Source organism: Mauremys reevesii, linkage group 4 (genome assembly GCF_016161935.1).
Source record: "Mauremys reevesii isolate NIE-2019 linkage group 4, ASM1616193v1, whole genome shotgun sequence".
Lineage (NCBI taxonomy): Eukaryota > Metazoa > Chordata > Testudines > Geoemydidae > Mauremys > Mauremys reevesii.
In genome coordinates this window covers 75,235,685-75,307,064 of record NC_052626.1, presented here as the reverse complement: position 1 = coordinate 75,307,064, position 71,380 = coordinate 75,235,685, and the positions used below count along the sequence as shown (strand labels likewise).

Here is a 71,380-nt window from a genome sequence, read left to right as displayed (position 1 = left end):
TCCCAGGGGTACATCAATTCATTTAGATATTTGCCTAGTTGTACAACAGGCTACAAAAAAAGCACTAGCAATATAAGTACAACTAAAATTTCATACAGACAATGACTTGTTTATCCTGCTCTATATACTATACCAGGGATCGGCAAGCTTTGGCACGCAGCTTGCCAGGGTAAGCACCCTGGCGGGCCAGGCCGGTTTGTATACCTGCTGCGTCCACAAGTTTGGCCGATCGCAGCTCCCACTGGCCGCAGTTCGCCGCTCCAGGCCAATGGGGGCTGCGGGAAGCGGTGCGGGCTGAGGGATATGCTGGCCACCCTTCCCGCAGCCCCCATTGGCCTGGAGCGGTAAACCGCGGCTAGTGGGAGCCGCAATTGACCAAACCTGCGGACGCAGCAGATAAACAAACTGGCCCTGGGCGAGCTATGTGCCAAAGGTTGCCGATCCCTGTATTATACACTGAAATGTAAGTACAATATTTGTATTCCAATTGATTTATTTTTATAATTATATGGTAAAAATGAGAAAGTAAGCAAATTTTCTGTACTAGTGTGCTGTGACACTTCTGTATTTTTGTCTGATTTTGTAAGAAAGTAGATTTTAAGTGAGGTAAAACTTGGGGGTACACAAGACAAATCAGACTCCTGAAAGGGGTACAGTTGTCTGGAAAGGTTGAGAGCCACTGAGGTAGAAGACTCCATCCCATCCTGGTGGATGATGAGCTGGCCTGAGTTATTCATGCATTCATCATCATTCGGCTGGACTGCAATGCAATGCAATATACCTGGGCATGAACCCTTCAGCACTGAGGAAACTCCACCTAGTACAAAATGCTGCAGCATGTCTCTCAGCAGCACGGGCTACTGTGAACACATCAAACCTGCCCTATTGCTCCCCATACCATTTCAAATCAAGTTCAATGTCTCAGTCCTTATCTTCAAGGCACTCCATGACCTGGGCCCTGAATAGCTAAAAGCCTGCCTAAAGCTCCAGGATGAAGACTGTGATTGAAAACTCTGCTTCTCTGACCAAACGGAACTCTCTATGATAAGAGTAAAGCCTGTCTGTGGGTGAAACAGAACTTTATTGGAGGCCAAGCCAAGACTGTGGCATGAACTCACTCAGGAACAAGGACCATCACAAACCTTAACACCTTCCTCTCCAAGTGCAAGGCACGTTTCTTTGGCCTTGCCTTCTCTAACATAAGCATATAGCAACACGGATATTATATAAAAAAACCCTAACACCTTACCAAAACAGGACAATTCACTGTGCACACTTCTTCCCCTGGGGAAAGGATTAGAGAATGAACAATGGGTGACAGATATGTAGTGATATCACTTAATGCACTCCTGGAAGGCACTCAGATACTGTGATGATAAACACAGTATAAGAACCTATGTAGCCGAGAATAGATAAGCAGTTACTTTCTTTGGCATTATTTACACAGTGATTATATGTGTGTATTGCACTTTACAGATACTTAAAATACACAGTCTCTGATTTAAGAGCTGTACTTGGGAAGCCATTTGCAGTGCATAACAACAACTTATTGAAGGTACAATGTATGAACAATTATATGCATGGTTATGTTCCAGCAGATAGCACTATTTATATTATCTACATAAACAGATCTCTCTTTTATATATAACTCTTGTAACACCTGCCCCAAGAAGCTCACAGTCAGTCTGAACTTAACACAGAGTGGGGGGTTTACACACAAGGTAGAAATGGTTAAAAGAAGTGTTGCAATAGTGTGTACTCGTGAGAGATGTTGATTGTCATGTGCCTATCTTGTTAATTCCTCCCTGGATTTTTTTTCAATATTTACATTAGAATTTTTTTTATCCTGGAAAAACAAATCATGGGGGGAAAGTGTTGAAAATTGATCTCTGTCTTGCTCCCTTTCATCACCTTCTGACACCATGTCTCAGTAAACATGAGAAACCTAGACTTTAGAGCTGAAAAAGACCTATTAGGTAGAGCTGTTAAAAAGTCAACCAAAAAAAAAATGTGTTTTCAAAATTTTTAGGGGCTTAAAAAAAAAAAAGGACTAACTGTGGAGCTGGTCAAAAACCAAACAATGAACCTTTTTATCAGTTTGCGGGGAGGGGGGAGGTCAAATTTTCAGCGAAAAATGTTGGCCAGCTTTACTATTAAGAGCAGTGGGGATGGTCTGCATCAACTATTGGGCCAGTACAGTTTGGTTCCCAACAGGACATCATTTAGTGTTTTGTCAAACCTAGTTTTAAATATCCTGAATGACTGGGCTTGTACCACATCCTTAAGGGCAATTTTCCAGAACAAATAGGCTTCAGCTTTAGGGATACACAGCCTCAAAAAATTATGAAATTGGATTAAAAATCAGGAGGTTTTTTTAAAACAATGATACATTTTGGGTTCTTTTTATTTGAACCTTCCAGGTGCACTCAGTTTTTTTGTTGTGCCCATGAGAGCTAGAAACTTTTATTTTAATGTGAAAGCTGAGGTTCTCACCGAATCACATGACTCCAGGAACTGGGACTTCTAATAAAACATCAGATATTTCAAGACTGGCAATAAAATCATGAGAGTTGGCAACACTGCCTTCCACATAAACACGCAGCCCTTACTTGTCTCTAAACCAAGTTATAAAGAGTCAGTTATTTGAATTATTTTTCCTAAATACCTCTTGAGACACCTGTAGGGGTCAAGAGTTTCCAAATCTTGCCTGAAGAAAGATTTTCAAAAACATATAACCTATATATACATGCACATCATGGGCGGTGGGTATCACAGGCCAGGGGAGGCTGAGCCTCCCCAAACAGCCCTGCATGGCCTCACCCACACTCCGACCCCAGGCCCTCTCCTGCTTCCTGCTGGTGCACTGGGGCTAGTGGGGGCTGGCCTGCAGCCCAAGACTCTGGGCTTGTGATGCCCCCTGGTGCTCTGGGGTGCTGGGGGCCGCACTGCCTGGCTGACACTCTGGGGCTGGAGGCTGCGCTGCCCGCCCAGTTCTCTGGAGCAGGGGGCACTGGGGCTGTGCCACCCGGTGCTCCAGGGCTGGAGGTGCTCGGTCATCCGAGGGCTGGGGCGGTGGGGCCGGCAGCCGCGGTGGGGGGGCTCTGGGCTCCGGTGGGGGAGGGGAGCAGAAGGGGCAGGGGTTTACTTGTACTGGTTCTGTTTACTTGTCGTCTTTTCTTAAAGGGCAGAAGGAAATTAAGGCTCCAGTAGAGTACATTGGCCAACAGAGGTGGCTCCTCCTAACTGCCTGCCTGCAGGGGACCTTTGCTGATTCCGTGAAAATAGCATAAGCAGCTCCAGCTCCTAGAACATCTTTCTTCCAGCCACGGACGCCCCCTTAATGTCTAGTGAGAATAATGGCTCTGAGAAGTTAATCCAATATCTGTTAGTGTCATGTTTGGAGCTCACCTGGTATCCCCTCTGCCTCAGGAGCTATGCCAGCAGATCCTTGTGTAGCATAAAGTTTTTTGGAAGGGAACAGAAACTGTGTATCTGGCTTATGGTCTCAGTAATTGATTGTTTGAATAAAGTGAAATCCTCATGCTCCTGCATGTCCCTGAGCTTTTAACTCTCAACTCGTCTGTTCATTACAAAGTAGTCCTGGTCAGTGCAGTCCCTTAATATCATTCCAAAGAGTCTGAATGTGGCCCTGTTTTTCCCTCCTGATTAGGTAGATTCTTCTGATCTGTGCTGCGGGAGATCTCATTTGGCCAGCTGTGATTGTCACCTGATAACCAGACTCTAGAGCAGATGTAACTGATTAGGGCAGACTTCTGCATCTGGTGACTGGATTTTTGTGTACAGATGTGTACCCCGCATGTTGGCACAACCAAAAATTGTGGTCTGCAGGCAGAAATGATGGGTTTATTTCTGCTTTTTTGGGCAGGAGGACAGATCTGAAATCCTGATGATGAGTCAAGACAAGTTGCTGCTCTGCTTCCTGTAGACCAACATCAAGGCATCTGGTGTTGCCTTTTCAGTTGTAGGTCTATTTAGCCACAGCCCAAAATCGGAACCAGATGGTGGCAGTCTGGGATTTTTTTTAAACAAACATATTCTGTGCAGCATTATTCTGTTTTGAGTTCCTGTTTCCTTTCCCATCTGTCTGAGAAGCTGATTCATAAATCTCCCACTGTACATGCTTCCTTCCTCCTCACTCCACTATTCCCCAGATTCCAATAAGAAGCCAGTTTTCAGGCATGGGTTTACATTGCTACTAGACTTGTGCAAAGCATGGCGAATTTGCATCACAGTGGTTTTGTGTAAACATATTTTGTTCTTGTTTCCACCTGCTTAGGGTTTGAATCCTCCTGAGTTTTCTGGATTTGAATGACCCCAAAACCGCAAAGCAAAACTCCATTGAAAAGGCCAGGTTTCAACTGGCTTCACATCAAAACCAGATAAAACTGCAGGCTTCCCAAGATTTCAATGCAAACCCCATATACCAGCTCATGTTCAGACCAAAGGCTTGATTCTCCACTGCCTTGCACCTTGTGTTGTCATTTACCCAATGCAAAGTGGGTGTAAAGGCCTACCATTCTGATTTGTTAGCATTTTCACCCACTGTGCATAGTCATAAGTAACAATACCAGAGTCAAGGCCAGGGAGAAATAGGCTCATGAGCTGGACAAAAATATTCCCAAAGAGATTTAAAAACCTCCAAACTGGAAGTTTTCACATTTTATTTTGGTTTTGGGGGACACTGTCTAATTTTATAAAAATGCAACATTTTTAATTTAAAAGTGTAGGCCAGATTCTACTGTTACACCAGTGTAAATTTAGGTTAACTTCATTGACTTCAGTAGAGTTATTCTGGATTTACACTTGTTACACTGAAAGGAGACTTTAGCCCCAGGTCCGTTTTCCCCCCACTCCAAATATCCTTTTTTCTTTCAAATGTTGTCAGATATGTGTGGACAATTCCCATTTAAGTGTTCTTCTTTATTCTATTGAAGAAACTTATTTTTAAAGAGATGTACTCTCCCGCGTAATTACAGATAATAATTAAAATTTCCTCTGTATCACACACGCATTTTCCTCTGAGGTTTTTAATAATTCTATAGGTCAGCAGAGTTTTAACCAAATATGCATTGCCAAGAAAGCTGTGCATCTCTTTAAAGTCTTTTCATAGAGTCATAGATTTTAAGACCAGAAGAGACCATTATGATCATCTAGTCTTACCTCCAGCATAACACAGGCCAGAGAAGCTCACCATATAATTTGTTCTTCAAGCCCATAACTTCAGTTTGAGCTATAGTATATCTTTTAAACAGATATTCACTCTTGATTTAAAGACTCCAAGTGATTGAGAATCCATCACATCCCTAGGTAAATTGTTCCAATTGTTAATTACTCTCATAATAAATTTGTGCCTTATTTCTAGTTTGGATTTGTCTAGCTTTGTTGGATCTTGTGATGCCTTTTTATGCTAGATTTAACAGCCCTCTGCTATCAGAAATCTCTTCCCCATGCAGGTACTAGATCAGAATCAAGGCACCTCTTAACCTTCTCTTGGATAATCTAAACAGATTGAGCTTCTTACATTTCTCACTCTAAGGGCTTGGCTACACTCAAAACTCCAAAGTGCTGTCGCGGGAGCGCTCCCGCGGCAGCGCTTTGAAGTGCGAGTATACTCGCAGTGCCAGCACTGGGAGAGAGCTCTCCCAGCGCTGCAGGTACTCCACCTCCCCGAGGGGATTAGCTTGCAGCGCTGGGAGCACTGTTTACACTGGCGCTTTACAGCGCTGTATCTTGCTGCGCTCAGGGGGGTGTTTTTTCACACCCCCTGAGCGAGAAAGTTGCAGCGCTGTAAAGCGCCAGTGTAGCCAAGGCCTAAGGCAGGTTTTCCAGACCCCAAGTCTGTACCAGTACAAGTAAACAGAATTTGCAAGTAAACAGAACCATTTACAGACAAGTGTCCTAGTCAGTGGGAGCCATCCAGATGCCAAACCACCATTAATGGCCCACACTTTGCATAAATACAATAGGACCCCAGAGTTATACTTCATATTCCTAGTTTCAGGTACAAGAATGATACATTCATACAAATAGGATGAACACACTCAGTAGATTATAAGCTTTGTAATAATATCGTACAAGAGACCTTTTGCATAAAGCATATTCCAGTTACGTTATATTCACACTCATTAGCATATTTCCATAAAACATGTGGAATGCAACGTCACAGTCATGTGCTGGAACTTTTGAACAACAACATCCAAACTCTTTCTAACTTTATCTCTGCAGAAACCCACAAGAGGAAGATGCAGGGAAGCTCATGTTTGATGGTTCCCCCCCCATGTTTCTTGGTGCCTCCTTTGTTTATTTTGATTGTACTTTTATTTATGCAGTTTCCATTATCTTTCTCTTGGTTCATCAACCTCATTAAAGGGCCAAACTCCATTCAGCTACCCATAATCCCCATTGAAGAATCAGTGGGGTTGGTATTTTTCACTTCCTGTCCTAAACTATGGGGTAAATGCCTATAATTCTGATCACAGCAGCTCCTGTGGTGCCAGCTGGAGGGGAGTCATGTGCCCAGGAGGCCTTGCAGGAGCTGTTGCCATCACAGAGAATAGTTTGGGAGCCAAATTAGCAATAAACATTACCCAAAAGCGCCACAGTAGTGTGAATTCATTGTTTCATTGACTAAAGTACTGTATATTCATATTAGTCTCACAGCAAAATGACAGGCCAAGTATTATTATTTTATCGACCACAACTGGTTAATAACATAGTTAAAGCATCCTGATTGGTTAAAAATTAAATCACACAGTGTTTTAATATCATGAGCTGCAAGAGACACATTAAAGAACCACTTGCAGCTCCCAAACCTCAGTCTGAATATCATGGTATAGAGGTACCTTCACGAGGCACCAGACAGAAGGGGACCAGTAGGGAGCAGGGAGAGCAGCCATATTTCCAACCTCAATGCAGGTAACTCTTGCTACTGGCAGGAAGTGGAGAAAAGTGACTTGGCTCCTTTGTCTCCTGCCCCCCATTCCAGTTCCCATGGTTAATTATGAAGCTAACCAGCATCAGAGCAACCCCAGCGGAGAGGCAAACAGTAGCAGCCTTCTGTGCCAGCCACCAGCAGACATGGTAAGTGTACAGAGAAACTAAGAGGGTGAGTGAGGCAAGAAAGACACTGGATGGTGAGGGGACTGGCAGCGCGGTCAGAGATGGAGGGAATGGTGGCAGGGTTTGGTTGATTCTAGGCAGCTGTAAGTGCAGAGCTAGGGAAGAGGGATGCGTCAGAATTGTGTAGTGTGGCCTACTTAAGCCGTGCAAGTTTCCTTTACATTGTGCTGCCAGCATTCCTTGGCCATGCCCTGGAAGGACCATCTCTAGTGGAGGACCTTGACCTCTTTGCTGAGACAATTTATAAGGGAAATGGCTCCAATTAGGGGGGGCAGAGGAGGGCAGAAGCCCCCTTCCCCCCAGTTTCATACAGGAAGCATGCCAGCTCCCAGGTGGAGCTCTTACCTACAGCACAGCATTAGTGTGAAATGTAAGTTTTGCAGAGATGTGCCCCTGTGGCAGGGAGTCGGTACCGGTATTTTGTTTACAAACTTGGACTGTGGCTTCTACCAGAGGGGAAGGTCTCTGGGCTGTTTCCTGACGCACAGGGTAAATCTGTGAGGCGAGCAAATCCGCCAATAAGCGCAGGACCCACCAAGGTAGAGGAGGAACTTTGTCACAGGTCCCACACTAGCCACAGCTCTTCCCCTGCCTGCATGTATATCTTACAATCAGAGATGCATAATCCATTTCACTTAGCTGCTTATATAAGGCTGTTATTGTAGCAATGCTGCTTTAGACATCGTTTAATACTGCATTGAGTCGGTTCACTTATTTCCTCCTCACACCCTGTTTTGAGGCGGAAGCTCTGATACCTATGGGACTTCTCTTTCTCTGTAAAAAAAAAAAAAAAAAAAAAAAAAAAGTTGAGTATAATTGCTTCATTTCAGGAAACAGCAAGGGAACAAGCTGGATTCTTTCCTAAGACTTCATTTATCGGCAGCATTGGGTAGAAGGCACATCAAGTGAACACAGTCATGGCTGGGAAATGAATCATAGAATCATAGAATATCAGAGTTGAAAGGGACCTCAGGAGGTCATCTAGTCCAACCCCCTGCTCAAAGCAGGACCAATTCCCAACTAAAATGGAAATTTTACTTGACGGCAATCTTTGTGATTAGGAAAAAAAGAGAAAAAATTGAGAGGAGGGTTAGGGGGAAAACAACAACAAACAGATACACTCTGTTCTGTGCTGCTTTCATAACATGAGAGCTTCCATTCATCAGGGCTGCATCTGAGTCATCCCTTCAGCAGAGGAGTCATTAATCAGGCTAGCCTCATTGTAATATAAAAGGCCAAGGTGTCTGTTTGGGGAAAAGCAGTCTTTTGGTACAGAACAGCTGTGCTTAGCTCATCTAGGCTCCCATTGTTAGCCGTGCAAGGCCATGGAACTGTAGCTCTTTTGGATGTGACTGAGGCCTGGTCTACAGTATGATTTTAGGTCGAATTTAGCAGCATTACTTCGATTTAAGCCTGGACCCGTCCACACGGCGAAGCCCTTTTTTTTTTACTTAAAGGGCTCTTTAAATCGATTTCTTTACTCCACCTCCGACAAGGGGATTAGCGCTGAAATCGGCCTTGCCAGGTCGAATTTGGGGTAGTGTGGATGCAATTAGACGGTATTGGCCTCCGGGAGCTATCCCAGAGTGCTCCATTGTGATGGCTCTGGACAGCACTCTCAACTCAGAAGCACTGGCCAGGTAGACAGGAAAAGGCCCGCGAACTTTTGAATCTCATTTCCTGTTTGGCCAGTGTGGCAAGGTGCAGGTGAGTGCAGATCTCATCAGATCTCATCAGCAGAGGTGACCATGATGGAGTCCAGGATCGCAAAAGAGCTCCAGCATGGACCGAACAGGAGGTACGGGATCTGCTTACCCTATGTTCCAGTAAACGAAATGCCAAAACATTAGAAAAAGTCTCAAAGGGCATGAAAGACAGAGGCTATAACAGGGATGCACAGCAGTGCTGCATGAAAATTAAGGCGCTAAGGCAAGCCTACCACAAAACCAGAGAGGCAAACGGATCAGATCAGAGCCCCGAACATGTCACTTCTATAATGAGCTGCACGCCATGCTAGGGAGTGCAGCCACCACTACCCCAACCCTGTGCTTTGACTCTGTCAATGGAGAATCACACAACACGGAAGTGGTTTTGGGGACAAGGAAGATAGCTCACAGCAAGGAAGCGGAGAAACCGGTTTCCCCAACAGCCAAGATGTGTTTTTCACCCTGGACCTGGAGCCAGTAACCCCCGAACCCACCCAAGGCGGGCTCCCGGACCCTGAAGGCAGAGAAGGGACCTCTGGTGAGTGTACCTTTGTAAATATTAGACATGGTTTAATGATCAATTTGCCCTGGCATTCGCAGCCAGTACAGCTACTGGAAAAGTCTGTTAACGTGTATGGGGATGGAGCGGAAATCCTCCAGGGACATCTCCATAAGTATTATACAGGCCAGTAGCACATATTTGGGACTCATTGAATAACAAAGCATGGCAGCGTATGGTCATGGTGTTTGCTGGCATTCAAACAACATCCGTTTTTTATCTCGCTGTGTTATCCTCAGGAGAGTGATATCATTCATGGTCACCTGGTTGAATTAAGGGGACATTCAGAGGTGCCCATTCCTGCTTGGCTGTTTGGCTCTGGCTGAACAGAAATGTTTCCTGTGGTTAGACACGCGGTGAGGGGAGAGGTGAAGCGTGAGTGATCTCTCACACCAAACCGGCAGGCCCTCAATACAAGAGGCAAAATGCGACCTTGTAATGAAAGCACATGTGCTGTGTAATGTGAACAGCAATGTTTAACGTGAAAGAGTATATCCATTTTTCTCTAAAATGTGTCTTTTTAACCACTCTCCCTTTTCCTCCACCAGCCACTCCACCCCAGAGGATTGCCCAAGCAACAGAAGGCTGGCCTTCAATAAGTTTTAAAGTTTTTGAGTTTCTAAAATTTTAAAGTTTTAAAGTCCTTGTCCTTCCCTCATCCACCACCCCACCCCACCCGGTGCTTCCCTCCTCCACCACCCCTCCCGGGATACCTTGGCAGTTTTCCCTCTGTTTGTGTGATGAATTAATAAAGAATGCATGAATGTGAAGCAACAATGACTTTATTGCCTCTGCAAGCAGTGATCGAAGGGAGGAGGGGAGGGTGGCTAGCTTACAGGGAAGTAGAGTGAACCAGGATGGGGGGGTTTCAACAAGGAGAAACAAACAGAACTTTCACACCTTAGCCTGGCCAGTCATTAAACTGGTTTTCAAAGCTTCTCTGATGCGCACCGCACCCTCCTGTGCTCTTCTAACCACCCTAGTGGCTGGCTGCGCATAATCAGTGGCCAGGCGATTTGCCTCAACCTCCCACCCCACCATAAACGTCTCCCCCTTATTACTCTCACAGATATTGTGGAGCGCACAGCAAGCAGTAATAACAATGGAAATATTGGTTTCACTGAGGTCTATCTGAGTCAGTAAACTGCGCCAGCGTGCTTTTAAACGTCCAAATGCAGATTCTACCACTATTCAGCACTTGCTCAGCCTGTAGTTGAACAGCTCCTGACTACTGTCCAGGCTGCCTGTGTACGGCTTCATGAGCCATGGCATTAAGGGGTAGGCTGGGTCCCCAAGGATAACTATAGGCATTTCAACATCCCCAACGGTTATTTTCTGGTCTGGGAAGAAAGTCCCTTCCTGCAGCTTTTGAAACAGACCAGAGTTCCTGAAGACGCAAGCGTCATGTACCTTTTCCGGCCATCCCATGTTGATGGTGGTGAAATGTCCCTTGTGATCCACCAGTGCTTGCAGCAGCATTGAAAAATACCCCTTTCGGTTTATGTACTCACTGGCTTGGTGCTCCGGTGCCAAGATAGGGATATGGGTTCCATCTATCACCCCACCACAATCAAGGAATCCCATTGCAGCAAAGCCATCCACTATGACTTGCATATTTCCCAGAGTCACTACCCTTGATATCAGCAGCTCTTTGATTGCCTTGGCTACTTGGATCACAGCAGCCCCCACAGTAGATTTGCCCACTCCAAATTGATTCCCGACTGACTGATAGCTGTCTGGCGTTGCAAGCTTCCACAGGGCTATCGCCACTCGCTTCTCATCTGTGAGGGCTGCTCTCATCTTGGTATTCTGGTGCTTCAGGGCAGGGGAAAGCAAGTCACAAAGTTCAATGAAAATGCCCTTACGCATGCGAAAGTTTCGCAGCCACTGGGAATCGTCCCAGCCCTGCAACACTATGCGGTCCCACCTGGCTGTGCTTGTTTCTCGGGCCCAGAATCGGCGTTCCACAGCATGAACCTGCCCCATTAACACCATGATGTGCACATTGCCGGGGCCCGTACTTTCCAAGAAGTCTATGTCCATGTCCTCATCAGTCTTGTCACCGCGCTGCCGTCGCCTCCTCGCCTGGTTTTGCTCTGGCAGGTTCTGGTTCTGCATATAATCCAGGATAATGTGCATGGTGTTTACAGTGCTCATAATTGCTGCGGTGATCTGAGCGGGCTCCATGATCCCAGTGCTGGGCTGAAAAAAGGCACGAAATGATTGTCTGCTCTGATGGAGGAAGGGGCGACTGACGACGTGGCTTACAGGGAATTACAGTCCACAAAGGGGGTGGCTTTGCATCAAGGAGAAACACAAACAACTGTCACACAGAATGGCCTGCTCAAGGATCGAACTCAAAACCCTGGGTTTAGCAGGCCGTTGCTTTCATGGAGGGAGGGAGAAAGCAAATGAATACAAAACAAATCGGGTCTATTTCTTGTTTTGATCCACTCCATCTATCTTTTACATCTTTAGAGTGGCAGCAGATGGTGCAATTCAACTACTAGCCATCGTCAGCTACTGGGTGCTCGGCAGAAGATGCTGCATTACAACTGCTAGCCATCATCATCTCCTGGCTGCTTGCTAGAAGACCGTGCAGTAGGACTTCTAGCCATCGTCATCTCCTGGGTGCTCGGCAGAAGATAGGAATGACCTGGCTGAGTCACTCCCGTGTCTGCCCAGGCGCCCCTGACTGATCTCACTGAGGTCGGTTAAAAAAGCACCCAGGAATACGACGATGATGGCTACCAATCATAATGTACCATCTACTGCCAAAAGGCAATGAGCTGCTGCTGTTTAGCAATGCAGTCCCACGTCTGCCAGCACCTAGGAGACTTACGGTGACGGTCAGCTGTGCGGGCTCCATGCTTGCCATGGTATGGCGTCTACACAGGTAACCCAGGAAAAAAGGTGTAAAACGATTGTCTGTCGTTGATTTCATGGGGCGGTGGGAGGAGCAGATGACATGTACCCAGAATCACCTGCGACGCTGTTTTTGCCCCGTCAGGCATTGGGATCTGAACCCAGAATTCCAATGGGCAGCGGAGCCTGTGGGAACTGTGGGATAGCTACCCACAGCTACCCACAGTGCAACACTCTGAAAGTTGACACTAGCCTCGGTACTGTGGGCACAGTCCGCTGACTTAATGCACTTAGAGCATTTTTTTGTGGGGACACACACAATCGACTGTATAAAAACAATTTCTGAAAAACCGACTTCTATAAATTCGACCTAATTTTGTAGTGTAGACATACCCTGAGAATTGTCTCTGGCTTTTCTGTTAGGGAGCCTCCTAAGGCAGAGAGGGTTATGCAGCTCCATCCAGAATCCTCCAGCTCACTTTGATAATATCCATGCCTGCCATCAAATCCATGTAGGTCTCAAACACCCCCTACCTGTCAAATCCAGTACTCAGATCTCAGTGGAAGAATGGGACATCCCAAGCAATAACTGAATCCAAACTAGGGTCTTACAATGAGAAGAGTGTGTATTAAAAGTATTTTTGTAGGGGAGGGAATTGTCAGCAGTAAGACACTGAAGGGCCTAACGAAATCTGATTCCTATGGCTGGCCTCATTGTTGAGTCGGACACTCGAACAGGATGTGCGTGGTCTGCCACGTGAGCCCTCCCCACGGTTGGGGTTACCTCTTCTTTAACCAAGCTGCAAAGAGGTGGTCTAAGATGGGAGTTTGCGCTCCCTGGCTGTGCTCATAGGAGCTAGGCTGAGCTGCTCTCTGTTCATAGAATCATAGAAGATTAGGGTTGGAAGAGACCTCAGGAGGTCATCTAGTCCAACCCCCTGCTCAAAGCAGGACCAACACCAACTAAATCATCCCAGCCAGGGCTTTGTCAAGCCGGGCCTTAAAAACCTCTAAGGATGGAGATTCCACCTCCTCCCTAAGTAACCCATTCCAGTGCTTCACCACCCTCCTAGTGAAATAGTGTTTCCTAATATCCAACCTAGACCTCCCCCACTTCAATTTGAGAACATTGCTCCTTGTTCTGTCATCTGCCACCACTGAGAACAGCCGAGCTCCATCCTCTTCAGAACCCCCCCTTCAGGTAGTTGAAAGCTGCTATCAAATCCCCCCTCACGCTTCTCTTCTGCAGACTAAACAAGCCCAGTTCTCTCAGCCTCTCCTTGTAAGTCATGTACCCCAGCCCCCTGATCATTGTTGCCCTGTGCTGGAATCTCTCCAATTTGTCCACATCCTTTCTGTAATGGGGGGGGGCGGGCAAAACTGGATGCAATACTCCAGATGTGGCCTCACCAGTGCCCAATAGATGGGAATAATCATTTCCCTCGATCTGCTGGCAATGCTCCTACTAATACAGCCCAATATGCCGTTAACTAAGCAACAAGGGCACACTGCTGACTCATATCCAGCGTCTCATCCATTGTAATCCCCAGGTCCTTTTCTGAAGAGCTGCTGCTTAGCTAGTCGGTCCCCAGCCTGTAGCGGTGCACGGGATTTGTCCATCCTAAATGCAGGACTCTGCACTTGTCCTTGTTGAACCTCATCAGATTTCTTTTGGCCCAACCCTCCAATTTGTCTAGGTCACTATTCCTACCTTCCAGCGTATCTACCTCTCCCCCCAGCTTAGTGTCATCTGCGAACTTGCTGAGGGTGCAATCTATCCCATCGTCCAGATCATTAATAAAGATGTTGAACAAAACCAGTTCCAGGCCAGGCCCCTGGGGCACTCCGCTTGATACCGGCTGCCAACTAAACATTGAGCTGTTGATTACTAACTCTTGAGCCTGATAATCTAGCCAGCTTTCTATCCACCTTATAGTCCATTCATCCAATCCATACTTTTTTAATTTGTGGGAGACCATATCAAAAGCTTTGCTAAAGTCAAGATATATCACGTCCACCGCTTTCCCCATATCCACAGAGCCAGTTATCTCATCATAGAAGGCAATCAGGTTGGTCAGGCATGACTTGCCCTTGGTGAATCCATGTTGACTGTTCCTGATCACCTTCCTTTCCTCCAAGTGCTTCAAAATGGTTTTCTTGAGGACCTGCTCCATGATTTTTCCAGGGGTGCTGCCTTCCTGTGGTCTTGCTAGTAAAAGCCAGGCTGATGTAATCCTGGCTGGAAATCCCTTCCCATCCTGGATGAATCAGGTGAAGCCACACTGAGTTGGTCTTGGCTGGCAGTGGCTCTTTGAAGGTTTCACAGTGCATTTGATAAATCACTGTGAGTAAAACCAGAGATATGTCCATGGGGATAACTGAGCTTGGCTCTATTTGCTTATTCAGGTTGCCAAGGCCTTGCTTATCTAACCTCCCCTCCCCATCCTGCGCTGCATGGAAACATCCGTATTTATGCAGCTGAGGCAGGAGTTCTTTTTGTTTTAACTCTTAAAAGTTTGAAATCTTGGAAGACTGGCCTGACCATCTCTCTGTCTCGTTGGATAAAAGACACGTATAAAAGAGCAAGTATATGGACAGCCCATGTTCTCCTTTTTTGGAAATGTACATATTGCTCTGTCTTGCCTGCATTCACCAGTCCGTTCAAATGCATATAGGTGCAACTAACCCTTGTTCCCTCAGCTGTTTTACATCATTGATCACTATAATTATCAGAGTAGCACTGAGAAGCCCCAAACAAGATGAGGGCCCTATTCTGCTAAAAACCAGTCAGATGAATAGCAAGTGACGGTCTCTGCCCCAAAGACGACACATCATGTCAATGAGGCCTGTATTACTTTGTCCTCCTCTTCCACTCACCTTCTGTTTCCTTAAGCTACTTGTCACCTTGTTCCCTTTGCTAAATAGACTTGCACACCCGATGGCCACCTGCCATCTTTGACTATTATAGTGATGACCCTGTGGGCCTGATTCTCATTACTCCAGAGTAGTTACACGGGTATAGTTCAGGGATATGATTCCTGATTTATGCCAGTGTAAGTGAAAGAAGAGATGATATTCTGCAGAACATTGTATGCTTCTCAAGTCTGCAGCTGCACGAAGGGAGTTAAGTGGCCCTGACATGGCAGCTCTACCATGTGCTGTCTGCTACCAAATGGGCTATTGTGAAAAGGATGCAACCATAAGCTTTCCCACGTGTGTGAATTTCTTTCAGAGCCTCCTGTTATGGCACTTTCTGTCTTTGTTTAAGTACTGCAGGCTCAGGGTGCATTGTGTTCAGCACAGTATGTACAACAAATAGGAGTAAGTTGTGAGTGGTTAATTAGAATGTGCTTTGCTTTCTATCAGTTCTGTGCTGTTACAAAATGTACAGTTGCTGTTTCCATAGCAAAGCCAATTTCTGTGGCTCACAACTACTCCCAAGTTGAGGGAGGCCCCTACTAACCCCAGGCCTGCCCCCACCATGGCCTTCTGAAGAGGTTTATTGAGTTACAGTTATCCAGTTTTGTATGCGACTTAAAACAGCCTATTTTTAAATACATGAGGGACAATATCCTGTAATGAACTAGCTGGAGTACACATATGTATGCACCACTGCCCTCTTCAGGAGGGAATCAAGATTGTTCATCAGTGTGCCCTAGGCCCAACACTGATCATTGCTAAAGAAGATCCTCCTTCAGCCTAACTGGAGGGAGTCTGTAGTTTTTGTAGCAAAAGTAGATAAAGTTCTATCCCAGTCATCGTGATGAGGTTCTGTGTGGCTGAGACATAGTGATAACCATGCTATTCCTAGCTAGCACTGAGTTTGTGGCAGTACAAATAACTGCACGTTCTGATGCCTCTGTGTAGCACTCGATGTCTGGCACCCATTATGTAAGTGGAGCCCACACACATACACTTTCAGGGCAGAGCAAACCTGGTAAAGCCCAGGAGATATTATAAATCCAAAGTGTTTGGCTTTGAAAGAGAAAAAATGTGTTGTCTTAGTTCTAATACAATTTTACTGTGTTCCATCCCCTCAGAACAGATTTGAAACTGAGTGACAAATAAGCATGCTGGGATTTCCTACATTTCTCCAGGAGATGTGACACGTTTCCTGTCCTATTTCAAATTCCCAAGAAAGGAATATGTTATGTGAAAAGTTTTAAAATTTAGAGTTAACACTGTCTACTAACAGAGCTTATTTACATAAATTAATAACTATAAAACCTACAGAAATAATACATGCGTTTGACTATTACCTGCATTGGCCATATGAGTGAATGCCATGCAGATAGTTATATGATGGACTGAGGCAAATCTAGGGTAATAACATGCCCACAACCTTCAATTACTAAAGGTATCACAGAGTGCTCAAATTATACTCACTGTGTGACACTGAATCTTCCTATGCCTGAGTCTTGCCATCTGTAAATTGGGTATAATAAGACGATATTGACATCATGATGAGATGAACATCTAGATTTGTTGTCCCTCAAGGTATATGCTGATTTCAGGTCCAGCTCAGTGAGTATTTACCTCTTAGGTCAATAAATCATAAGCTCACCTCAGTTAAAGTTAAGATCTGCTTGTTGTCCCCCTTTTAAAGATGGGGAAGCCAAGACATTGAGTTTGAATGACTTGTCCAGGTTACATAGTGAATGCTGGACTGGTTTGGGAATAGCAGGGCCTGATGTGCAGATTTCTGCTTTCACTATATCATACATCGTCCCTGCCATACTTTGTTTTAGTGTCTGGGCTGCTGAGATGGTTAATTTAAGGATTTAGGTGTGTGTGTTTTGTGGGAGAGGTGGTTTCTCTTCTTGGCCAGCTGCAGCACTTCCCAAAGGTGAATAAGATGAGTTCAGAGATTAGAGTCTTTAATGCCCTTCAGAGAAGTTTGTTGTTTGCATGTTGCTGAGAACATGCTGATGCATATCACTGGACTTGGCGGAGCAGCACTTCCCATGACCTCGGTAGAGTATTTTGGAAAGAAAATTAAAACAAAAACAAACTGGCCTTAAAGAGGAGACCTTTTCTGTAAGTGTGTTGCAAGCATTTACGTCAAGGAACTAGTAACCCATGCTGAAGCTTTCCCCCTGGTTCCTGCTTTCAGAGAGGGGTGAAAATGTTGGTGTGAGGTAATTTGTGGAGGTGTTGGCTGCTGACACAAGGACTTTTGTGTTATTTATCTGAGTTCTGACTTTGCCTTTTGTAATATTTACGACATGCTTGTTGCTACCAATATGTCACTGGAGCATAAGGGACTGTGCCTCTGTCTCTCACCCTCTTCCCTTTCCCGGCAGCCCAGAGAGACTGGAGATTGCTCATCTGCTCAGTCACCAGGGAATTTTTATTTTTGCTGTAGGTTTAATTGGTTTGTCATGTTCTAGGAACCCTGGGGTGGGTTTTAGGCAAATTTTGCTGCTTCTGATCAACAAACTGTGTGTGAGAACAGGAGGAGAATAATAATAATAATAGTAGTAATAAAAAATCCACAGAAGAAAATAAAAATGAAAAATGTGGTACTTCTTTTCAGCTTCCACCACACTAGAAAGGGAGCTAGTGAAGGACTGTTGTATGGCATCATAGGTCTGCCTTTTCTCTTTCAAATGTCTGCAGGAAATCCACAGGTACTAAAGGCATTGGTGTGCCCCTGCATGTTCAGAAGGAAAATATGAGGGGATTGTAATGGGATGCAGAGGTCACTTGGTTCAAATCTGGTCCCCATTTGGTAATGACCCAAAGTCATGATAGCTGTTGAATGGCTCTCTGTGAAACGAATGACTGTCTCTGCTTATTTCCTATGAGGGTTGGTGTCCCCCTTAAAATATACCCCCTTCAAAATATGACTTTAATGGGACTTAAGTGGTACATAGACTTCATGCTAACCTTCTGCACAGGGGTGAATTTCATTTGGAAGTGTGTCCTTAGAACATCCTCTCCTCCACTTTCGAACATCCCACAACTTAGCCACACAGCTCCTGTTCACTTCACTGAGAGTTGCAGCTAGTTCCTGGGCTTGGCTGGGTCAGTATTTTCTGGGGGAGAGGTCAGCCATTATGATATTGACCTTTCCTGTGAGGTCACAGGCAAATCACAGGTGTCCAGGGAAGGACTCAGTAAAATCATGGCTTTGAAGTTATTTTTATCCCTCTGTAGCCTCAGTCTCTAGGTCTCATTTCCCAGCAAGCCTTTTGTCAAGGTAATGTGTGATAATGGGATATTTTCACCTCACTTTTGAATGTTAAGTCTGTGCCTTAACCACCGGCCTTTCCCTCTCCTCAGATGTTGTTTGGCCCCACAATGTTTCTGCTATCCTGACCCAGCCAAGGCCCTGCACTTCGCTGGAAGAAGAGAGGCAGGGCATGGAGGAACACGCTGTTCCCTCATTTCAAGGAAGGAACATAACCCCACAGCCGTGATTGCAGTTACCAAGCACATCAAAGACTAAATTTACTTTACCGTGCATAGTCCCCATCCAGTGACAATACCTCTGCTAAACTGTGCTGGCAAGAGCCCCAGTTGGAGACATTTGTTCTGCACATACTAACGAGGGGCGCTGAGTGGAGTGAATTATAGGTCTCTGCCCTGCAATTACAGCCCTTATTTTGTCATTTTGCTTCTCTTCTTGTGGAATCAGTCAGCGAGCTGTACTTGCTTTGTGTTATTACTTATCCCCCCCGCCTCCCTCCCCAGGCTGCTGAGAGCTTGCTGCAGCTTGCCCCTGGCTGCTTCAGCAGGGCTGGCAGACCTGCTGCCTCCCTGCGTATGACGTGGATCCAGCTGCTGCTAAAGTTTTCCTAGCCAAAAGCATCAGACACCAGGGCTCACTTCTGGGAAATGCCTGCATGTGTTCAGCAGTGCTGGGAGGTAGACCTTGAAGGTTCAATAACTTCTATTTGCTGCTTGGGTCAGATATGAAGACAAGCAGAGCTTGTCCAGGATGGCAGACATGTATATGTATGCATGGGGGAGTCATTTATATAGGGGGGGAAGGACACACTATAAAGGTCAGGTTCAAAGTGGTCTGGCAAGACATTTTTCTTTAATTTTGAAAAATCCTTTCTTTTCCGCACTGTTGTTTAAAATATCTCATTGGAAAACTCCACACTGAAATCGCTTTCCTCACCACTTTTTCCCCTTCCATCTAGTGGTTTGCAGTTGTAGGATCACTCTTCATTACATGATTATGTGTGAGTACTGGGCTGCATGCATACTGATTTGTGGGTATAAGGGGCCTGTATGGTTCAAAGTACAATGGATCATGTAGGTTAAAGTCTAAAACACTGGAAGAATTGTATCCGATACACGTAACTATCCACATTATGCTTTTTCTTGTGCTAATTTTGAATATTATTGCCAAAGCTTCCCTCAGAGATGGTACTCGCAGAACCCTCCATTACACTAGGTAAAAGAGGTATTTGAAAGCTCATTTTCAAAGCAGAGCTGTTCTTCTGGGAATATCCTAGGTAAAGAGTGACCCAGCCAGGAGGAGTGACCAGTATCATTTTACTGGTTTAATCTAGACTAATTTTGCCATCCTTGCTTACATTGCATAGCACCTTACTGCATACGTGGCCCCTCTGAAATCAGTGGGCCTGTCTGTGCAGTAGGTTACCAGTCCACTGGAATGAAGGTGGTAGAATTAGACTTTTTGGGGTATGTCTATGCAGCAGCTGGGAGGTGCGATTCCCAGTGCAGGTAGGCAGACCCCTGCTAGCTCCTCTCGAGTAAGTGTTCTAAAAATAGCAGTGTGGACGTGGCACTGGCAGGGGCTCAGGCTAGCAGCTCAAGTCCAAACCAGCCTGACCCCAGGGGTGTGAACCCATGTCACAGCGTTCACACTTCTATTTATTAGTGCGCTAGCTCAAGCAAAGTTAGTGTGAGTCTGTCTAGCTGGGCTGGGAATCACACCTCTCAGCTGCAGTGTAGACTTATCCGTAACTGAGTGTGTTCACATATCACATCCACTATCCAGTTCACGAGTCTCTGGATGGAAGAGGCCAAGGCTTAGAATGGGATATTGCAGGTCAGGACTGAATTGTGGGGGACTGGAACTGTGGGACAAGAGCACAGGTCAGGATTGAGCTGTGTCACAGAACGATGAGGAGGATGCCTGCACCCCACCTTGCCTGCACACTGCCTCTCTCCAGTCAGTGTTAACTTTTCTGAACACAAAACTTGCCCTAAATGGAAAATCTCCTTCACGCTATAAGCTGGGGTGAGTAGATTGGCTGTGGAGCCTGATGTAGGCATGGGAAGACCCAGAGGAAGTTGGGATTCACTGAATAATTAAGAACTTCCAAATCTCTGTTGAGAACTCACGGGTTTGGCAGTTTTGGGGGCAGGGAATGAGGGGGATATTGTGCAGTTCTGTAGATCTTTCTTCCTGATAGAACCAAGCCCAGGGACATAGAATTACTGCTCAGCATGGCAGCTTTCTCTACAGAGATGTTTCAGATCTTTAAAGCAACCTCAGTACTTTGCTCTCCCAACAAACAGGTGCCTGATGTTTCACAGAATCACAAAAGTTAGAAACAATAAAAATATGCCTTTTCCCTCCAGCCCATCTCCCTGTAAATGCAAGCTCCTTCCTTTCATAACATTTTTTAGTGTCTTGTCCAGTCTATCTTAAAAATTCTCAAGTGATGGAGCTTCCACCATTCCCACAACTTAATACATATCACTGTCAGGCAAGCTTCCCTGATCTTTTTTCTCCCCTTTCTTTATTTCATCCCATTTGATCTTACTCTTACCCTGCCCATACAGCACAAAATAATTCCTCTTCTTTTTTAATTATTTGCACTCTTCCTACACTTGTAGACTCTTATAAAGTCCTCCCTTAGTTGTCATTAAGCCAAGCTACACAGATTTTTAGCTCTTTTAATCATTCCTCATAACACTGTCCCTCTAGCTCCTTGATCATTTTTGTTTCTCTTCCCTGAACACCCTCCTATTTTTTCAATATCTCTCTGGTAATATGATGCCCATGACTGAGTGCAGTAACCCAGATGATGTCCCCCAGAGCCCTACCCAGAACTATCGCTTCTCAGCTGCATGACATGATTTCTTTTGTAGCTGTATCTTATTGCAAATTCATTTTCAAAGGAACACCACCTCGCCCTGCAACAGAATGTAGATTTAAGCCTTCCAGGAGAGGTGGAGGATGACTCCTAGCAACTATAATCCTACTCTCTCTGTGGAAACCTTCCTCTCCCTATCCCCACTGAAAGGGTAGATGAAAACACACCACTTATATATAACAAGAAAATCTTTAGTATCATCAATGGCTCCACTGATCCAATTTTCAAAGAGATCAGATCTGTGATAATCAGCACCCAGACAGTCCAAGGTGAGAACCGAAGTTTTAAACCAATGGTGTGCAAACTGTGGAGCACCCCCCTCCACCCCCAGGGTGGTTACAAAAGGTTCTTGGGGGATGGGGGGACAAAGAAACTCAGATCCTATGCCTGTGATACTGTATGAAATCTGGGAGACACTTTATGATATTGTTGTTACCAATATTATAAAATTGCAAGGAATCTATGTAAGGTGTCTGTGAAAATGTTACGATTTTCCAGGTATGATGATCTTGTTTATATGTTTGTATCACCTTTGTATTGTGAATTATAGATATGTATGGTATATCTGTATTTCCAAATTTGTGCTGTGTTTCTGGGTGACAGCCCCAGACAGATTGGCATCAGCACTGCCTAGCCTGTTTGATGTCCAATCAAGGGTCATCAGTTGACAATGAATCCATTGAAAGGAGCCAGGGGATACACCTTATCAGTCAGCAAGGCATGATGTGGGGGAAAGTTGGTAGACAGAACTCTAAGGCTTTTCCATGCCATGTGCTGTGAAGCTTGTGTTTGGGATACAGGAAGTACAAGTAGGGTGACCAGATGTCCTGATTTTATAGGGACAGTCCTGATTTTTGAGTGTTTTTCTTATATTGGTTCCTATTATCCCCCACCCCGATCCCAATTTTTCATACTTGCTGTTTGGTCACCCTAAGTACAAGCCACATGGCAAAAGGAATATAAAGGGCAGCTGCATCATTTCCATTTTGTCTTCAATCCTTCCTGCTTCTTACCCCCAGAAGCAACTGTTCTACAAATGAAGGTCCGAACAAAGGACTGAATGACCCATCCAAACTTTGGATGTGTTCCAGAGGGACTTTTAAACCAGCAAACTCACCACTACTGCTAAGGACCTGATATATGGACTTTGAAGTATCTGTATGTATCTGATTGCTTTACCATTGTTTCACTCTTTTCTTTTCTTTTCTTTTCTTTTCTTTTCTTTTCTTTTCTTTTCTTTTCTAATAAACCTTCAGTTTTAGACACTACAGGATTGGCTAGCAGCATGGTATTTTGGGTAAGAGCCAAACCTGTACTGACCTGGTAATGAGGCTGGCCCTTTGGGGTCAGAAGAACATTTTTTATAGTGAGCAGAGTTTTTGTGTAACTTCTCACTGTACTGGATCTATGTGCTGATTGGGAGCCAGAGAACTGGAATACAGTAAAAGGGGCCATGTTATTTCTTTATTAGCTTCTTCACAGCCAGTGTGGGGGATCAGGAGCACAGTTTGTGACTGGTTGGTGAATCTAACTTCAGTGTTAATAATCAGTTTGGGGAGAATCTGCTATGCTTTTTGCAGCATCCTCTAATCTTGGCATTTTCAGTGAGGGCTGCCCCAGGCACCCTGGGTCACACTGCCATAATAGCAGGAGCAGGATAAAAATAGAGTGGGTCTTGTGGAGTGAGATGGGAGCAGTATTAAAAAAATAGTCCTCCCACTTGGCAAACAACATGAATGCCCTGGCCAGCAGCCACCGCCCTCCGGCCCCCCAGCTCTGAAGGCAGCACTGCCACCAGCAGTAGCACAGAAGTAATGGATTACTTCAAATTACAAGTAATGGAATGGGGTGTGTGTGTGTGACAAATTCTGTAAATGGTAACTGGGGTGCGACAAGAAAAGTTAGCACATCACTGGGTTAAACCCCCAAAATAAGCAGTTGAATCAACTGATTGCATACTATATTATTGTACCATCACAATGGATCAAGTAAGGTCTTTCATGAAAGCGTGTAGTGTTCTGAACTTGATGGTCATGAGATAGGTGCATAACCATAGTCTGTGTATATATGTATTTATGTATATAGAAAACTGAGCTCATAACCTATACTACAATTTCAACCATAACTCACAGCAAGGGGGGAACCTCTCAAGAGAGGTGTTTACACAAAACCAGCTGCAAGTAACAATCCTTTGTCCTGTGAAGAAGAGACAATGGGGGACCATTAACATTAATGGAAAGACATTGAGATATCCCCACTCTTCAGTCAAGAAGGATTTCCACACTAAATAAACGTGAGTCACCATGGACTAAGAGAAGAAAAATAAAAAAGAGAAAAAAAGCCTTTTAAAAGCAGGCTTGTGTCGCCGTGAAATGCTGGATCCCCTCCATAGCATGGGATATGCTGGGAAACTTTTCAGAGGCAATAGATAACTTTTTTTTTTAGATAAAATCCCTTTTCTAATACTAGAAGCGCAAAGCCTGAGGTTGTGCCTTTATTTTCTGTGTAATTTGTATGTGTTTGTTTCCCCCTTACTGTTTCATCTTTGAATCTGTGGTTTTTCTACTAAATAAACCTTCTGTTCATTTTTACCTCTCTGTTCTGCTATCTGTGTGCAGTGTGTCAAAGTAGGCTGGTGTCTGGGGGGAACTGGTTTCATGCCTTTAGGGGGGTGACGAATTGGCAGGGAAAAGTCAGTGTGTCTGGTAGTTAGGAACTTGGGGAATATGGATTTAGGAAGACTCAAGACTGGAAGGGCTACTGGTGTTACCCTGCAAGGAGTGACTAGGCTGGTGGAAGCCAGGATGAGATCTTGTGCATGTGTACAAGCTACTAGTGTCAGGGGTCTGAACCAAAGCTGCAGAGCAAAAGGCACCCAAGGTTACAGAGCAGGCAGTAACAGAATCCCTTACTGATCTGGATGATCCCCAAAATGTCACCGTTTTCCCTTCTCTTGGGTCCTGTTTCTCTTCTGATCCTCATAATGCTCCGGGGAAGAGCAACTAATGGAGCAATAAAACCACTTGGAAGGGAGCATGACTCCCTTCAAAGAGTCTCAGTGCTGACATTTTTGGTAATGCTGTGGCAGCTATTTTCATTTCTGGGCAATTGTGACAGAGGGTACCAGGCCTTCGTGGCCCCATACCAGGGCTCTGCTGCACCCCCGCCCTAGAAAACAATTAGCAGTGAGGAAAACCGCAGCCATTTTGAGAACCAGTGAGATCTGGTCATCCAGAAGACAGAAGGGCTGGGAACCAGCAAAAGCCAATTAAGACCCACCAGACTGAAATAAAAGGATCAGCCTGCTGCCAGAGAAACCAGGCAGGGCCAGGGCCCCTTACTGGCCACAGTGAGTGACAAGGGCTAAGGAGGAGCCTTGCTGATTCAATCCCAGACAGAGAATTTAACCCAGAAAGGGTAAGAATATATTTTGTTTATAATTGGCCCAGAAGACAAGAAACAGTTTCAATTTTTGAGTTGTCATACTCCAGAAGGGGTTTTGCACTGTGTGACCTGGATGGAGGGCCAAGACGCAGAAGACTCACTGAGACAGGCTGATAGCTTTCGGGGGTGCCGGTAGCCAAAGAGAAAGTCAGCACCATGACCGGATGGCCAGGAGCTGCTCAAGAGGTGAGTGCATCCCTCCACAGCAATGCTTTCTAAGTTGCATGGTCTGCATTAATGTTCTCTCACGGCAGACGCTGTACCATATATGAACTGTCAGACTGCATTTCCTAGAGAAAATAATCCAGATCAAAGCTTGATGCATCCAAACGGAAGGTGTTTTGGGTCTCTCAGTGGGAGAAAGGGGGATATAATATAATAAATTATCCTTCTGTAAAGGATCTCAGTTATTTACAAACAACAATTGACTTAGCTTCACAATTCTCTGTGAAGTAGGTAAGTGTAGTTGTCCCTGTTCTACAGATGGTGAAACTGAGACATGTTAAGGGACTTGCCCATGGTTAAACAGCCAGTGAATGGCAGAGATGAGATTAGAACACAGAAGTCCTGACTCCCTGTCTCTTGCTTCAACCACTAGATTACCCTCCCCCTTAGTAGAAAAGGTAGAGACAATTGCCTCTGCTGGGTGAAGGCTTCAGAGTCTGCACCAGCAAATCACAACCTCCAAATTTTCAGACAAAACGTTTTCTGCATGACAACAGTAAACTCAAACTAAAAGCCATTCCAAGTCCTACAGAAGATCTAGAAAAGGAAACACTTTTCCCGCACTGTCTGGCCCAAAGGGAAAGAGGGGTTTCAAAAAGGTCAAATTCAGCTTACACAGCTCCCTCTTTCAGGCATCTGGCCCAATGGCAGGAGAGCTGGAATGATTAGGCAGAGTTTTTGGCACACACTCTGGGGACCAACAACTGTCACTGACTTCCTCCCTGGCTCACTTTAAACGTGCAGCTGGACAAGTCTTGTGTCCTGGTCTGCTCTTTGTTTATGCTGTGATACACTCCACCTGACCCAGGATGACAATGCTTCCAGCTCACCCTCATGTTACAAATCTTCTCCACGGAATACATTACCCTTTGTCTTAGTGCCCAGTTTGGTGTAAGTCTGTAATAAACCTGCTAAAGAGTTCCCACACTCTCTCAGCAGGGATAGTGTGGTGTATGGGAATGAACAGGCAGAAGCCAGTGGTTTGCTTCACTGGGATCTTGGCCCAAAGCTTGAACAGAACCAAATATTCTCTGAGGTTTGAAAAAGTTCAGTTTACTTTTTTTTCCCCTTGATTTATAAAATGTTTATTCTTAATGTTCCCATATCTTCAGAGATCTAAAATGCTGCCCTGAAATCCCACAGAATAGGCCCTTTCTACAATATTCCCAGACTCCTGTGAGCAGGAAATATGGAGTAATCTCAGGATTTCCAACCTGAGTACTCTAGAATCTTATAGATTTTCCAGCCTGAGTACTCTAGGCCACACGGGTTCAGAACAGACAGAGATGGGCCTGAGCTGCAAAGTTCAAATCCTCCCCCAGGGTTTTGATTTGGCTTCATTATAGAAGTCTTGATATGAAGATGCTTGGTTTGGGACCCATCTCTGCTTGGGGTCAGGATCCAGGCTTTCAGGTAACTGTCTGAACTAAAGCTCCAGATCTGTCCCTGACTAGTCCTTACACAGAAATGGGAGCAGAGATCAAAACACCTCTGGATGTTCTGATCACATGGATATTCACTAGCCTTGTGCAAAGGGCTGAAGGGTGTGCCATCCATGTTCCACTTTCACTTCTGTTGAGGTTCGCATTGAGTGTCAAATTTGAACACCCATCCTATCCCCCAAAGTTAAGTACCCAAAGCAAAATTCAGCCCAAACCTCTTGGCTCCACACAATTTCTACTCAGAACAGTGAGTCTTGATCAAAACTTGACCCAACCTTGGCAAAACGTTTGTGAACTTAAGCACACCTGGCCTGAGCTTCAGGTTTGTAACAAAACCGTAAACCCGCTGAGCTTCATATGGTTCCAAGTTCCAAGTTAGGAAGGTTTCACCCAGCTGCTGGGCTAAATTACAACATAGTGTTAATTTTTTATTGATTAGTCAGTGTACTCTGTGCTGTACAATAAAAAAGGAAAAACTAACTTCCTACCCTCAAACGGCCTGCAATCTAAATGAATGGGTGTCAGACCAGGCATAGTCTTCTCTCCCAAGTGCACTGGGGATTTTTGTTCATTGATGTAACTTGTTTGGAAAAAGCTTGCTGAAGAAATGAATTTTGAAGAGGTTGAGTGGCATGCACAATGGCCCAATGCATCCTTGGTGTAACTCTATTGACATCAGCTCCCACTGCCTTATGCAGTCCCAGGATCATCGCTTCTAGTTCATATTCGCTGCCTGTATTCATATGGTCTTGCATCTGGTTCGTGCTTTTGTTACTGCAGCTGTGTGCTGGGCTGACTGTTTCAGTTATTTTCACGCACAATCACCACTCCCCTGCACACATCCTCAATTCCTTCTCTGAAGCTGTGTGATTGTTCTAATAAGTGCATATTCCCCAGCTTGGCTCCCTGTTCCTAGACTAATTTATATGACTATTATCCTCTTCATTGGTGACAGTTTACCATGAATGCAAAAATTTGATCATTATGATCTGAGCTATTCTTTAAAATTCTGAAGTAGCTAAATAGTGAATAGAAAATGCCATTTGTTTGTTAAAACTCAGCAATCAAAAATGCTGCCCTTTGATGGATCGGACTTGTGGGGCTGAGTTGCCTCATAATGTGTGGACTAGATAATGGGATCCTGCAAATGGTTGTGCTTCTGGGGAGACAGGTGTAGGGGACAGCATTACCAGGCTATAGCAGGCACAGCTGTGCAAATGCTGTTATGGACAAAGCTCTGCTCAGATATTAGCAGATTTTGCAGCTCATATTGATCAGCGGGAGGAAGATAAGTGAAAATCAAAGGAACAGGAATTGAGGAAGGGAAACATGGATTTCATTCAGTAGAGATGTATTAGAAATCCAAATGCCCATCATGGCTATACCAAACTACTGCACTGTGATGTTGCGCTGGGGGGAATTGAACATAGTAATTGCCATACTGGATCAGACCAATGGTTCATTTACTCCAATATCCTGTCTGTAGCAATGACTGATATCTGCTGCTTCAGAGGATGATGTAAAACTCCCACGTAGGTAATACCATGCCTACAGGGGAAGTTTCTTCCTAATTCATGCTGCAGATGTTATTTTTGCATTATACAAATGCCTAACAGATTTTTTAAATCATACTAAGCATTTCTCTTTAGACTGTAAGCTCTCTGAAGTAGAGTCTGTCTTTCTAGTTACTGTGAAGTCCTTAGCACAAATCTCTGCATCACAAAAACAATACATGGTAATAATTTGCTTCAATAGTTTGTGGCTGGAAGTTCCACAGGTGAATTATGTGCTCTTGAGTGGGAAAAATCCTTTGATCCGTTTTAAATTTCTTGTCTTTTAAATTTCATTGGGTGCCCTCTTGTTCTTACATTTAAATACAGGGTAAGTCAGTGCGCTTAACTGACCTTGTCTATAGCAATGCTTATTGTGAATACCCCATTATATCTCTTCTTCTTCACTTCCTCTATATACTAAACAATCCAAATCTTGTAATATCTCTTTTCATAATGGAGTCTTTCCAAGCCTCTAATAATTTTTATTCCCCTTTTCTAGACCTTTTCTATTTTTCTGCTATATCCTTCTTGAGATGAGTTGACCAAAACTGGACACAACATTCTAGATGAAGATATATCAACATTTACATAATGGTTTTACAATATTTTCAGCATTGTATGTATTCCTAAGATTGTTTGTTTTGTTTTTGACTACTGCTAAGAACTGAGCTGATATTTTCATTGAGTTATCCACAGTGATGCCTGTGTCTCTTCTCAGGCGTGGTTATATTTCATTTACAAACCATCAATGTGCATGAATAGTTCAAAGTGGGTATTACTCTGCACTTTTCTGTGCTGAATTTAATCTGTTCTCATGTTGCCCAATTGTCTCATTGGAGGGCCTTCTGAGGTACCTCACAATTTTCCTGTCTTCATATCATTGAGTAACACCTGTTCAAATTCAGATCATTGGAGTACTTCACTATTGACCTCCTTCCATATTGAAAACATCCACTTATTCCTGCTCCTTGCTTTCGGTCTTGTAGCCAAATTCATGATATTCCTCTGGGTATGCTGGACTTTTCTGGATTGGTATTTCTGTCCCAGTAAAACATAGGTAGAGGAAGACTGTATTTTATCAACAATTCGTCTATCCTTAGGAATGATCACTACAGCAATTTGTTATAGTTACTGCTTTTTAATAGGAATATGAGTGATTTGCTCATTAAATTTTGTATACAAATGATAGAGTATCAACTTGCTTGCTTCCTGGATGTACTTTTCACCTTGACTCACTGAAGGTGCTGGATGGCTCAGGGGACTGGGAAAGGGTAATGGACCCTTTAACTCTGATAACAGTTTGAATCCTCCAGGGATCAGTAGTGAGCAAGTTACCATCTGACGTTTTATTGGTGGTTTTGAGAAGGCAGGTGTCCCCATCCCAAAAGCCATCATCACAACTGCTACTCTTGTGGGCCATCTCAACAGGGAGACCAAGGTTCGAGGAAAGGATGGAGACTGAGTTCCCCTTCCCACCTACAGGAGGGGGTAGAGCCCCTTCTGTTTACCCTAAAACCATTAGTAAATCTTATTACTTATTGATTTATTTATTATTAGAGTTACTATAATGATAATATCAGCTCTGGAAGCTGGCCTCCCTTGGTATCATCGTTCTAGGCCTCTACTCGCAGTGTTGTGTTTTATGGGAGATGAGGAACTCTTTTGTGAAAGTCACCGCTGAGGTAAACTGCAGGCCCAGCCTCCTCACATTGAGCCGGCCAGTATTGGAGAATGGAGACAGTGAGACGTGGTTACATTGAAACTAAGAGAGAATTCCTATAAATAGGGCCAAATGCAGCAGAAAAAATTCCCATATAAGGCAAGACGCTGCTACCTGCTAGTTTGCATTTGTCTTGCTGGCGGGTTTGAGCTTGTGCTGGCACCCACAGCTTTTTACATTCTTTTCTATGTATCATTTTCTCCCCTCCTCCCTCCCTTCATTCTTATGTTTTGAACTAAAGCTGGACACAGCAGCTGACACATTTGGGCTTTTTCTCCAGTCTCCCATCTCTTATTTATGTCTGTAAATGTTTTGTTTTATCTGACGTGAATTTGCCAGAGAAATGTTGGGCCCAGCTCCAGGCAACCCCATTTCCTTCTTCCATTTCAAGACATTCCTGAGTCCTGCAGCACAAACTTGCACAGCTAAATATTTAGAAGAAAGCAGAAGAGCTGTGTCCCTGAGGGGCACAGAGTGTCACTTGGGATGAGATGGGCTAACTTGCCAGGTGCTAGGAGAAGCTGTATCCTGCTGTTCTATGCATGGGCCTGAGATAGCCTGGTAGAGGCTTATATTCAAGTCTTTCCCAATGTGGTAAATGCACATTCCCAATTGACTCTCTTGCCAGACATGAGGTGTCACCTTTTTCAATTTCTCTTCTGGCCATAGAATATGTAAATGCCATGTTTTGATGGCGATACCTCAGCCTCAAAGGCATTTTGGGACTTTCCCAGCCTGCAAGCCCTGTCAGCATTAGGATTGCCCCATGAAAATGGGATGGGTGGTTGGGGGCCCAAATTCTCCTTTGTCCCACAGAGACTGACTCTTCTGTCGCTCTTATCATGACAGTACTATTCCTTTGGCCTTCTGTAGCAATTTCCACTGGAGGATCTTAAAGTACTTTCCAGACAGTAGGCTGAAAATCAGAATTAAGCTTTGGTGACATAGAAGTTGCCCAGTGCATAGGCTGGTCTTCTGCACAGGGGTAAATTTAATCTACTAATATGGCTGATAACAGCTCCCAGAGTTTCAGAGAAATATCAGGACTTTGGTGCTTGTCTGAACCAAACTTCAAACCACCAGATATCGTTCATCCATAAAAATGACCCTCCATGCTCCATAACCACCTCTAGGCAGAGGGGCAGTACGAGGAAAATGAAAGCAGCAACAGAGTTTCTGGAAACAGGGTACTGGAAACAAAGTGCCAAGTTTGCCTCCTTTAGAATGGAGTAACTCCATTGATTTCAATTGAATCACTTTGTATTTAAACCTGTTTGACAGAGCAAACTTTGGTTGCTAGTGTATATTTACCCTATCTGTTAGTGACTAGGGTATGTTAAATCTCCCAGATGCTCTCTGTCTGTCATTGAGGTTTTAACACCTCTTTATTGAACAAGAACAATGATGTGTGTGATCCGTTGTTCACTGGCTGGCATAAGGACTCAAAATGCTATGGGAGCACTGAGGACAAACATAGCACAAGTACTCTGATTGTCCAAGATATCCACTCCAATACTCGCTTGCTTGCTTTTTTTTTGTTATTGTTTGTTGTTTGTTTGAAAGTGGAGTGTAAAGCAGAGGGATATTGTAAATTTTAATGTGTCTGTTTTTCTTAACTTTAATATGATAGAAAAGCTTATATGGAATTTTTGTTTTAAGTTTAAATTATAAGTGTTTTGTAAATAAAATTAAAGCCTCACAATAGATTAGTCTCACTGTGAAACTGAAGTTGACAGATTTCACTATCCAAGCAGAATGCAAATATCAAAGTCAACTCTGGTGAAAAACAAATGATAGTCTTAACCTTTTCCTCCATTCTAATCATCCATAATGGTGGTATTAGGACCACATGGAGTGACATTTTTACTGTCTATTTTTTTTATTTTGGTACTGTCCCTTTAGCCACCGTAGCAACTGGAGACGTTTGTGCTGGGTGTGTTATTAAATGAGAATAAAGAATTGAGCCAAAGGAGTGAAACTTGTAAGTAACATTTAGTTACGCCCTTCCCTCCTAGAAACTTCTCTTTAAATAATTGTGATTATTTTGGGAGTGGAGAGTGGGCCTTGACCGCCTAATCACTGGAGCACCTGTGCTTTTTCCCTTGTTTAGGTTTGAAAGCCTTCCAGCATGTTCTCTGTGTGGGGAGAGCATTTTAGCTTGCACTGGAGTTTGGGGAGATATGCTCGTAGTGGTCTCCCTCTCTGTCTTCCCCAGTGGTTTGGACCTGAAGAGGATGAAAGGTGGCATTATGAAATAAAATGATGACTCCTAGTGTGTCCCAGAAGGCTTCCTGCTCCCGCGCTTTCCTCACTTGGAGATCGCGTAAGTGATAGATGATTCTGTTTCTCTTGCAGGAGTCAAGCAACTGTAGTCATTTAGCTAAATTCCTGGTTCAAAGGTCAGTGACGCAAAAGAGATTTGGAGTGGTTTAAAACTGAGTGCTACTCATTTAAACAGATCAAAACTAGCTTGATCAGTCTTGGCTGCTTTCTGAAAGATCAGGAAGGGTTTTTCAGACACAGGGCATCATTCTCTCTGCATCCAGAGAGTGTCACTGAGAGCTAACCAGGAGATTTAGTTTGGAAAGCTTGATGTCAACATTGGCTCTCTGAACACGATTATCTTCTGGTTGTGTCTATCTTTCTGTGATGAAAACTGTTGTGTGTCTGAATTTAGAAATTGTGAATGATGTCAGATTGACATGGGGGAAAGAAATCACATCCTATCCATGGGCATGGGCTGAACTAGCCTTCCCATGCTGCTGCCTGCTAATGTGCTCTCTCTCTCTCTCTCTCTCCCCTGACATGAAGAGTCCAGCTCTACATGTGGGAGGATGAGTCTTCATGGCTTCTCTGTTGACAATAGTGCTGGTAGATTTTGCGATATGCATACCTCTCCACAGAGAACTGGACTGAGAACCATTTCACAAAGGCCATCAAAATTTTTTGACCAAAGCTGGATTTGGGTTGCAGCTAAAGCTGACCTCCCAAAGCAAAGGTGGTCAGAGAGAGAGAGGAGAGAGAGAGAGATTATGATGATATATAAACTTTTGGTGCAAGGTTTAATGTGTGCAGCCTTTAGAGACTGTCCTCTTCAGTCTCTTGTGGCAATTTATCACAGAACTTTTAAAAAAGGAAGAGAACTAAGCTTTTGGGAGGGCAGGTTTAAATTTTTAGTTAAGTCAAGGATGAGCAGGACACTTGCACAGCGTATAGTAAAATGATTGGAAAGGGACTAGATGGCTGTAGGAATGGGATATAGAGCATTTCACCTGTAAACCACTAAACCTAATCCATCTCAGATTAGTAGTGGCTACAAGTCATTGACCCACTGGTGAGTGTGTGTTACAAGTCCCCCTCTGTGCTTGATCCGCAGAGGATGTGAGTCTCATACAGCCCCACCTAGAGCACTTTATCTCAAGCTGTAGCACTTTATATGCTTTTAGCTCTCGAGGTCCACAGTTCAGTCCCTGGTGTGTCGGCCAAGATGGTGGCCATCCAGTCACTCTATGACAGTTGTTCAAATGGCAGATGTGAACTGAGTTGGGTCTCTGTTTCTATTGAACAATATCCATATCACAAAAAACACTGTTACAACAGACACAAACCAGACCCCTCATTAGAAGTTTTACCAGAGGCACCTTGGACAGAAGTAGTTAGAGACTGAACAAACTTCTTACACCCCTAGTGGTGACCTTCCAGTTCAAAGTTGAGTCACATTGTCAGGGCAGTGTTGGGAAAGTTTCCACTCTGACTGGTCATGATGTACCTGAACTGGGGATAAACGAGGGACTTTGGTTCCCTGACCTGATTCATCAGCACCAAATTCACTTTACCGTTCTTTATGGAAACGGACGTGTTTGTTGCCATCACTACATTTAATACATTTGTAAAATGATACAGTGCATGTCAACGGGATTTAAACATAAAGGAGTGGAGACTTGCATTCTGGAGACTAAGGATCTTGCCTAGAGTAGTGGGTGTTGGGTTGCAAAGGGACCTATACTGGTGTTGGCATGTGAGGTCTCAAACTTTCCCAGACACCCTGGGATTGGAGTTCTTAGACTGCTGTCCAAAATCAGAATTTTATCTCTGCAGAATCCCCTGTTGTATTTAGGATTTGAGCTTTGGGGGTGGTATCATCATTGGGACTGGAATCCCTTGGGGGACTGGCCAGATCCCTCACATCTAGATCAGTGAGCAATCAAGTAGCCTTTTATGTAAAGTTTTAAAGAAAATCTGTGATGTTTTAGAAACTGTTAATGATGTTGAAAACTACTGTCAAGGTCTTCAAAATTCCTCACTGCGTAGGTTTCAAAACAGTTCAGTAAACATTATACAGTTAAAGTGACCAAATGTGCTATAGTCAGTAATGAGACTAAGTACTTAAAGAAAGACTGGGGTTTGCCGAAAGCTATCTGCCATTTCTTTACTTACCTTAATACAAATGCCTACAGGCTTATGGGAAATTGGATTTTCCAGTGGTAACTCTATTTTTTCTAAATATTCCTAAATCTTGTGGTGATCACTACCCTCCTAGGATTAATAACCAGTTCTTGTGTTCCTCTTTAATACCTCAGTGTAGTGCCAATATGACATTAACCAAATGCAGAGGGATGTATGATATTCTCACACAGACTCCTCTATCAGGTGCATGACACAATCTAGTTTTAATGAAGAAATCTGTCAAACTAAACAAACATAAAACATGACAAGGAACAGGACTTTCCCTGGAGCACCAGGATGGCAAAAGTATAACAAGCGGTGTGCCCAGGGCTCGTAAGCAAAATATCAGCGACTACCCATTAATACACTTCTACTACTGCTCATGAATTTAACAGGTAAAAGCAAAAAGTCTATATCTTCTTCATCGCTTTAGTTGCTTCTGCTACAAATTGTGGGTCTCAGTTTTCATTTGTTTGTTAAGCTGCTGGGGCCCAACTCAGTTCTAGTGAAGGATGATCTTGCAGTTGTGGCACTGAATTGGGACAACAGAGACATGAGTTCAGTTTCCACATTGGCCACAAACTTTCTATGTGACCTTTAGCAAGTCACTTAATTTTGCTTGCCTCAGTTTCTTCATTGTAATATTATGGTTGTGTTGTGAGGCTCAATTAATTAATATTGTGAAACAGTTGTGTGTTACAATAGCATTTCCAGATAGGAAAGAAATGAGGTGCTTACTCACTATCATTTAACAGTTTTGCCTTCTTTTATCTTGAAAACGTAATGACTGGATGTATAGACATGTAGCAGGATCCTCTTCAGTGCTGGGATCTGAGCATCATGGGGTCCTTTGGGTTGCAGGGACCTGGGACACGGAGGTCTAACCTTCAACTGCATTTTGGAGTGTCCTCTGCAGGGCTGTGATTTGATTTCTGGAACATAGATGCTCCTCTTTCTAATGTTGCTATCTGAGTTTAAGTGGCAGAGAGGGGCCTCTGCCAACCTGACTTCAGGAGCTGTGCCAGTCAACCAATTAAGCAATCCTTAATTCACCTTCCTGAGCAGCCAGACAGCAGTAGTTTCCCTCAAGTGGTCTCAGGAAGCTGACATGGAGAGTTCCCGAAATACTAAGGTATTTTTTGTTTAGACCATGTGTTGTGCAGAAAAATATAATATGGATCAGCTAGCTGTGACTACAGTATTTTATAGAGCAGGCTGGCAGCTACACAGTTCAGATTTTCAGCATTGTCAGTCATTGTTGGTCTTGTCCCACAGATTCTTAGGCTGTTTCCGTGAGTGAACTGGTAGTTACATAAGGTAACCAATGTTACTAGGACCAAATGAGCAATTATGGAGGTTTTCAAGACAACATTGTTAAAGTTCTTGTACAAGATGGTGGGAATGGGGTGGGGAAAAGGACAAATGAAGACTACTAGCTCTTGTGAACTGTCTGCAGAAAGAAGCCAAGGCTGGAAAATTGCTGTGACGGGGTTATGTGGAGGGTGTTTCCTGCTGAGGATTTCATTTAGTTCAGGGGAGAAGCTAAACACAGCTGAGCAGGTAAGAGCTGACTCATTAGATTTATACTGCCTCTTGCCTCTAGGAATTTTTATTATTTATATTATTTGTATTCCTATAGCACCTCAGGGCCCTAGTTGTAGACCAGGACCACATTGTGCTAGGTGCTGTACAAATAGAGGGGAGAAAGACGGTTCCTGCCCAAAGGCGCTTGCAATCTAATTATAAGACAAGTGATAGACAGATGGGGGAGCTCAAGTAAACAATGAGGCAATACTGGTCAGCATGATAAGCAGTGGTGTCAGCACACTAGCAGACTAACTTGTCAAAGGAGAGTTTTGAGGGGGGATGTGAAGATGTTCAAGGCACAAGTGACATGAGTTTGGTGTCCTTGGTCAAGATGGTAACTATGTCACAAAACCACCAGTGAATGTTGCATAAGAATATAACAGCATAGGACTAGAATGGATCTGGATCATGTAATCCATCGAATCCCCCACTATCACAGGCAACAGCATCATAGAATCGTAGGATTGGAAGGAACCTCGAGAGGTCACCTAGTTCAGTCCCCTGCATTCAAGGCAGGACTAATTGGTTACACCATGCACAAAGGATTCACAGGACAGGTATAGCAGAGAGTTGTCAAGGCCAGGACTGAGGTATTGAAACACTATCAGGGCAGTTGTGGTGGGGTAGTGTGGGATTCAGCATAGTAGTTGTCTGGGGTGGTGCAGAAAGTACATTGGTGGAACTGGGTGCTGCAGGCCAGAGTAATGTACATCAGCAGAGCTGTGTGGGAGAAGCCTGCTTGCTCTGATGTTTGTGTTGCAGTGTCATGTGCTGACACCACACATCCCAGCATGTTGATGATTGTATCCCCAAAGATAATTTGGGATTCTTGTAATATCTGTCTTGTGAGGTGTAGGACAACTGTATTGAAAGTATGATTCTCCTGTGGTGATGGCTTGAATAGGCAAATGACCTTATTTTTTCTTGGCTGTGATTTCTGTGAACCATGGATGCTAATATTTAAGGCCCCAGGTTAAGGAAGGTGTCACTGGGTGCCTCCATCACTACCTGCTGAACCTCATTGCCCAGTCAGTTCAGATGGTTTCGCAGTCACAAATGCACTTCAGGATGTTTAACTTTCACCATTTATTTACCTCTTACATAACCATATTGTGCAACACAGGCTTATAGCAAAGACGGGCTTCCCTGCAGCCTTCACTCCCCAGCCCAAGCTCCTCTTAAACTTCCTGGAGTCCAGTGGCACCTTAAAGACTAACAGATTTATTTGGGCATAAGCTTTAGTGGGTAAAAAACCTCACTTCTTCAGATGCATGGAGTGAAAAGTGAGGATTTTTACCCACAAAAGTGTTTGCCCAAATAAATCGGTTAGTCTTTAAGGTGCCACCGGACTCCTCATTGTTTTTGTGGATACAAACTAATACGGCTACCCCCTGATACTTAAGCTTCCTGTTTCCTCCCTTTATATTCTCCCCAATTACCATGTTAGCCCAGTGACTGTCCCCCAGATGCTCACAATCCCCTACCACGCAGTAAATCCCACGACTGGGCCTGCAGCCTTCTCCAGGCTGCAGCAATGTCAGTGATCAGGGTGTGGCGGATAGTACCATCTCACAGAAGGGTTCTTGGTTTAATTTCCATGTGTTGTCCTGAAATGACCCACATCCTTCTCTCACAGCACATACCAGAGACAACTTTTAGTGGTGAGAGCACTGTTTGTGCTACTTCAGAGCAACGAAGGCAGGCTGAGGAGATGTAAGGCCAAAAAGGGAAGAAAGCAATAAACAAATAGAAACACAGTACTGAGCTAATACAAACAGTGCATCAGGCCTAAAACAGAGACCTTCAGAGCAGTCGTCTCAGAGCTGAAACTAGTGCCTCCCTTGTCCTCTCCTCTTTCCACCACTGTTTCTTTCCTCAGTCCCACTCCAGGATCAGTGAGCATGAGGAAGCACTGAGAGCAGCAAACTTTGTCAGCTGCAGAAATACTCCTGGGGGAATTCTGCACCAAAAAATTAAACATTCTGTGCACAATATTTTAAAATTCTGCTATTTTATTTGTCAGAATAACACAATATAATCACGCTTCCACTGTCAGCCCCAGGCAGCTGGGACTCCCACTGTCAGCCACCCAGGGCTGTCGTCGGCAGCCCCATCCACCCGTGCCAGACACAGGCAGGAGTGCTGAGGGGAAATCACAAATACTGGAGGAAAAAATAAAATTCTGTAGGGAACATTAATTCTGCAGTGTACGGTGGTGCAGAATTCCAGCAGGAGTAACTGTGTGTTATAGTGAAACCTCTCATGGACTTCCTTCTTGGGGTGGGGAGGAGTAAAATTAAGAAATTTAAAAATTGACAGATATAAAAACATAAGAATGGCCATACTGGGTCAGACCAAAGGTCCATCCAGCCCAGTATCCTGTCTACCGACAGTGGCTAATGCCAGGTGCCCCAGTGGAAGTGAACCTAATAGGTAATGATCAAATGATCTCTCTCCTGCCATCCATCTCCACCCTCTGACAAACAGAGGCTAGGGACACCATTCCTTACCCATCCTGGCTAATAGCCATTAATGGACTTAACCTCCATGAATTTATCTAGTTCGGTTTTAAACCCTGTTATAGTCCTAGCCTTCACAACCTCCTCAGGCAAGGAGTTCCACAGGTTGACTGTGCCCTGTGTGAAGAAGAACTTCCTTTTTATTTGTTTTAAACCTGCTGCCCATTAATTTCATTTGGTGGCCCCTAGTTCTTATATTATGGGAATAAGTAAATAACTTTTCCTTATTCACTTTCTCCACATCACTCATGATTTTATATACCTCTATCATATCCCCCCTTAGTCTCCTTTTTTCCAATCTGAAAAATCCTAGCCTCTTTAATCTCTACTCATATGGGATCCATTCCAAACCCCTAATTATTTTAGTTGCCCTTTTCTGAACTTTTTCTAATGCCAGTATATCTTTTTTGAGATGAGGAGACCACATCTGTACGCAGTATTCGAGATGTGGGCGTACCATGGATTTATATAAGGGCAATAAGATATTCTCCGTCTTATTCTCTATCCCCTTTTTAATGATTCCTAACATCCTCTTTGCTTTTTTGACTGCCACTGCACACTGCGTGGACGTCTTCAGAGAACTATCCATGATGACTCCAAGATCTCTTTCCTGGTTAGTTGTAGCTAAATTAGCCCCCATCATATTGTATGTATAGTTGGGGTTATTTTTTCCAATGTGTATTACTTTACATTTATCCACATTAAATATCCATTTTGTTGCCTGATCACTTAGTTTTGTGAGATCTTTTTGAAGTTCTTTACAGTCTGCTTTGGTCTTAACTATCTTGAGCAGTTCAGTATCATCTGCAAACTTTGCCACCTCATTGTTTACCCCTTTCTCCAGATCATTTATGGATAAATTGAATAGGATTGGTCCTAGGACTGACCCTTGGGGAACTCTACTAGTTACCCCTCTCCATTCTGAGAATTTACCAATTATTCCTACCCTTTGTTCCCTGTCTTTTAACCAGTTCTCAATCCATGAAAGGATCTTCCCTCTTATCCCATGATAACTGTCTTTGGTGAGGGATCTTGTCAAAGGCTTTCTGGAATTCTAAGTACACTATGTCCACTGGATCCCCCTTGTCCACATGTTTGTTGACCCCTTCAAAGAACTGTAATAGATTAGTAAGACATGATTTCCCTTTACAGAAACCATGTTGACTTTTGCCCAAATAAATAACTACAGGAGTGGGAGTGAGAGGTGCAGGGTGGGATTTTAACCAGCACTGCATAGAAATTAAATCTATGTGTGTGTGTGTACAAATGATGATGAGGTGTACTTACTTTCTTTGTACAAACACCTTGGCTTTGGGATGGCTTCCAATCCACTGCTGAAGGTCATACAGGATTTACATTGTGAGGAGAACCTGCTATTTTCTCAGCATGTACTATTACTAGTGTTAGTTTTGTACTAAGGAGTAAATGTATTTGTCCTTATGGATCAGAACATTGGTCCATCTGGTCTAGGATTCTGTCTCTAGCACTGGCTGATACTATTTGATCCTTAAAAGGAAGGTTAAAGCACCCTGTCATATTCTTGGTTAATTGTGGAGTACTGCATAGAGGACAATTCCTTCCTGTCTCCACAGGCAATCAGCTCCTGCCCTGAAGCAGATCATTGGTTTACCTATTCAGCATCAATTTAAAAAATTGTGTGGTGTCTACTAAATCTGCAGGATTTTAGCCACATTAGAACAAGAAATGGTAAATTAGACACCTTTTGTTTTGGTCTGATCCACATCCAAAATCGTAAGGGTAGGTTTGGATGCAGGCATCTGAATCCATTTCCCCTCCCCTTCTGTAATTTAAAGGTGTTTTTGGATTGAAGGTTCCGGTTTTTAGTATGTCTCTAGTTGTTATTGGACATAGAATTATCTAGCCCTCTTAAAAATCAGATCTATACTTGATTATATGACTTTCTGTCAGGGAATTCCACAGACTGCCTATGTGCAACTAGCTACAGAGGACTGGGGTTTAAACCCTTCTTAGGGAACCAAGCTATACAAGAAAATGCTAAGGACATTTAATTTCTCTTTTCCTGTGTGGCTGACAGGGTGGTAGTCGATGTGCATTGGGGATGCTCAGTGCCTTTGAAAAGCAGGCCCTCAGTCTGCAAACAGTCATACAGCTCCCACAGTTTTGCCCAGTCTCTCAAAGAAAGTATGACAAGCTATTAAATGAGTTAGAAAACTGACACTGGAAAAAAAGTCAGCCTAGGAAAACTATCAAAGTGGTTATAATCAGTCTGAGGAAATTTACCCCCTCTTATTGTCCTCTGCAGAATGTACCTGAAGGCAACCCCTCCTTCTGCCACCCTTTCCTGCCTGCTCTGTGGAAAGTGCTCTTAATAACCGTTTAGTCAGCTCTATGAGCTAAGGGTACGTCTACACTACGGGACTATTCCAAATTTGCATAAACCGGTTTTGTAAAACAGATTTTATAAAATCGATTGCGCGCGGCCACACTAAGCACATTAATTCGGTGGTGTGCGTCCGCGGTCCGAGGCTAGCGTCGGCTTCTGGAGCGTTGCACTGTGGGTAGCTATTCCCTAGCTATCCCATAGTTCCCGCAGCCTCCCCCGCCCCTTGGAACTTCCGGGTTGAGATCCCAGTGCCTGATGGGGCAAAAATCATTGTCGCGGGTGGTTCTGGGTAAATGCCGTTAGTCACTCCTTCCTCTGGGAAAGCAACGGCAGACAAGCATTTCGCGCCTTTTTCCCCTGGATTGCCCTGGCAGATGCCATAGCATGGCAATCATGGAGCTTGTTTTGCCTTTTGTGACTCTCACCGTATGTGTACTAGATGCCGCTCACAGAGGCGATTCAGCAGCGCTACACAGAAGCATGCTTTTGCTTTTGCATGACAGCAGAGATGGTTACCAGCCATATTGCACCATCCAAACCCTTCCATAAATTGGAACTAAGATGATCATGGCTACCAGTCCTTTTGTACCATTTGCTGCTGTCATAAGTGCCCCTGGCTGCTCTTAGCCAGGGGCAAAAAGTTAAAATTGGGAATGACTCCCTGAGTCAATCCCTCCTTTTTGGTATCTAAAAATAGAATCAGTCCTGCCTAGAATATAGGCAAGTGTACTAGATAACCACTGTATCATAGAACCAGAGAGCACAGCTGCTCTGTGTCAGATCCTGCAGAAATTATAATCTGTATGCTATTCACAGGGGGTGCTCCTGTAACAACACCACGTGTTCATTCCATTCTTACCCCAGCCTTCCTGGGCTACCATACCATTGTCCCCCCACTTGTGTGATGAAGTAATAAAGAATGCAGGAATAAGACATGGTGACTTGTTAGTGAGAAATGAGTGGAAGGCAGCCTCCAGCTGCTATGATAGTCCAGACAGGACATTAAGCAGTGTGTAGGAGAGAAGCCCAGCATCCCTCTGCTAGTCCAGGGGCAACTGAATCTTTTCTTTACACATGAAGGGTGGGGGCTGATGGAGCTCAGCCCCCTGTTGCTATGATGACAATGGTTACCAGCCATATTGCACCATCCACCACCAGAAAAAATTAGGGCCAGGCGCCCTTGATCGACCTGACGGATGCTAGTCAGCATGGTTACTGCCCCATGTGCCAATAGGCTGATGACGAGGACGGTTACCAGTCCTTTTGTACCATCAGCCACCCATGGCAGGGGAGGAGTGATGATGTTGGTGTTGACGGCTGCAGCATCGTGTCTATCTGCAGCATTCAGTAAAGATAGGGTGACATGTAAAAGAGTCAGAGGATTGTTTTCCCTTTCGCTTCTGGGGGTGTGTGTGGGGGGTGAGTAGATTGCCAAGCTATGCCCTGACCCACCGCGGACACTGTGTTTGACCCTAGAAGCATTTGGAGCTCAGCCAAGAATGCAAATACTTTTCGGAGGCTGCAGGAACTGTGGGATAGCTTCAGTCCTCCAGTCAATGAGCATCCATTTGATTCTTTGGCTTTCCGTTACGCTTGTCACGCTGCAGTGCGCTGAGTCCCTGCTATGGCGTCTGTCTGGAGATTTTTAAAAAAGGATTCTGAATTTCATCTTCTGTAACGGAGCGCTGATAGAACGGATTTGCCTGCCCTTACAGCGATCACATCCGCATGGTCCATGCTGGAGCTCTTTTTTTATTTTGATTTCGGACTGCATCGCCACCCGTGCTGATCGGAGCTCCACGCTGGGCAAACAGGAAATATTCAAAAGTTCGCGGGGCTTTTCCTGTCTACCTGACCACTGCATCCGAGTTCAGATTGCGGTCCAGAGCGGTCACTGGTGCACTGTGGGATAGCTCCCGGAGGCCAATGCCGTCGATCAGCGTCCACACTAACCCTAATCCGATATGTTAATACCGATACTAGCGTTACTCCTCTCGTTAGGGAGGAGTACAGAAACTGGTTTAAAGAGCCATTAAAATCGATATAAGGTGCCTCCTAGTGTGGACGGTTGTGGCGTTAAATCGGTTTTACGCTCCTAAAACCGGTTTAAACGCCTAGTGTAGACCAGGCTTAAGATGTAAAAAAATTACCTAAGTGTACTCAGATGGTAAACAGTTCCCCCTAGAGGGCTTTGCTTCCCTTCTCTTTTGTCCGTCCGCTGGAGGCTGTTCATTAAAGTAATGACCTAATTTTAACAAGGATAACTGAGTCCTCTCCTCAGTTACTCAGCTCCCAGTTACAGCCCTGGATAGGCGGCTTGGAACAGGATATCTGGAACTTTGTTGGGATTTAGTTGTTCTGAAAACCAATGGAATACAGACCTATATCAGAAAGTGACAGGGATTGAAGAGGAAGGGGCAGCACCAAGTTAAAAAGGAAAAAGCTGATAGAAATGGAAAAGCACTCTAGAGTGTCATGTCACATCCATATAGAGTTAGAAACAGCAATGCCATGAAAATTAACCTCTTGAACGCTAGAATGTGGTTTGTCCCTGAGAGCTAGGGAAGTTATCTCTTTTAGGATTTTATACTGCTACTTCTCATTGCAATGTCTCTGCCAGGGTGGATAAAAATCCATTAATTTTTTTTAAATATCAAAAACCGGATTTTTTTGATAGTTTTTTTCCCTCAAAAAGAATTTTATCTAAAGATAGTTTTAATTAAGATATATTATAGCTCAAAGATATCTCATCATGGAATAGGGATTATACATTCTAATTCTATAGTATGAGACAATATATACATGTAATGTTTAAGAAAAGTTTTTTGTAAATGAGTTCCAATAGTTCATGGATTAGAGACCCAATCTTATGGTGTTCCAGGGGCTTCTGTATAGATTATTTAGGTTAATCTTTTTATCTACCCAGTGGGACTCAGTGCTCAGTCTAGAAGATACCATCAGAGATGCTTAATTTTGTAGTTCTCAGACTATGAACTTGTGTCTCCAGAGATAACATGCTTGTTAACAGCAAAAATGTTTTAAAATAAATAATATATAGAAGTGAGAAATAGTTAAATAAAACAATTTAAATGTCTTTCTGGTGATGTTCTCCTCCTAATACAGCATGGCAAGAAAATCCTCCAAATATTAATGATTAACCTGTTGAATTGGAGATAGTTCACCTCCCAATGACTTCATAAATATCTGCTTCAATTACCTTTGGTAAATGAAATAACCAAACATTCATTCATTTTCTGATATAGCTGTAAAACTAATCTGAAAAGTTTTCAAAATAAATCACTTTAAAAATGGATAGTGTCTACCTTCTAAAAATGAAACCTACATCTATATCTGAGTTTTGAAGAATATGTATTAAGGTTATAACAACCAACAAGAATCCACATTTTTGTAGAAATCCATGATTAAATCGAGTCTTCCTGACTAGTGATTTAAATCATGATTTAAATCAAATCCACCCTGGTCTCTGCACACCTTCCACATAAAATCAATTGCTAAGTCTCTACTTTTCTTCAAAGAGCTTCTAGCACTTCTCCCTTTTCAGGGTAAAAACTCTGCACGGGGTAGGGGTTGTGGTTTTAGAGTCAAAGAATTTAAGGCCAGATAGGACCACTAGATGATCTAGTCCAGTGGCTCTCAATCTTTCCAGACTACTGTGCCCCTTTCAAGAGTCTGATTTGTCTTATATACCCCCAAGTTTCACGTCACTTAAACTATTTGCTTACAAAATCAGACATAAAAATACAAAAGTGTCACAGCACACTAGTACTGAAAAATTGGTTACTTTCTCATTTTTGCCATATAATTATAAAATAAATCAATTGGAATATTAATATTGTACCTACATTTCAGTGTATAGAATATAGAGCAGTATGAACAAGTCATTGTATGAAATTTTAGTTTGTATTGATTTCGCTAGTGCTTTTTATGTAGCCTGTTGTACAACTAGGCAAATCTCTAGATGAGTTGATGTTCCCTCTGGAAGACTTCTGCGTACCCCCAGGGGAAGGCATATCACTGGTTGAAGAACCACTCTGACCTCCTGTATATCGCAGGCCACCAACACCCACACCCTGAATTTTTTTAGATTTTTTTAAAGTTTTGTTTTGGTTTGTTTTTAGGTTGCTTAATGTCAAGGTTGTTGTTTTATTTTGGGGGAATTTGGCTGGGTTGGCGTTTTTTGGGGTAGAATAAGGCATCAGTGTTGTAAGTGCCACTCTTTTGGTGGAAAGATGGTCAGATGCAAGTTAAGGCTTCTATTTATTGTTTTAGTGCTGGTAAAAAGTGTTGATTGACAGCCCAAGAAGCTGATATTATCTAGGGAATAAATGTGGCACAAACATGGCCAGGGCAAGCTTCTTCCACACCATTTCTGGCCAATGTGCCTAATTCTGACCCAAAGGGAGTCCCTTTAGTAGTAAAAGTGCTTCAGTCCCCATGACCTACTCAGTTCTTGGTCTCTATGCTGAGATGGCCAGAAAGATGCCAATTAGTGTCAATTGGCAGGATGTGAACACTTGGACTGCTAGGAACTAGATTGAGATCCACTAAACTCATTTCGCTTAGATCACCAAACAAACAGCCAACATTGGTAATGACTTTGATACTACATTTCTGGGCTTATATGTGGCTGCCACAGCAGCCGCTGTAGAGTCCTAAGGAGCTATTCTACCTGATGAACTTGTTGCCGGCTCAAAGGGCCCGAGGAGGAGCAACAGCGGGGGTTCGTTGCCCGGTGTGCGTTGCACTAATTAACACACCAGGGGGGAGAAGCAAACCAAGTTTATTTGAGCCCAAATAAGGTGCCAGGGAAACAAAGCATTCTCAAATCCTGCACATCCACACGCAGGCGGGGTCCCAGCATTTATACCCCCCTTGTTTTTCCCCCTTTCTCCCTCCCCCTTGCAACAGTTACACGTAACACTATAATGTAGCTTGTTAGAACTGTTCTCATTCGCATATTTATCTTTGGCCTTGTCGGCCCAGGCGCATGTAGACTTTTCTCCCCCTTCTCCCCCGCCTCCCCGCCGCTTTTTGCTGTTTGAGCGAAGCTACAGCTGTTAGCTGTTTGCTAGAAAAGCTGACGGTTACACATTTTGCTTTTAGGCTGTTAACATTGAGGTTGGTTGAAGTTCACAAGATGGAGTTGCTTTGGCTCACTCAGGCCCAAAGTCACAACTTTTGGTTTACTTAGGCCTAGTGACACCAACAAACTGACCTGCAAAATGACATTTTGAAAAACAGTTTATTGTCCTTTTCCACCTAATATAAAAATGGTGACATTATTTTGTTTTTTAAACCATGCCTCGTCCCACAGTGAACTTTGAAGAGCTGTCTATTAAGCCCCTGAAAAACAGGGCGGCCAAGCAATTAACACTCTGTTTGAATCCTATCCTGATGTGTTTTTCAGTCTGCTAAGGTCTCTGTGCTTGAATCTATTCTCCACGCTTCCCCCTTTAGTATGTTCCACTGGGTCAGTTCCCACTAAAACTCCAAATTAGGCTGCAAGTGCACCATGGCTTTTTGTGGGCCTGCAGGAATATAGCAGGGATTTCACGCCCTCTGTTGGTAAATTGTTCTCACAGCAGCTTCTGCAGACACTCAAGTTTGGGGATCTGCAAAAGAAACTTGAACATAACTGGTTTTAACCCCCCTGAGGAAGCATCTAAAAGCAATGAATGCCCCTAAGATTTTAATGGTGCCACAAGAATAAAACTTACATGTTGTACTCATTTCCAGAGAGAGGCCTTCATTCCGGATTAATTTAAAATAAAGATGAATCTGAGCCAACCCCTCTGAATTTTGTGGACGTTTAGATTGGGATCTGATTTTTCAGGAGTGGATTACTAGCTCTATGGACCCCTTTCTCTATAATGGGTCAACCCAAAGCTCAGTCTCTGAACAGCTTCACTCTTTGCAATGCAGGGCCATCTCTAATTGTAAGGCAGATCTCATTCTTCTGATGGAAGATCTTGCAGCATGCTTCCATCAGACACTTAAAATCTCATTCTGTGTGAAATGAGTTAGGATCTCAGTCCTGTCCTTAGCTGACAAAGGTCTCCATTACATAAACCTCATCACTATTGTCTCACTTATGGGCAATCCCAGCTAAAGATATGGTATTCTATGGGCCAAGGAGACTGACACCTATTCTTAAAGGGGGTCTCTCCATGGTAAGGCTGAGGCACATTAGTGAGGCAATATTGGGAGGAGTTGCTACTGTAAGTATGCTGTGGATAACAAGACTGCCTATTTTCCAGGGTTTTCAGTCCAGCACTTTTCACCAACAGCAAATTGATATTTATTCTCTAATTCAAAATTATTGCAAATTTCTTTCTAATGTCATAGCTTGAAAGTCCTGACAGAGAGCAGAGTCACCCGGGACAGCCACTGTGGACTGTATAGGGTAAAAAATTATTGTGGGTTAGGGTGACCAGATGTCCTATTTTTTGGGACTTTTTCTTATATAGGCACCTATGACTCCCCACCCCCTGTCCCGTTTTTTTCACAGTTGCGATCTGGTAACCCTATTGTGAGGGATCTGGTAGATTGTTGATAATTCACATTAATGACCACTAGACTCATTATTAATTAAATTTTGCAAATTAGTAAGACTAAACGCCATTCATAGAGGTAGTCTCTCCAGGGCAGGGCTGAGGCACATTTGTGGGGAAATTAATGCTGCAAATTAGTAAGTACGCCATGATACTGCCTCCCACGAGGGATTTTGTTCCATTTATTTTACAAGGGTAATGAACTGTTCTTCATGACCACACCTCATGGTGTACTAGGAAATTATCTGCGGCATAGTTTGTGAAGGTAAGGAAGACTTAGGCCTTATCTACACTTAAAACTTAGGTTGACATCCGTACAATGCTCACGGATTTGAAAAATCTTCACCCCTGAGCAACATAGTTATATTGCCCTAACTTTCTAGTCTAGACATAGCTAGCTCAGTGGAAGAATTTTTCCATTGACCTATTTACCCTCACTTGGGGAGGTCATGTTCTCACACCAAAAGAAAAACCCCTTTTGTTGGAGTAGTCTCTGTCCACACTGTGGGGTTGGGCCAGCATAGCTACAGCACTATACCGATGGCTCTATGGTCCCTGTAGTGTAGACATGGCCCAAGTAACACAACACCTCACTACTGGCACTCTTTGAAAACAGAGGAACTATCCCCTATGGCAGGGGTTCTCAAACTTCATTGCACCACGACTCCCTTCTGACAACAAAAATTATTACACGGCTCCAGGAGGGGGGACTGAAGCCTAAGCCCGCCCGAGCTCTGCCGCCCCAGGTAGGGAGCCAAAGCTGAAGCCGGAGCCCTGCCAGCCAGGAGGGCTGGAGCCAAAGTCCAAGGGCTTCAGCCTCAGGCAGGGGGCCTGTAGCCTGAGCCCAGCCACCCCAGGCAGTGGGGTTCAGGCTTCGGTCCCGGGCCCCAGCAAGTCTAATGCCAGTCCTGCCGACCCCATTAAAATGGGGTTGTGACTCACTTTGGGGTCCCGACCCACAGTTTGAGAACCTCTTCCCTATGGATAGTATGCTTGTTTTCTACTTTCGAGTTTACTGCATGATAGGAAATGCAGTGAGATTTTTGATAAGCTAGTGTCAACTGAATTAGTCCAGAACCACCACTGTAATAAAAATGAAACCCAGAAAGTACAGTTTGTGTTCAAACCTAAACCAGTTCTGAACTTTTCTCTCTTATTGTTCCAACTTTGATCTTACAACAGGGGTGATCAGCTAACAACACACTACACATCCCAGGACAAGTTGCATAGCTGCCTGTGTAATGTGGCAGAGGCCCAACACCTTCAATCACTCAAGAAGCACAGCTTTCCAGGGTAAATTAATGTATTGGAGTACTTTGCCAAAGTCCTGTCAGAGTGGGTTAATCTGAGCCAAATGGACTCTTCCTAGTACCTGCCTTGTAAATACATCTTAATTAAAAAAAAAAAAAGATGCATGCACAAACCGATTTCTGCAGAGCATACCACCAAACAAAACAAGAAAACCTAGGTAGTTTGCACTATGCAAATCTGCACAAAAATTCCAGTGTTCTTGCACCTTGTCAACACAACACCCCTTATCGCTCATTTTATCTTAGTGCATCACACCTTTATTTTTAAGGCTTGACTTCATATCAGATTAGCTCTGAGCTTTCCAGTGTGATCACCACTCCTAATTTTGTTGTGTGTTTCACAATATTGGATTTTTTTCTGAACGCTTCAGATGCTGGAATTAAGAGATTGCATACGAATCTCGCTTTCATTTAAATATAAAGTTTCTTGTTCGCAGTAGTGGAGGAAAGCTGGAAAAAGTGAAGTGAGTGCACCTTGAAGGCTTAAAAACTGGAAGACAAAAAGAATCCAACATTTATTATTTTTAAAAAAAAATCTTATCAATTTTAAGACCATCCCAGTTCTCTCTGGGGACCTCATTTATGCTTTTTGAATGCTGGGGGTTGGGGTGAGGGCTCAGACTGGGGGTGCAGGCTCCAGGGTGAGACCAGAAATGAGGGGTTCAGGGTATGGGAGGGGGCTCTAGGCAGGGGCAGGGAGTTGGGATGTGGGCTCTGGGCTAGGGGTGCAGGCTCTGGGCCAGGGCTGAAGGGTTTGGGGTGCAGAAGGGGGCTCCAGGCTTGGGGGGAGTGAGGGATTTGCAGTGCAGGAGGGGGCGGTGGGTTGAGGCAGGGGGATTGGGGTGCAGGAGTACGGGCTCTGGGATGGAGCTGGGGATGAGGGGTTCAGAGTGTGGGAGGGGGCTCTGGGCTGGGGTTGGGGTGCGGTGGAGGCGAGGGCTCCGGCTGGGGGTGCAGGAGTGGGTCCAGGGATGCGGAGTTTGGGGCTCAGGAGGGGGCTCCAGGTTTGGGGAGTTGGGGTTTGGGGTGTGAGCTTACTCAGGTGGCTTTTGGTCAGCAGCACAGTGGCACTAAGGCAGGCTGCCTGCTTGTCCTGACTCTGCACTGCACCCCAGAAGCGGCCAGCAGCATGTCTGGCTCCTGAGCATGGGGGCCAGGCGGCTCTGCGCAGGGCTCTCACCTGCAGGCACCGCCCCCGGCTCCCATTGGCCACAGTTCCTGGCCAATGGGAGTGTGGAGCTGGTGTTCACGGTGGGGGCAGCACATGGAGCCTCGTGCCACCCTAACCTCCCCCACCCCGCCCCACCTGGGAGCTGGACCTTATGTCCACTTCTGGGGCGCAGCATGGTGCCAGGACAGGTAGAGACTAGCCTGCCTTAGACTCACAGCTCCGCTGACTGGACTTTTAACAGCCTGGTCAGCAGTGCTGACCAAAACCGCCAGGGGCCCTTTTAGACCAGTTATTCCAGTTGAAAACCGGATGCCTGGCAACCCTATCTGGAGCTGCTGATTGGGTACAGTATACTATTTAAGCCAGAAACAAACACCGGAAGTTGTCTGTCCAACAAGGTGGATCCTGGCTTGCTGCTGCAGCAGACCCTTCTACCTGATTCCTGGCCTCATCCCTGGTTTCTGACTTGAGCTCTGCCCTGTTCCAGGTTCCCTGTGCCCTCAACCTTGTTCCAGTCCCATTGCCCTGTTTTCTGACTGCTTTTGCCCTGACCTTAAGCTACAGTTCTTTGGTTTCCAGCTCAGCACTGACCCCTCAGCTTTGGCTTTTGTTTCCTGCTGATCCTGGCTCTGACTTTCAGCTGACACCTGGCTCCTGACTTTGGACCTACCCATTGGCCTCTGGTTCCTAAACATCACATTGACCGAAACTTCCTGCATCCCTTCCACAGACCCTGACACTACGTGTATGTCACGATGGGTGCAATGCACTATTGCCCTTTCCCTTGCGTAGTCATGTACACAAGGTGCAAAGTCAGTTTAAAATGCTAACAAATCAGACTGATTGTGTTTATCACATGCACTGGTGTAAATGACCAAGCAAGGTGCAAGGTAATGGTGAACTGGGTCAGTGTCTCGCTTTTGTCAGCAGTGATAACTAGAGAACAAAACATAACCCCTGAGTCCAAATCAGTGGTCCCACAACTTTTCCTCTCATGCCGCCCCTAACCAGTAATAGAATATGTCACTGGCTTTCCCCACTTCTTCTCCCCAGACTTGTGGTGGGACTGGGAATTGGGGGCCCAGAGTGGGGATTGGGCTGGCAGACGAGCCGCATCTGGGAGAAAGGGCTGCGGCCAGCGGCCAGGAGTAGAAATGGGGCCATTGCGCCCTCCCCGGAAGTTCCTCCCCACACTCCTATGGGTTTGTGCCCCACAGTTTGGGGATCACTTGTATAGATATTCCCAACGTTTTGGAAATTTCAGATCCACAAGTGGAAGCTCGTGCTCACCTTTGGCTAATAACAGTTAAGGTAGTTTTTGTTGGTGGTAATCGTGCTTTTGGATTTTAGGGTAAACTGTTTCCCAGTCCTAGACAGAGGGGACATGTATGGAGAGGCGGGGGGTGGTGGTGTTGCTGCTTGGTTTGTACTGAGCATGCTCAGTAACACTGCTGAAGCCGGCTGCCCTCACTCCCCTCCTCCCCCATCAGCAGGCACAGGTCCCCTCTGATCGTAGAGGTGGATATGAGGGAAATGGAAAAGCAGCTGTGGAAATGTCAGAACATTCTTTGACACCTTAATGAACTTGGTCTATGTTGACAAGACACAGCCAAGGTTGTTATGTCTTTCACATTCTTAATTTGCAATAGTTTAGTAGTTGTTACATTTGGTAGGACTCTAAGGAGCCCAAGAGTGTACAGGAATGCCTTTCTTAAGGGACTACCCAATAGTGTCTGCTTTGCAAAATGGTACAAAATTGTTCTAGTTAAAAGGATGAGTGCTGCTGTTTGGAGAGGAATCATTAGGGTTGTCTGGAGAGAAAGAGTCAGGATTTTTGTCTCCATTTTGAAGATTGGGAAACTGAGTCATAAAGAGGCTAAGACTTACTCAAGTCAACAGAAGGAGTTAGTAGGAGAGCTAAGATTTTAGGAATTCTTGTGCCCAGACCACTCTCTCTAAAATGAAAAGCACCAACTTTTTGTGTGATTAACAGTATGGAAACTAATGGATAAGCACTGTGATGTGACAGAGCACATGCATACATTGGTTTATTATTTAATAGATTACAGTACTATAAGTGTGTGTGCTGCTTCACAGACAGTAAATGACAGGACCTTTCTCACACCGAGAGCTCAAATTTAGACTGCAAACTTACAACTCGATGTGCTACAGCCAGGTTGAACTAGGGTGGCCAAAGTACAGTTTATTAAATTCCACAATGCTGCTTCTAGCTGCCATCTTCATCTTTAATTTGGAGAGGCAGATCTCTTAGACTTCAGATCTGTGCCTAGTGTCTATTTTAAAATAATCTTTATCTGGAATCATGAGGGATTTGAGTTGGTGATTGTAGAAGGAAGAAGTCCCTATATCTGCTCTCCACCTTTAATCACCGCTGTTGTTCCATGGACTGTTTCTCCTGCCCAAAAAACTGACTATCCTGTGTTCGAGTAAAGCAAAAAAGACTCAGGAAATGTTGATCTCATTAATTGCAGCCAAAAATGCAGCTCTGGCACCTATGGCACACAGGGGTGGCGGGTTATATGGGCCCATGGTGCCTGTGCTCCACGAATATTCAGCGCCCAGTCCCACCAATGTTCGGTGCCGGGTCTCTCCCTCGGCCCAGCCTGCTGCCCTGTGCACCTCCCTCCAGAGCATTTCCTGGCCCCACCTACCACCCCAGGTGATTTAAAAGGGCCCAGGGGCTCCTGGCCACTGCTGCCACCACTGGCAGCGCTGAGGTGGCTTCCTGCCCAGCCTCACTCTGTGCCACTCCCAGAAGCCGCCAGAATGGCCTGGGGGGGAGGGGGCGTCTCTGCACACTACCCGACACTGACTCTGCAGCTCCCATTGGTCAGGAACTGAGATCAATGGGAGCTGCGGGGGCAGTACCCATGGGCTGCAGCGTGCAGAGACCCCCTGACACCCCCCCCCACCTAGGAGACATGGCCAGAGGGGTGTGGGGGTTACTTTCAGGAGCCACCCAAGGTAAGTGCCACACTCCTCACCCTCTCCTGCACCTCAACCTCCTGACCCAGCCCAGAGCCCACAGTCTGTACCCCAACGTGTGTGTGTGGGGGGGGGGTGAGCAGGACTTGGACCTGTTCTGGGCACCAAAATTATACAAACCAGCCACCCTTGGTGGGGCACACACTCCCCACAGCTCCACCACGGGAGGAGAGTCTTTGAAGCTGTAGTAGAAAAACAGGCATGTTGGAGACGCGCCTAGAAGCCAACAGCTCTCCAGGGGCGGAGTAGCTTTAGGGATAACGGTATTTGCCTGTTCTAATAAGGTTCCTTGGCGAAGGCCAGAGGAGTGACCTCTGCGCTCCTGCCCCTGTCGGACGCCGCGCCCGAGGAGCGGGCGAGGCCGGTTCTGTAGAAGGGCGCTCAAAGCAGCAGGCGGCTCCCCGAGCCTGTAAAGCCAGGCCGGGACTGGGGGTGCGGCGCCACCTTCCCCAGAGCCGCGTGCAGGGCGCCCCCCGACAGCCAAGAAATCAGCTAGAGCAGCGTCCGCTGCTGCTGCTGCTGTGTCATCCCGGCGCGGCTACCCGGGCCCCTCCCTGCTGCCTTGTCCACCCCCGGCTGTGCCTGGTCCCACCTCCCCCAGCAGATAACAACTGGGGCGGGAGCGGGGGAAGCGGCTCTGCCCGGGCCGAGGAACTCAGCTCCCCGCCGGGCGGGGCCGTGGCTCTCCCCGGCAAACCCGCGCCGCCGCTGGCTCCGCCCCCTTGTTGGAGGAGCAGGAGCCGATAGGGGGCGGGGCCGGGCCGGAGGGGGAGAGGGGCGGGGCGGGGCCGGGCCGGGGGGAGGGGCTCCGTGCGGCTCGAATAGCCCGGCCGCGGCGAGCGAGGCGAGTGACTGACACGGACTAAAGTTATCCCGGAATAAGGGCAGCACGCATGTGCCGTCACCCCGGATGTGAACATGCCGCCCAGGCTCTCAGGAGCCCGCCCCGCCTGGCTAGAGCGGACGGGCTGACCCGTGCTGGGCTGAGCCGAGCCGGGCCGGGCCCAAGCGGGTTAGTCGCCTGCCTGAGGGGAAGGGAAGCAGAGCCTCTCCCGGAGGGAAAGGGGGAGGGGCAGAGCTCCTGCGAGGCGGGGCAAAGGGGGGCAGCCCCCCCCCCGACCGCAGTGGCAGAGCCATCCCTGAGGCAACTGAGGAGGATTGTCCCAATGGTTTGGCTGACCAGGCCTTCCTGTCACAAATGACCCTAGCCCCGTGTTAGCCCCCCTCTCCCACATTCCTGGGGGTTTGTTACACCTGGGCTAAGTACAGAAACCCTGTCACCATCTCCTCATCCCCCATCCCTTCCATTACTCCTTGCTCTGTGCCCCAGGAGTTCCAGCGTGTACTGGGGTGGGGCAGGAATAATGGATTTTCGGGGGAAGAAGTACGAGCGGGGCAGTAATTGGTCAGACCCTGAAGTGGTGGAGCTCCTGCAGCTTTGGGCCGATGAGTCCGTTCAGATGGAGCTGGAGAGCTGCCTGAGAAACCAGCATGTCTTCAACCGAATCGCTGAGGTGTTGAGGGAGAAGGGCATCCACCGGACTGGGGATCAGTGCCGGGAGAAAATAAAAAAGATGAAGCTGGAGTACCGTAGGATCAAGGACAACAACAAGACCCCAAGGGGTGGCAGGACTTGGAAATTCTATGAGGTGATGGACCGGGTGCTGACCAGCCGTCCCTCCCTCTCTTACAGTTCCTTGAGTGGCAGTGTGGTGTCTCAGCAGGCACTGCAAGGAAGCATGATGGAGAACTACCATCACCACTTCACCCCCTCAGCTCTACCTTTCGGACACTCTCAGCACCCTGAGCTGATGGAAATCAAATGCGAGGAGGTGGACTCTGATGAACACTGCTTGACCCCGGAGCCCCCACTATCCATGTCTTACCAGCAGGGCTCCCCTGAGGAGCATGAGATGGAGAGAGCTTTCTTGGACAGGGCCCAGAATGACTCTCCTATCTCCAGGGTGGAAATTCCCATTGAAACCAGTGTTTCACCTTCAGGTAGGACAGTCTCTTCTCATTCAAGCCTGAGGTTGGTGTTACCAACTATGTATTCTGTTGAGGTTCCCTGTCCCAGACAACTTTAATGTAGAGTAATAGGTTCTGCATTAATAGCCTTTCAATATTTCCTGAAATGTCTCTTAGTGCAGGTTGGTATAAAAGACATATAAAATCAGTGCACATTAGGGTGTGTGAAATTGAGGGACTGACACCTCCTAAAGGCAGGCACAGGTGCTGTGCAAAATTCCTATATGTCAATTCTATCAAAGCATCTCAAATCCAGATAGAATTTTCATATTTTGTGGTCTCATTTGAACATTAAAAGGGCTCTCTTGAGTCCTCATACCACATTGTGATAGGAGTCCCTGTTCTTTTCACTGATAGGCTAGAACCCTCTGGATGAATCAACTTACCTTGCATTCCTAGAGCTCTGTGCAGATACAAAATTTGTATCCGCATCCAATCTGCAAACATGGTCTGCTGCTATAAAGTGGATATCCGCAGATTTGCACGGCTTTAGATATAAAATTTGGATTCGCATCTGTCCGCGAGCCATAAACATGGTCAGTGGATATCTGCCGATATAAAGCGGATATCCGCAGATTTGCATTCCTTTCTTATGCCTCTTTGTAGCTAGTCTTTTTAGCCATGTGTCAATTGAGACTAATTAGTGGACACACTCTTTTTTTCAGTCTCAATATACTAACTAGACAGAACTTGGGAAAGGGGAAACTCTTCGCGAGTGACTGGTGGAAGCACATTTAGATGTAGTAAAAGAAGATACAGCTTTACCTCAAATTTAACTAATCTACAGAATTGGCTTCCATGCATCAAGTCTAGAAATTAATTGGGATTTTAGAGAAGTCTGGGATGGATGGCGTCTTGGATACATACAGCATGGTAGTGTGGGAGGGAGACAGTGACCTCATGCTGATCACTGTGAAGTCAGGAAGGAATCCTCTCTTCCATTCACCATGATGTTCGCTCAACTGGCCAAGTGCACTATTTAAGAGAGGGGGGGTTGTCATTCTCTAGAGTTAGTTTGGATCATTGCCTGAAGCAGAATACTGAACTAGATAGACCAATGTTTGGATGCATAATGGCAAATTCAACATATGAGGTTAAATGAAAAACATGTTTTTTTTCAACATTCAGATGTACCTAATAGATTTGACTTCATCCTTCCTGTGGGATTCTACCATGGACAGATCTGATTTTTGTCAGAGAAAGGCAATGGGTTTACATAAACAGACCTGGGTCAAACTGGTCCAGTGGAGGGCAGTAGTGTATGTTCACATCAGTCAGTATACTGCACTGTCATCATTGGAATGAATTGCTGCAAATTTAGTTTTCTCTTTGTCTCTAACTATCTGCAGGTTTCAGTGAGCCCAACGTAGCGTCCTCATCCCGGATCCACAGTGTGGGCCCGCGGCCTGGCTTCTCCACTTTGCACCGCCTGCGGAAGAAACGGAAAGGCCAGCGAGTGAAGGACCCCCTTGATGACCTCCTACTGAAGACCCTGACATCGCAGCGGGCCATGGAGGAGCGCTTTCTGCAGATGGAGGAGCGGCGTTTGCAGCGGGATATGGAAGTGGAGGAACGGCGGATACAGCTGGAGCAGCGACGTTTTGAACTGGAGCGGGAGCATGAGTTCCGCATGTTCAATGTCTTTGCTCAGATGCTTAGCATCTTAAAGCAGAGCAACAGCAGCTCCTCCTCTTCTGCTGCACTGCCCCGGGGCTTGGATTTCATCCAGGTGCTGTCTGACATCGCTGGGATGGGAGGAGGAGGGGGCCTGCAGGAGGTGAGGGCCATGCAGGTAGGGCGACCACTTTCTGAGAGAAGGACCGACATGTACAGTTTCTGTAACCCTGGCGAGTTCCAGAGCAGCCCCTTCCTCTCTGCTCGAGGAAACATTGCCAATCTCTTTCGTGGCTCGACAGAAGAGGGGTACAAGGCCTATCATGCTGACAAGTACGATGAAGACAAAAATCCCAATGTGAGTGAGGTTCCACTGCTGTGCACTTCTTTCTTGCTAGGAGAAACACCAAACAGGGTCATTTCTCAGACTCACTGACAGGACGTGGGTTAGAACATGACTTTTTTTATCTCACAGATGCCAGTCAGGTCAATCTTTTCATTTTAATAAAGCACAGAAAATTAATTACATAAAATGAGCCCCTTTGTACAGTAGGGAGCAGCACCCTCTGCAGATTTGGGTCATGTTTGCTCAATTTCCTGTCAAACTATTGTTAGGCTTGCAGAGCCAATAGAGTTACAGGAGATCAAGTGGAACTTTATTCTCCCTTCTGCATCATCTCCAATGTCATCCACTGAGTTCTGGTTGCAACATGTTATCACTGTTGATGATGCAAGAGGCAGAAAGACCCAACTGGCTTTTCAGAACCCAAGGAGGAGTTTGCAGCACTGACATTTAGGAAACTGCCTTTTTTATTTTTTAAATTCACCCTTCAAAGCTGATGCTGCCTGTTTACCTTTTGCCTGTCACTTGCTCTATGCAATATAATTAGGCTTGTTGCAAGGGTATGAGATTTACAACATTTCAGGGTAATGTATTTTTTTTTAAATTTTTAAAGTAATAAGTATATGAGGTTTTTTAAAAATAAGCCCTAGGTTCTGATCCTAAATGTCAGTAATTTTAACTTAAAATTACTAATCCTAACTTCATCAAACACTGTCTCTCCTGCAATGCAGTATCATGACAGTTGACTATTAGAACCTTTAACACAAAGTATACCAATATCACATTATTATTCAATACAATAAGTGCAACCCAAGGGACAAACTTTATAATTTCTTCAGTGTTGCCTATATTTATTTATAAGAGAAATTAAAATTCTATACCTAAAACTGGCTCCAAGCTGTAATAATGTCATAAGTATAACACCCTGTGTATTTTTTTTTTTATTTCTCGAGTGATCCACCCTAGCCTCAGAAGTGAAAATATGTTAATGTTTTTTTTCTCTCTCTACTTTATTGTACTGTGACATGAGCATGCCAAGAGAAAAGGCTAATACTCTAACCTGCCTTCATACTTGGCACTGTGTAAAAAATGAAGTTTCCATGTGCGTGAGTAAATTAGTGGAATGCAATGTCATTGTCTGATGAACACATATTTTGAACATGGAAATATTTCCAAAGCACAATTTGTGTGTCACAGCAATGTAAATCCCAGCTTTCTCAGCTAGGAAAAAAATGTATAAACTTGTGTTAAGGTCAGATTTACATTAACAAGTCAATTTAAGGTTAAATTACTTATACACGTTATATAAACTAATATAAACTCTTGTTTTATACCCATCCCTAGAGTGTTTACTGAATAATAAATTAAGCACTTGTATAAATTACTAGTTTATATATATGTGATGAGTGTTCTGTGAAGCTTGTTTTTCATCCATTGTTATCTCCTTTACCTTGTTAGGATTTTTGAGATGGCACAGTAACAGCAGCAGGGGCAACAACAAAGTTGAAATGCAAGTAGTGTTGCCTAGTGGTAGTTTGTCTCCCTAAACAATGATTTCTTTCTTTCTCCAGGGGATAATTAATTTTGGTACCAGTGAGAATAAACTCTGCTTTGATCTAATGTCCAAGCGGGTAAGTCACATCCCCAGAAGAAATATAGAATACTCCACTTAATTCCTACTTACTACTGATGATGTGCTTGGATTGCAACTGTTGCTCAGATCCCTCACAGAGCAATAATTTCCCAGAGCGCTTACCTTTTAGCTGTCATGTCTCTTCCCCTCTTCCATGCTGGCACTGATGCAGAAGGCCATTGGCTGGTCCATTTTCCCTATTTCATTTTGGGTTGTGCATTTCTTTAAGTTATCTTCTCAGAGATAGATTGGAAATGGTGGTGTCTTCTAATCATCCACTTGAGGCCTTGCCTTTGGGGCACTGCCTGGCACACACAACCAAATGAAAGTAAAGTACATTTGCTTTTCTGCTGACGGCTCTTCAATTCACATAGAGATGAGCCCAAGTCTCACAGATCTGGGGACAGAGGAGGTTTGATTTGGCCTGTTATCAAGCTGTACAGTTCTGATCCAGTTCTGAACTATCTCAAAGCTTGAGAGGATTTGGCACCAGTGAGGGTATTACCAATAAACTAGGTGAACCACTAATTGGTGGTCTTGCTTAGTTACACCAGGGAAAGGCGCAGTACAGACAGTATAACTCAAACTAGAGACTGCTTGGGCTGAAAGAAACTCTTGTTTCTCATTAAGCCATGTACCCAGATTCAGGCTGTTATGTGGGGAGACAGCAGTTTGTCCTACCTAGAGGTGAGGAAGGGTGGGATACTGAGTTTATGGCACAGCAAGTCTCTACTGTAGTTGGTTAAGTTGTTTCACTCCCACTCCATCACTGCCAGCCCTCAAAATGTTCCTTGTTTTATTTCTGCCTGCCATGCCACTGACTTGGGGGGACACTACCCCAACACTCGGCCTTCCAGCTAACAGAACAGGTAAGGCAGAACTGCTGCCTAATAGCTGTGTGCAGAAGCCTGCAAGGTGCCTTTTAGAATGTCTAGGTTGTTCCTTCCTTTCCCCCTTTACCTCTTCTCCTGAGACTTAGCCCTGGTCTACACCGAGGGGGAGAGTCGATCTAAGTTACGCAACTTCAGCTACGTGACTAACGTAGCTGAAGTCGACGTACTTAGATTGACTTAACGTGGTGTCTTCACCATGGTGAGTCAACTGCCGCTGCTCTCCCATCAACTCTGCCTGCGACTCTCGCGGCGCTGGAGTACAGGAGTCAACGGGAGAGCACTCGGGGGTCAATATATCGTGGTTAGACTTGACGTGATAAATCAGTCCCCACTGGATTGATCGCTGCCCGCCAATCCGATGGGTAGTGTAGACATACCCGTAGTATAATGTCTGCAGTTAACATGTCAGAGAAGGGACAACTGTATCTTGATTAGCCTTGTTATGATAGTGGGTTATTTGCTCCTGCGTATCAGCAGCCGTCAGATGAGCTTGTTCTCAGGCATACTGGAACAGGCTCAGAGCTGAGAAAAGATGTTTCTTCCAACTTATGAACTGCCACATTCCAGTGCTACTGCACTGACTCACAGAACAGTATGCTACTGGAGGTTATGAGATGTTAATCTTGCCACTAACTTGGAAGCCAATGCCTATATTTTGTAAGTGAAAACAGTAACTGTAATTCATTACCCCTAAGTCCAGTGATGTTCTGTGGACTTGACAGCCCAGAGATGAGGTCTCCGATATTGTTCCCTGCCAATTGACCCAGTTAGTTCCGTCATCCTCTGTGGCATCATCCTAAAGGACTCCTTTACTTCCCATTGTGTTGTCATTTGGGCCAAGCCTGCTGATGCAGTGCTGTGCCAGCTGAGTTTAGGAGAGAAAGCAAATGAGGCTCGCTTGTGTGTTACACAGACTTCAGGATACATATCCAGCTGTAAAAGATTATACCACCCAAAGTTATTATTCTACAGGTGATGAAAGGCAATCCCATTAAACCCATCAGAGCCCCAGCTCAAGGCATCAGAACCCCAACCCAGATTTTTTTTTTAAATTACTTTATAAGATTTAACATCTGCATGTTGTTTTCCCTCCTACTCCTTTGCATTTGTTCCTCTTTGGTCCCCACCCTTAAATCTGGGCTCCTTTTATGAAAATCTATGAGAATGCACTGTATGTAAATGTTTGTTGATTTGTTTCCATTCATATAAAATACACCCCCTCTTATCACAGCTCTGCTTCCCTTTGTGACTTGTTTGGACTGGACTGCTTGAAACTCTGCTAGTTATAGCTTTGAAAATGATTAAATGAAAACAGTATGCTTACTTTTTTAAGTGTAATCTGGAAAAAAATTGTTAAAGGCAACTGATCTAGCCCCCCAACTCAGGTGAAACTCCCTTTGAAACCCAAAGGCGTGCCTTCCTCATAAGGAAGACCCAAAGGAGCACTTTCAAGAGGTTAACTTCATCTTTCTTAGGCCTCTTGAAAACTCTTGTTACCCTTTACCGTGTCCTGGCAAAATTATAGGTGTAGAGGAGACACAGCTATTTGAAACTGAGGCATAGCTGAAAGGTAGACTTAATCCATTCATATTAGGAGAAGAAAATAACCACTCATCTGCCATTCATGGCCATACCGAGGCTCTCTGGACCTGTATAGAAAGCCCTCATAACATGGCCTTAATTCCCAGTTAGTTGAAAGCTACTATCCTCAGAACTTGGGTCAGGCCCTCATCAGGGCCCTAAGGGCTGCTTTGTTCAAAAAGTGATCCACAGAGATCTCTTTTCCATGGTGTTCATTTTGTATTAGCCTTTGTGCTTCCTTTTTGCAGATCTCTGAGCAAGGAAGCATTGCTGCATAATTTTGATGGCCAAATAGTTTCTAAAACCCCTCATAAGGCCGCTGAAGTCAGTGAGGCGTGTGTGTATGTACATGTGAGTACTGTCCATATATTTGTTTGTGTTTCTGATTTTAATGGTTGTACCTGTCTCCTTCTTGTTGCTGACAGCTGACGCAGAGTGATATGAACCTCATGGAGCCTCCACTGCTGCAATATCCTGATTGGAAAGGACATATGTTGTAAGTAGAAGTTTCCAAATCTCCAAGAAGTTTCCCTTTGTAAATAGCATGCGGATGTTCTCCTCATGCATCGGTGGGAAAAGGCCACCTTGAGGTTGTTCAGAATGCATAAGTACAAACAGCTCTGCTGGATTGGTTGGATAAAGCTTCTCTAGGCTATTAAATCCTTCTCCTCTTCCTCCCAGATCCCTAAGTGATCTCCCAGTTTTTTCATCCAATTCCAAAATATATGAGTGGGTTCCAGTTTGCTTTAAAAAAAAAAAAGTATTGTGCATGTCTAGTAGGTGGATGTGCCCACTTTTCTATACAATTGTAGTGGACGTTGCTGGACCATTAGTCCTTCCTATGTTCTATGTCTTGACAAATTAAATCCTTCAGAAATATGTGGGAGTTATAAATAATTTCCATGACTTGCCGTGTATGCAAGCCACCTCCATAGTATGGAATAAGTGGCCCGGGATATGTGTTTTCCTCTTTGTTTATTTTTTCCTAGCTGTACACATTAGTCTCTCGTGCCCTGGCTTTATTTCTTTGTGATGAGGACCTGTGGAGAGCCCAGCCTCTTGGAGAATAAACTGAATCAATCTTTGCTTTTGTGTCTTTCTCAGTTTACGGGAGGAAGTGGCTCGATTTTTGACTTATTATTGCAAGGCCCCTGCACCTCTCAAGGCAGAAAACGTGGGTAATTGCTTTTCACTGATGTGTCTTCTAACATATTGCCATGCACTGTGAAACAGGTTTTTCTATCTTCTTTTACTAATGTTTAAGTGTGAGCTGTCTGAATCTTTTATCATGTAAATGGGAAGGATTGATCACTAGTAGTGTCAGGAAGGTGATGTGCAACTTTTCCAGACATTCTTCACATTCAGCTCAGCTAATGTATTTCAGTCCTACCATGTAACTTCCTTTGTTCTTTCACTCTTGCCTCCCACACCAACCTGGAAGTGGCCCTCAGTCATGCTTTGTAGTAACACCTTTTGCGCCAGTCTTGGGCCCTACTATGCCAGTGCACCTCAGTCATTCCAGTCCCAGGGCCCCCTTGCACTGGTCTGCTGATTCACCTGAAGCTGGATTCATAACTGAGTCAAGAGTAGTTTTGCTCTGCTAAAGGATTGAGGAGAGAGCAGATTCCAGTGTTATTGTCAGGAATTATTTTTGTGATAGTGCATTCCAATGAACAGAATTAACATCTGCTCCCATTGTCTCTTCTATAGGTGATTGTGTTGAATGGTTGTGGCTCTCTGTTTTCTGCATTAGCTACAGTTCTCTGTGATCCACGGGGTAAGTGGGGTTATTTTCCAATTTTTGAAAATATACTTTTTTTGTTTGGTGGCAACATGGTAGTCACACTACAAGTACCATATGTTGGGGTTTAACTGCGGAGTGGCTGTGACTTACTGTGGAGTTTCTGCCAAATGCCGTATTTTTTCAGTGCAACCACAAGTGAGGAGGATGCCTCCCTGAACTTTTTACTATCAAATGTATATCCTCCTCAGTGGGACTCCTGCAGACTCACTTTTGGCTCTCCCTGCGCTCTTTGCCATTTTAATGTAGTTGCACCTCTGGATGTAGCTCTAGAAATGTGGACTGCACTCATGTTGAGTGGATTCTCAAGAGTGACTGTTTGATGCGCTGAGACCTGGAATTGGGAGTTAAAAGTAAAACACAAAATTATTGCTAAAGGAAAGCGGACAAAATGTAATTCTTAAACGTTCCCATGGACCTCAAAAATGGAACCATAAGCAAAAGCTCCCAAGCTCAGATGGAGTGCCCTAGTAAGGAAGAAAAGATTGTGAGTTTAGTGCAGTGTTTCCGAAACTTGGAATGCCGCTTGTGTAGGAAAAGTCCCTGGCAGGCCGGGCCAGTTTGTTTACCTGTCCCGTCCGCAGGTCCAGCCGATCACGGCTCCAAGCCAATGGGAGCTGCTGAAAGCAACGGCCCGCGTCGCTTCCAGCAGCTCTCATTGGTCCGGAGCAGCGAACCACGGCCAGTGGGAGCTGCGATCGGCTGGACCTGCGGACGAGGCAGGTAAACAAATCGGCCTGGCCTGCCAGGGGCTTTCCCTACACAAGCGGCATCCCAAGTTTGGGAAACACTGGTTTAATGGATAACTGGCTTTGTTTGCTTGATTTTTAGAAGCTGTTCTGATTGCTACCCCCTTTTATGGTGGTATCACCCAGAGTCTGTTCCTGTATGGTAACGTCAAGCTGGTCTATGCTTATTTAGACAGCAAGGTAAGAATTGGGGTGGGGGAACAAATCTTTGCAGGTAGAAAGAATTGGTATTGCTGGAAGGCACAGTAACACTGCCATGGTGCTTTCTGGCTTCAGAGAGATTTTCAAACAGTCCTCACAACACCTCTTAGTTGTAGCTTACCTGTAGCACCACCATTTTACAGCTGAAGAAACTGAGGCACATAGAGTTTTAGTGACGTACCAAGCCACAGCAAGATTCAGTGTGCAAACCAGGATTAGAATTTGAGATTCCCTGACTGGCTTCCAGTCTTATGATGTGATCACTAGCCCATGACCCTTTCTGTCCAGCATTCCATTCCCATTAAACAAACATTAATGGAATTTTGGAAATTTGCAAACCTGACATTTTTTACAAAGCAAAACCAAGAATAGAAAAAGTATCAACTGAACTCTCCTCCTCAAGGTGATCCCAGGGATGGGGCAACATATGGGAACTTTGCATTGTCCTGTCTGTCCAAAGATAACCAGGCAATATCTGTATGTATGGCAGATTCAGTATCGGTGTCACCTTTATTTTATTTATTTCCTTGTTCCCTCCATAGTGTGAGGAAGAGGGAATCTGTGTTGTTACTGGGCTTTTGTGGTTTGGGAAATACTTTAGTGCAGAAATGGTTGATGGAAGATCTGTAGTAACATTGTTTGCTTTTATCTTGTGGGTGCCTTTCAGATCACTGGAACAAGCACTCGGCCCTTCCAGCTCACAGTGGACAAGCTAGAGAAGGCCCTACAGGATGCCCGGTCAGAGGTGAGTGTGGCTGAACCTGGCCTTGTTGGGCCCATTGGTGATGTTTGCAAGTGGGGGTGCAGATCTAGAAGGATGAAGCGTTGGGCAGATTTTAACTGCGAGTTCTAATACAGGTGTAGAACCTCCTCACACATACTTCTGCATCATTGGAATGTCATCTGCTCTGTGATCTCCCAGGATAGATTGATTTTTAAATCACCAATTTTAATCATGATTTAAATCCTCAATCTTAATCGTGTTTTGCCATGGCACTTTTTAGTTATTTTCCTAAAGAAAGGTTGATTCTCATTGGTTGGGAACCATTAAAAAATGTTGATTTGAAACTAATAGCCTTTGCACTAAATGTGGTGCTTCTTTTTGCTAACGGGAGAATACATTGTATCTATGCAATTTTATTTAAGCGATTATATCATTTTACTTTTTACTATATGATGATTAATTTTTTTACTTTTGATTTGCGTCAAGCTTTGTTTGGATGGAAATGCACAAAAACAGCTTTTTAAAAATAAATAAAATGACCTTAAATGTACAGGATACATATGGAAATTTTTTTATCAAAACATGTATGCATTTAAAACTAATTATTAAACAAATGAAGTATTATCTGTAGATAATGAATTCAGTTGTTTCTGGTCACCATGTTCTTCAAGATTTTAGAACTAGCAGATCTCATCTTCTCACACCTAATTTTTTTCATAGATTGGAAGAGGGAAAATGAGCTTTCCTGCTTTTTCAACTCCCAGTTAGGTTCTTAACTTTGAATTAATTAATCATTGAACTGAACTAGTTGAATAAACTGAAATGAGGAAAATATTCTCTCTCTACTTGCGGAACAGGCTATGGCTGTCAAAAGCTGGTTTAGCATGTCAACACACTCTGGTTCCAGTTGCTTAGCCAGTGACTTTCAAAGGTTCAGTGATCTGATTTTCTTTAAAACTTGAAAGCAGATACATACTTCTTAATATTATAATTTTTATTTTATTTAAATTATTTTAATAGATTATAAGAGGTTTAGGCATTAATGTAGGTTGTCAATTTCAAATTTAATTTACCGGTAATTTAAATTTAAAACATCTGATTTGTTTTATTATTATTTTTTTAATAATCAATTTTTATCCACTCTGGGGTCTCCCATTCCAAAGCATGTTCTGGGATGTGAGCAGTTTGCTGCTGGAGTTCTGACTTCCCCACTCCACTCATTGATGCCATCACAACTCTTATTCTTCCCATCTAAGGCCTGGTCTACACTAGAAAATTAAGTTGGTTTAACTACATTGTTCAGGGGTATGAAAAATCCACACCCCTCAGCGGCATAGTTAAGCCAACCTACCCCCCAGTGTAAACTGCACTAGGCTGAAGAAAGAATTCTTCCAATGACCTAGTTACCACCTCTCAGGGAGGTAGTTTACCTACCCTGATGAAAGAATCCCTCCGGTTGGTGCAGGTAGTGTATACACAGAAGTGCTACAGTGGCACAGCTGCAGCATCTATTCAGCTCCTCTTCACAATGGGGGAAATGTAAGAGAGTCTTTGTCAGGAATTAGTATACCAGATGTCAGTGGTGCTTAAAACCAGGCTTCAGGCCCCAAAGTACTTTATGAACCAGATAGCTTCAAGAATCTCTTCATCCTCCTGCTAAAATATCCCATAGTTGAATTTCTCCTATAGCTCTGGGCACTGGGTGCGATGCCATTGTGGTGCATGGTGAAGGTGTGAATTATTTGGTGAGTCTTGTGGTTTTAGAAAAGGGGGCTGAAGATTTACCCCACAGGTATTGTTCTTTTAACATTATATTGTGTTTTTGTTTTATAGGGTGTTGGTGTGAAAGCCTTAATTCTCCTGAACCCCCAAAATCCTTTAGGGGACATCTACTCCCTGTCAGAATTACGGGACTACCTGGAGTTTGCTAAAAGGTGTGGCAGTTTAAGGGTCTGAGGAGACTCAGGTCAGAGATGGCTTTCTGAGTCTGATGAACCTGTCAGTGTGTCTGTGTCTTTCTGTCTCTAACTTTCCTCTCTGCCATGAAAATAACTTATTCTGGTCCAACACAGCAAAGAGCTTAAGACTAGAGAATGGGGAGATAAGATGGTGGACCATGCAGTCATTTCTCCACCCTTGGATTGGCCAAGCACTTGCCATATGATATGATATGATATTGGAGTTTATTGGAGTTCTAGTGCGCTATACAAGACACTAATTTGCTATGTCTGCTGCATATTCATGGGGATATGGTGAGATACAGCAGCTCTGCTATGCTCCTTTCATGGGATATGGGGTTCATTTTCCACAGCTGTTTCATGTGTGCACATTAGAAGACAGACAGTTGTGGGATTCCAGCCTTCTCACGTACTACCCCACTCCCCTTTAAATTTCTGTCCATCCTTTGTAGATGGTGATAGAGTTTACTCAAGTGGGATATTAAATGAGAGAGTTAATAAGCCTGAATTAGCAATGACTGCAAACTCTTTCTGTGTCATGGTTGTGATGAGTGACAAGAAATGAGTTTGATGGACCTCAATCTGGTTTTCTGCCTACATGAAGCAGCCCTCAGACTATGAGAGTAGTATTCTCTCACAATCTCCATTTTCTCCCTTCCAGGCATGAATTGCATGTAATAGTAGATGAGATCTACATGCTGTCGGTTTTTGACGAATCAGCCACGTTCCATAGCGTTCTTGGCATGGACAGGTAAAGTCTGCACTGCTTCCTTGGCTACCCGTTAGCAACTGTGCAACATGTTGTCATGTTGGTGGTTTGTGACTGGGATTTGACTCATGCCCCAGTAAACTCTGCCTCATGTTGATTGCTTCATAGTTTCTTTCTTTCCAGTGTACTTTGCAGGTTGATACACTTTTGAATGTGTTTGAATGTGTTCATTAGTCCATTGTTTGCAACGTTTCTAAAAACTTGAAAAGGAGGTTTCATTTCCTGCTGATCATTATCTTTCTTTTTCTTTGCCAAACACTGCTGTTCCCTTCCCCTGGTTCTAATGGCGCATGTAAGGATTGTAGTCTTTTTCATTCTTTACTTTTGTTTAATGCAGAAGCAGCTGCATTGAGATCTTACTACTTGTCTGGGAATGGGTTTTATTAGTTAATGCTTTAAAGGGACACAGCAGTTACAAAGCTCATACTTAAAAATATTCCTTGCTTGTGTTACTAATAACCCATTTGATTGCTGAATAGAGAACTTTTAAATTTACTTTTACTTTTTCCCAATGAATCTGTTTTTCTTATCTGTGCACCACTCATTTGGGACAGTGAAACTGGATTGGTCCGTTTTATTTTCTGGTTCTAATCAGTTTCACTTTCGGGTGCTAGCCCACTGTTCCTGAATTTGGATTCACAACATTGCAAGGGAAAATTTAAAACTGCCCCCCAAAATCTCATGTTTTCATTGACATTTTAAAAACAATTGATGAAAAAAGTCATTTTAGTTTTTATAAAACATATTGGCAGGGGCCTGATTCTTTTAGAATTGAGTGCACTTTTGTATGTGCAGCTCTAACAGTCTGGCTTATAATTTGCAACTAGAGTGTCACTCTTAGATAATATAGTAATGTATGCCTTATAAATACCTAAGATAGACCCAACTTTTGTATAAAATTAGTTCCTAGTGTCCCTTTAAAGGTAGGTTCCATTTAGCCTTATACTGCTTCACTCATGTCCCCTGGCGTGTTGTCTGTCCTTGTGAAATGTTGCCTCTTTGCTTCTGGAATGTTGCACTGGTGATCCAAAAGCTTCAGCACCTATGACACTAATTGCCTTGTGTGCATCCTTCTACATGCAGATTGCCTGATCCACAGAGGACCCATGTGATGTGGGGAATTAGCAAGGTGAGTGCAATCATGCCAGGTCTAACTCAGCTATGCAATCAGCCTGATATCCCATGAGGCCTTGACCCTGTGTTGGAAAGAATAAGATAGTGGTGATGGGATCCTGCATTCCTTTGCAGTAGGGTAATCAGTGTGTGTGTGTTTCCTGCAGGATTTTGCTGTCTCTGGGATTCGTTTTGGCACTTTGTATACAGAGAACCAAGATGTTGCCAATGCAGTGGCCTCCTTGTGTTACTTCCATGGAGTTTGTGGACCTGTCCAATACAAAGTGGCACAGCTGCTCCGAGACAGAGGTGAGTGAGAGAGAGTGGTTTCTCACATAGTCATCTGCCTTTCTCTATTATCCTAGGAGCTCAGAGGATCTGTCCCCTACATTCCCAAAGGGTCTCTAGCTAAAGCAGCTAAAATGACAACCTTCCATAATCCTGGGGCTGCACGTTAGATGTGGTTGACAATTATATAGGATTGTCATAGAAAGAGAAGGTGCACTCAGGGTGAGCAGGGTTGAAGGAACAGCTTGGAGGCAGTTACTTGGACAACAGAGGTCCCCATTTTGAAAAGTCTGCTGAGGAGAATTAAAAGGGGGTATGAGCTTCTGGGAGTTGTGAAACAGATTTCTAGCTCTGTCTTGGATTCCACACTAACAAATTGCAGCGGCTTCACAACAGACATCTGAGGTCTAGGGAAACTTCCACCAGGAGATTAGATAAAGGAGGATAGAATTCAAGACAGGCACTAAGCTCTTGAATAGTGTTTGTGTTCTAGCGTACTGCAGTGGAGGAGAATCTGAGGATGAAAAAAGAAGGGGATAGAGTGAAAGATGGATAGAGGCTTTATAATTCCACTCCATATATCATAAATTATCATGGAGGAAATCTTTTTGGAACTGAATTATTGGTCAATTTGTGAAGTTTCTTCTCCTCCTGGCTAGACTGGATCAATCAAGTATATCTGCGGGCCAACCATGCCCGTCTGAAAGCTGCCCATACCTATGTGACAGATGAGTTGAAGACCCTTGGGGTTCCCTTCCTCAATCGCAATGCCGGCTTCTTTGTTTGGATCGATTTTCGAAAGGTCAGTGGTCCCAGGAGAGGAGGCTGTTCCTCTGGCTAGGCAAACATTTGGCACAATGGATTCTGGAGGAGAGTTGGATGTAGTTGTACAAACATATTGCTGAATCCTAATTAATCATTCTGATGAGCTGGAAGGAAGAGGTGCAGGATATTTTTGTAAGCATGGTTCATGGGTCCCTTTAGTTTGTATACACATTTTTCTTCTTGCTTGGGATCTTTTCTAACTGCATTCTGTCTCTTTTCACCATCTTTGCCCCAACCCCTCTTCTTAGGAACCATAATTGCTTCAATTCCTCAGAGATCCTAGCTACTCACCAGTCTCCCCAGGTCCCATGGGGATCACAGCTTGACCCATTTGCAGCAGCTGGGAGACAGAAAAAATCTCCCCAGGCCGTTATAGTTTACTCATCTTTTTTCCTTGGTGGGGGCTGCCACTTTTCTCCCCCCATCAATTCAAGGCTCCCATGTCCTGCAGCTCCTCCCTGTGGCTAAAGAGAGTTGGGTACCCAAACTTCTCCATCTTCCATGTGAAAACCTTCTCCTTAGAGCTCTGTGGCTGCTGGGTCCCAATTCCATTACTACTGATCTTGAGCACTGAGGCTTCTCAGTGGAGTGACCTGCATGTTACTAACGCCTTACCCTTCTGCTCCCAGTACCTTAGGACAGGAACATTTGAGGAGGAGATGCTGCTCTGGAGGCGATTCCTGGATAATAAGGTTCTGCTGTCCTGTGGCAAAGCCTTTGAGTGCAGTGAGCCGGGGTGGTTCCGTATAATTTTTGCTGACAAAACCCACCGACTACAGTTAGGTGTGTAGCATTTCCTTCCCCTTTCCATCACCCAATCTTGCCTGCACTCTGGCCACCTCATTCCCTTCTCAAATTACCCTCTATCCCTAGCCTCCTCCATTTTTCTTCACTTCCCTACCCCAAGTCCATTTGGATTTGACAAGGGTTTGGGGATTCTTGTGCTTTTGTTGTAACCCTTGTGGGGTTTTTTTCTCTCACACCACCCCAGGCATGCAGCGGATCCGTAGAGTCCTGGAAGAGAGGGAGCGCGAGATTCTGTCTGAGGACAAGGACCAGCCCTGCCAGTCAGACCAGGACGGCAAAGCAGACAGTACAGATGAGGTCATCTTTGTGTCCCATCACCAGGAGCCTGGTTCTACTGGTGGCTCTAACCTCGGTGACCTCATTGGCCTCCTGCAGCAGCAGATGCGCTCATCTGACTGGCTGCAGAAGAACACAGCAGAGCAGTTTGCACAGGAGAAGCCAGAGATCTATGACGTGTTCAGCAAACTGGTGGGGAAACAGTAGGGACTCCTGTTCCTCCATGGGCCTTATCTGAGCAGGAACTGACACCGGAGCCCTAACTGCTTGGTATTTGACTTCCTGCAAATAATATATTTTCTGTATAGTGAGGAAATCACTTTGTAAAGCCTGCTACCCAGGCCTCTTTGGAATCTCTGCTTTGTATTGTATATCCCGTTTCCCTATATTGAGGTATGGGTGGAGGATGCAGGGCTTGCTTCTGCCGCTGCCCCTTGCCTCGTATTTTATAATTCATTTCAAATGAATAAGCGCTTGGCTCTTTTTGTAAGGTACCATCGTGTCATCTTTTATGCTGCTTCTTGTTTCCTCTCTCTGTTCCCAGGGAGACAGAAACATGAGATAATTAAGATGTTTTATATTCTTCCCTGAATGAGGTGCAGAGAAAACTAATTCCTTCAGCCCCAGAAGATGTGTTTCTCCTCAAGCCACTGTAATATGACATGTGTTGACAGTTAGAACCAAGCACTTGCCCTGACTCTCAGCTGGGGGTAAATAAGAGTGTATTCATATATAGACCACTTTTGTGTGTGTGTCTGTTTGTTTGTGTGTCTGTCTGTCTGTGAGAGAGAGAGAGAGAGAGAGAGAAACTCCAACAGAAGGGATTGAATGACTTAGGTAACTAGTACTATGGAGCCTTTCACTTCTGGATCACTAGTTCCCCTACAGCCTCAGGTCCATTGTGATTTTAAAATATATAATATAGCAATCTGGTGCCCTGTGTTTAAATGAGCTTGGCTATCTCAGTCCAGCTTTTTGTGTTCGTATAAAAGAACATCATCACAACTAGGTCTGATAGCTTCTCAGCAGGAACTGCCAACAAAATGAGCAAAGGATGCAGAGGG

The 71,380-nt window shown here is 44.6% G+C and overlaps 1 protein-coding gene and 1 long non-coding RNA gene across 7 annotated transcripts in view; one reads left to right on the top strand and one right to left on the bottom strand.

The window, feature by feature from the left end:
- Positions 1 to 18,306, bottom strand: part of LOC120405289 — a 28,789-nt gene extending 10,483 nt beyond the window's left edge. The window contains exons 1-3 of one of the 3 annotated variants that reach the window (XR_005598473.1): positions 18,160 to 18,306; positions 16,657 to 16,695; positions 7,676 to 7,914 (exon numbers count right to left, since the gene is read on the bottom strand). This is a non-coding gene — a long non-coding RNA (uncharacterized LOC120405289). The remainder of the gene's footprint in view (positions 1 to 7,675; positions 7,915 to 16,656; positions 16,696 to 18,159) is intronic. The other 2 variants (XR_005598475.1, XR_005598474.1) reach the window with 2 other exon arrangements.
- A 6,391-nt stretch (positions 18,307 to 24,697) lies between these two features.
- ACCS (1-aminocyclopropane-1-carboxylate synthase homolog (inactive)) lies at positions 24,698 to 71,054 on the top strand. 4 transcript variants are annotated; one of them, XM_039538476.1, is made up of 18 exons: positions 24,698 to 24,983; positions 31,640 to 31,718; positions 31,848 to 32,060; positions 54,407 to 54,714; positions 56,091 to 56,713; positions 58,270 to 58,329; positions 61,231 to 61,301; positions 61,910 to 61,979; positions 62,516 to 62,582; positions 63,438 to 63,535; positions 64,224 to 64,301; positions 66,114 to 66,214; positions 66,900 to 66,989; positions 68,091 to 68,136; positions 68,288 to 68,429; positions 69,068 to 69,210; positions 69,863 to 70,016; positions 70,225 to 71,054. In XM_039538476.1, the coding sequence occupies exons 4-18, from the start codon at positions 54,453 to 54,455 to the stop codon at positions 70,521 to 70,523; spliced, it is 2,304 nt and encodes a 767-aa protein (XP_039394410.1). In that variant the 5' UTR covers positions 24,698 to 24,983; positions 31,640 to 31,718; positions 31,848 to 32,060; positions 54,407 to 54,452; the 3' UTR covers positions 70,524 to 71,054. The 4 variants fall into 4 exon arrangements, with proteins under 4 accessions (XP_039394410.1, XP_039394409.1, XP_039394408.1 ...); XM_039538475.1 differs by lacking the exons at positions 24,698 to 24,983; positions 31,640 to 31,718; positions 31,848 to 32,060 and adding an exon at positions 53,540 to 53,725; XM_039538474.1 differs by lacking the exons at positions 24,698 to 24,983; positions 31,640 to 31,718; positions 31,848 to 32,060 and having other exon boundaries at positions 53,591 to 54,714.
- Positions 71,055 to 71,380: the final 326 nt, after the last annotated feature.

Bases quoted from the DNA above. Each gene is read 5' to 3' on its own strand.
- ACCS (XM_039538474.1), top strand. From the start codon at position 54,078: ATGGATTTTCGGGGGAAGAAGTACGAGCGGGGCAGTAATTGGTCAGAC. The intron at 61,302-61,909 runs GTAAGTAGAAGT...TGTCTTTCTCAG, and splicing joins GATTGGAAAGGACATATGTT to TTTACGGGAGGAAGTGGCTC. The intron at 69,211-69,862 runs GTCAGTGGTCCC...TTCTGCTCCCAG, and splicing joins TTTGGATCGATTTTCGAAAG to TACCTTAGGACAGGAACATT.